This window comes from Dasypus novemcinctus, chromosome 11 (genome assembly GCF_030445035.2).
Source record: "Dasypus novemcinctus isolate mDasNov1 chromosome 11, mDasNov1.1.hap2, whole genome shotgun sequence".
Taxonomy (NCBI): Eukaryota; Metazoa; Chordata; class Mammalia; order Cingulata; family Dasypodidae; genus Dasypus; species Dasypus novemcinctus.
Genome location: NC_080683.1, coordinates 91,500,499 through 91,572,587, shown reverse-complemented (window position 1 = coordinate 91,572,587; position 72,089 = coordinate 91,500,499).

Sequence of the window (72,089 nt, the reverse complement as noted above, 5' to 3'; positions counted from 1 at the left end):
TGTAACAAATATACCACACTAATGTAAGATGTTGTTAATAGAGGAAAATATGACAGGGGGAGAGGGTAAGTTATATTGAAATCCCCTATATTTTCGATGTAAATTTTCTGTAATCTAAAACTACTTTAAAAATTGAGTTAAAAAAAAAAGATTGTTCTACCTGATTTTGCTCAGAAAAAAAATTGGGTAGAATGGAACTTTGGAGTATCTCACTCCCACCACCACCTGTTTTGTAGATAAATTTTATTGGAAACCTAAAATATGTAAAGTTAGAGTCAGTGCCAGAAATAGTAAAACTATTGTGATCTTATTATCTTATTGATTTTGACTTTTTTTTTTCCAGGAGACATTCAACTATATCTAGAGACATTTTTGTTTGTCGCATTGGGGAAGGGAAAGGGTTTACTGCTGGCATCTAGTGGGTAGCGACCATGAATGCTATTAAACATTGTACAATGCAGAGGATGGCTCTCACAATAAAGAATAATCAATCCCAAACATCAATAATGCCTCAGTTGATAAATCATACTTCAGAAAAAGAGGTTGAAAATCAGAATTTTAACAGATTTGGGTGTATTTAATGTGATATTACAAAAAAAGAAAAAAACTCAAAAGGATTGGATAATTTCAAAGTAGGTATAATGCTGACTATGACTAATCCAAAGTCAATATTTTCTGGATTTTTCATATTAACATCACAACTATGATACCAAGAAAATCATCTAAGCTGAGTGTTATGGATTGAATTGCTTCCCAAAAAGATATGTTCAAGTCCTAGCCCATGGTCCTGGGAGTGTGCTCCAATTTGGAAATAAGATCTTTGAAGATGTTTTTCGTTAAGAAAAGGCAAACTGGAGTAGGGTTGGTTGTAATCCAGTATCGTTGGTGTCTTAATAAAGAAAGGACATTTAGACACAGACAGTTGAAGACAGAGAGAGAGAGAATGGTCTCCTAAATTTTTAGAATATACCTTCAAAGAAACTTCTACTGTCTCTTCCATTAATCACAACTGCCACAGCTCAATAATCTAGTAAGTCTGGCCAATAGCATTATAATTGTGGAATCAGAAAACATAGGCCAAAAATCCTTTATATTTGCTACATTTTAGTTAACAATATTTCTGAACTTTAATAAAAGAATATTGATTTATTTTTGATTCAGATATGTAGCCATATCTTTCATAAAAAATAAATCATGTACATACAAAACCTACTGAAAACACAATATGCTGTATATCTTTAAAAAAAAAGATTTACTTATTCTATTCTATTTTTTGCTCATCATGGTAGTTAAAAGTTTTTCCACATAACCAAGATAACTCTTTTCAATAAAGGCCTATGTTAGAATAAAGTATCTATTTCTAAAATTCTTTATTAAAACAAAGTATTACAAATAGCAATAAAATAGGTAATAGTTTGCAAGTTATTTTGTAATTAACAATGTTACTTTGAATTTAACTTTTCGACTGAAAAGTAACTTACAAATTCAAAATTTGTTTTATCTGATAATATGCCAACTGTTATGAAATTTTCTGCAGTTCAAATCCAATAATGATCTTGTTTAACAAGTCAGTAAAATTATGCTTATTATTAGAAATAATAGAGTTGTATCTAAAACCTTTCCATATTTCTTCAGCTTTTCTACTCTTAAGGGAATTTGAAATGATTAGGTTCTATTTCTGGTGAAATTGCAATTGGGAATAAGGATCATTTACAAGAAGAGAATAAACCTGATTATTAAGTAAGAGACTAGAGTAGATTTTGCATAATATGCTGCCATGTCCTTTTCCAACTATAGTAAAATTTTACCATAAAAATGTATGACTCATCAGTTAGTTAGAAATCCAGTAAGAATATAAACATAAAATATGAATATGCATAGCAGAAATCTGTGGAAAATAAAACTCAACTCAAACCTAGATGGTATAAACATTTCTTTAGCACCAGGAAGTAAGCATATTCTTATGGCTTGATATATTTTCAGGTTATTTAATTTACCATTAGCATTCCCTTTTACATTAGCTTTTTAGAAAAAAAAGTTCATTATCTACCCAAAAATTCATGAAAAGCCTCAATCTCATATTCTTCTTGTCCCAATTCCTGATTTTCACATATAGCCAAAGAAACATCCAGTGAATAAGGCAATCATTACTTTAAAACCTGGAACCTGTGTTGTTTCATACATGCTAAGAAAAATCTTTCCTGTGCGTGCAAGTATACAGGAAAGGCAAAACAAATATACCTCGGTGAATTTTATCTGAATTGGACAACCCACACAAAACCAAATACCATGAAGTGGAGCCACTGGGCTGCGTATCCATGGCCAGGCAACCGCTGTCCACAACTTTAGACATATGCTAAAACCATAGGGCAAGTTTACCAACAAAGAGCAAATCTGTGGTCCTCCAAACTACAGTGTATTTTTGATCAACCTCACGTTCACCTGCGCCCCATTTAAACCCTGGTACCTCAAATTTTGCCCGGATTCATATAAAATATAAGAAGTAATTTTAAAAAGTGAGATTTATAATGGCCAGTGTAAACAAAACCTTATTTATATTCTTAAAATGTCGGGGTTAGTTCAGTTTTTTTGCTTATAGGAAATTATTACAATCAGGTAAAATCCATTGTATGATGAGACAGAACAATAAAAAAAAATGAAAGTAGGACAGAAGAGAGGAAGATGGGAAAGACAGGGAAGATAGAGGCAATTATAAATTAAAATTTGATTTATTGGATTAGTAGCCCCTCCATATTTTGTTTGTCTTTAAAAATACATTTGAATGGCAGCAAGGCAACTAATTAATTCAACATATCAATATGTATAATTTAGAGAACAACTCTATCTATACCAAGCAATTTGATGTTGTTGGAATTTTATATTTTTCATTGTCTATCAGGATCAGGTAAATGAAACCAAAATGTCTTTGTTTATATGACTCTCAAGCTCTTTTACTAGCAGTTATTTTGAGTTAAACCTTTAAAGTTATGTCCTTTATTGAAAGTTTTCTAATATATGTTCTTAGTCAAGAACAAAACTACCAATAATATATCATCCCAAATTTGAACAAAAAATGCTGTCTAAATTCTGATATTCAGCCTTTTCATCTGAAACATGATTATCCATTATTTATACTTTATCTTATAATTTAACACTAATACAAATGCATGTTAATACCTAGTTGCAGCATGAATCCATTAATTCATTTGTATTTTAGGCCTGTTGAGGAAATCTTAGCAACATTATTGTACCTGATAGTATAAACATTGCAGCTAAGGAAGAACATTGTGCAATTATCTCTGCAATGATTTTGATAGCTGGAGTATATTATTATTTTTTTAGATGAACACTAGGAAGCCCTACAAAACTACATTTCAGTTTTCAGTTATTCTTAATAAAATGTTTGTGGCAAAATTTTGTCATCTCCATGTAGATGCATAAAGTGATAAGCAAATGTCTTCCCATAATTTATTCTTTTTATGACACCAAACCTCACCTACTACAGTACCAGCCAATTTCTGATTGATAGCATTTTAGGGCAACTGCATGTCATTTCTGTTTATGACAATTGTGAGATGGTCATCTCAATGCTCTTCTTAGCAGACATGTGTCCAGCCGGCCAGTGTTGCATAGAGTTGATCTTAATTGATACCCAAGTGAATAACCTCAACAAAGAGGCCTATAATTAAAGAGGCACATGACTGAAAATGATGAATTCCCTCCTTACTTTCCCCCCTGCTTCTTCTAGTATAGGATTGAAATACATACTGTGTCAGCAAGCCTGAAATCCCATAGCAGCCACACAAAAGCCATCCATCTCTGTTCCAGCCAAACCAAGACTTTTAACCAGTATTATAACCATTTACAGTAAGTGTCAAATTAATAATTACTGAAATGGTTTTAAAATGCAAACAAAACATAGTAGGTATACTTAATATATGGAGTAATAGTTCTATGTAAGTATTAAACGTTGAGTTTTTTGATATATCAGTTCAGCTATCAGCAATAAGCCTATACGAAAGATTATAGCCTAATATAAAAAGAGCTAGGAAATCAAAATATTCATATATAAAATTCTCTGAATAACATAATGTAAATATTGTAAGACAGAACTTCCCACAAATTACCAAGCCACTAATGTCTTAAAAATTTTCAAAGAAAAGTTAAAATTTTCTGAATGGGATGAAAAAAGCAGTAAGATAAGTACCACTGCTTAGCATGAGTCTTCCAGGGTGCAAGTGTGGTTCACTGAGTCTCCTCCATGAGAAATATTTGTTATTTCTTATAGGATCACTGTCACTCAGAACCAGACTGGAAAAAAATTGAATTTTTTTTTCAAATTCCAAATTAGATAAAAAAGGTTTTGCTCTCTCCCTCAGAATTGTTGAAAAGGGAAGTATTGTCAGTTATAGAATTTCAGGAAATGAAGACAAAGTGGTTGAAATAAATATCTAACAGGTACAGCCCATAAGAAGGACGCAAGAGAAAGATAAAACTCAATCTTTCTGGATTGAGCTGTCAGGCTGAAATCACTAAAATATATAGAATCCTAACTGAAAAAGATATCCAGGCACTAGTTTTTTTTTTCTAATCAGTATGTTTCTCAGTTTATCTGGTAATTAGAAGCCTGAAAGTCTTCACTATAACAGTATCTCATATAGCTTGGCCATGGTTTTCCTCTCTGGGATGGTTCATTACCTTTCTTCATATTTTACTCTTCACTTATTTGACTGGCTACTCTCCAAGGACGTTTAAAGGATTTTTTTTTTCTTTAATCGTCTTACCTGAAGGACTTTTTAAATATAAAATGGAATGATGTGTTCTGGTCACAATCTTATTAAAATAGACTGACCATATATTATAAATTGTGTGGGCATATGAATGTTATTTCCATCTGTACATTCTTAACATCACCCTAAAAAATAATATTCCTCAAAACACATTTTATCAAATGAATGTATAATGAGGCCAGATGAATACCATGGAGAAACACAATTAAGAAAAATGAACTTAGTTTTAAGCAGTTTTCTTAATAGATGGCTGAAAACATGGCATGTATGTTCACTAGTATTTGGCATTGTTTTAGAAAAATGCTATGCATCTTTCCACTAATGCTTTTTGTCTTAAAGCATCTTGTAGCATCTCCATTAATCTGAACAACCTCAAGAAACACAGAGCAAGGATGTTTTGGCAGAAGGACAAAGGCTGTTTTCCCCTCAGCTCATAACAAATTGCTTTCATTAGGAACAAATGGTCTTGGAGCATTAGTCTACTTGAGTCTCCACCCGGTGACAAGCCCAAAGGGTAGGCCCAATGTTCACTGCAAACAATAGCAATGGATTTCAGGAAGTGGAGTGTCCTATAGTTTAAAAACTCCATGGGACCATGAGATGGAGATAAGTAAATGGGTCACCTCCAACCATAATACACCAATTTGTGATAACTTCCAAAAAGTCCCTACAGCTTCAGCCTTTCTTTAAGATTAAGACAATTCTGATTAAGATAGACATCATGAAGTGACAGAAATATATTGGCTTTGCTCTCATTTGTCATAGAGCTACTCCTTTTCTGATGTTGCATTAGGGAATGAATAGCTTATAAATGCTTAGGAGGAACATGTAGATCACTTATTTCAAGGTCTTTATGCTTTTTGGAACTGGATATTCTGGGAAATATATTCTCTCCAAATATCTTTTAGAAAATTCTTAGAAAAACTAAAATATGTGATACCAAAATTTAAAAAAATTCAGCTTCAACACAAAATAAAGTGAAGAGTGAAGAGAAATCGTATTATAAAATAAAAATAATGGTCTGTGTTCATAGATTTAGCTAATATTTTGGATCCCCTTTTTTTCTTATAAACTTCTGGTCAGTGAGGCTTATTTAAAAAAACTACAATTTACAGACATTTCATAATGTGATCTTTAGCTCTTTGTTATTTTTAAAGCATGTTTGATTTTAAAATAACTTTGTGTATTGAGTGTTTGACAAATAGCTTCCAAGCTTGCATGTCAACCACTCCTCATAATGCTGTTTTATTACTTTGATTACTGCCTGCATCATATCTTTACTATGCATTTCTAAATCTTGGTTTTCAGCATACTATATAACTCTCTAGTTTAAACTGAACCAGATTTCCAACTGCAAATGATGTTTTTAAAAAGGAGATTAAAAATGAGTTAAACCAGAGCACTTCAAAACCTCATTGGCCTTGCCTTAAGCAAGAAATTGAGACAAGAGGAGTGAGTTAAATGAAGTATATTTTGAGTTTGAATAAGAGATTGATTTGGGAAAGGACTGACTCCAGGCAAGCTAAGACAAATACCATAATTTTCTATTCTTCCAGCATTCTACTAATAAAACAACATTAGAGAATCTCTCCACTACGGAAATAGTTTCTCTTTTGGGTTCATTGTCATCAGTAAAAGACAATTTTGATATTCTCACAGAGATTTCTCCACTGGTAGCAGTATGGATCACCTTGAGTATGGGAAGGAACTGCAAAACGATAACTATTATTTAATAAATCCATACATTACCTTACAAAATAGATAATAAATGGTATCTTTACCCTGGCCTTCTCTGTAGTCTCATATATACATGTCAAGGGAAAACAAACAGGTACATAGTCCTTTTAAAAATAAGTTATGGGAAGTGGACTTGGCCCAGTGGTTAGGGCGTCCGTACTACATGGGAGGTCCATGGTTCAAAGCCCCGGCCTCCTTGACCCATGTGGAGCTGGTCCACGTGCAGTGCTGATGCGCACAAGGAGTGCTGTGCCACGCAGGGGTGTCCCCGCGTGGGGGAGCCCCAGGCACAAGGAGTGTGCCCCATAAGGAGAGCCGCCCAGTGCGAAAGAAAGTTCACACGTGGAGAGCTGACACAACAAAATGACACAACAAAAAGAAACACAGATTCCCATGCTGCTGACAACAGAAGTGGGCAAAGAAGAACACATAGCAAATAGATGCAGAGAACAGACACCTGGGGCTGGGGGATGGAAGGGGAGAGAAATAAATAAATAAATAAAATCTTTAAAAAAATAAATAAATAAAAATAAATATCCATTATAATTAAAGAAAAGAAATTTAAGTGGCTCTATCAAAACTCTATAGAAAAATTATTATTCATTTATATTGCCTATGCATATGATTATTCTTCAATTTAATAAGTTATTTACTTCAATGCTACAGCTATCTTAGGAGTGCTTAAAATGTGCAATCAGAGAGGTACAAAAAAGTCCCAATTGAAAAAAGAGGCACAATTTATCTACAATGGCCACTACTTTTCAGCTGTACACAATTGAAAGAGAAAACATTTTATGAAATATTGATTATTTTAACTAATAATATATTAATAGCTATTTGTATTTAAAAACCCTTTAACCCAAGAAATTTTCAAAAGGAGTACATCATAATTATACAACAATCATGTTGTGAAATGTAATCTGCAACCTATTTCTCTCTGACATTTTTAAAAACTAGGAGAGAAATGGAGAAGGCCCAAACTAAAAAAAAGTAAACAGATAAAGATCCTCATTATTTGAGGAAAGGTAAAATGGTTAAGAATTTAGCAAAAGCATAGACCACAGTGTTCAGAAAGTGAGATAAAAATTCCTCCTGGGGCTCTAATTCCTGCTCCAGATATTGATAGATCATATTCCAAGTTTGCTTTATCCTTGAAAGTTAAGTCTAAATCTGGGAAAGAAGTTTGTTTAATGCGATTTTTCAGTTCTACTCACCTCTGATTCAGGGTGACCGATTCTGAATAGATGGTGATTTCTGTGATATACATTTCTGATTCCAGGTGGTCCATATTGAAACTTGACATAGTGCCCATTCTCTACATTTGCCTTGGTCCTTATGACAGGGTTTTCAGGTATTCAGCCTAAAGCAGATACCTCCCCTTGCTCCTTTCTACATTGGTCAGAGTATTTACAGTGGTAATGAAATGGATTAGTGCATCACATTTTATCAGACAGTACCAACCAATGTTAACCCATGTACCAATAAACATTATCATGCACTTCAAAATACTACTTAAAAGAGATTTTCTAGATGTTGTGTTAGATGTCAAAGGAATTTGGAAGAAAATGAGTGAAAGAAATTGAAGTTAATTTCTTCATTGTTAATTACCTTAGAACTTTGTAATATACTAACTTGCACATAAATTTTCAAGGGAGATGGGTCTAAAAGATATTCATCATTTCTAAATCTGTTTAATCAAGATGCCTTCCCCAATTTTTACTTATATAACATTTTGAAAGCTTTGTACAGAACTTACTTTGGATAATGGTATTGCTGAGATAAATAAAATAATCCAGGTTAAAAAATCCTCAAATATAAATCTTCAAGATCATTGAATAAAAAGAATTCAAGATTTACTTTTTATATGAATGTCTTTCAAAGATTAAACTCCTTAAAATGGGAATGCAAGGATGGTTCAATAAAAGAAAATCAATAAATGTAACAAACCACATTAATAAAATGAAGTAAAAACAACACATAATCATTTCAATTGATGCAGAAAAGGCGTTTGACAAAATCCAGTGACTTTCATTGATTAAAACATTTTTAAAAACTTAGAATAGAGGAAAACTCCCTCAATATGATATAGGGCACATATGAAAAACCCACAGTTAACATTATATTCAGCAGTAAAAGAAAGTTTTCCTCTTAAGATAAGGAATAAGACAAAGATACCTGCATCCCTTCCCTGACAAAGTGCTGCAAACAACATGACAGGTGCTATGAGACCTGTGGCAAAAGCAAGAATGACTGTGATGAGGAGTTCCGGTATTACCTCTCCAAGATCTGTGGAAAGGTGCAGAAAACACTAGGACTAGCTCAGCGTGTTCAAGCATGAGAAACAACAGTGGAGTTCTTATTTAGCAGTATTCTGCATTTAGGCTGTAGACCATATCTGGACAGCCAAAGAGCAGCATGCAGGTGTCATTATGAAGAAAAAACTGGTCTCTAAAGAAGATGCTGACAGCTGCTTACAGCAAATGAGGACAGAAAAAACTTAACCTTTGACAAAGAACTAAATATTTTTACAACTTAAAACTGCCTTATTTTGTAAAAGGATTATTTTTAAGACTTTACAGGACTTTATATTTTGACATTAAAACCTCAAGCTAAAGGAAAAATAAGTGAGGGAGGTGGTGGGGAGATCATGCCTTCCCTTTCAGGTATCTTCCAGAGCGAAGCTGCCTTACTGTGCCAAATGATCTTAACCCATCCCAGAAAGAGGTGTGTGTTAAGAGGGGAAAATTTTTAAAGGAGGGTCTGCAACTCAGTTTTTGCAACTGTATTTACAAAAAGGTCAAATGTAGAAGTTCATTATAAAGTATGTTCAACATTACCTTATTTGGAAATACAGGAAAATCCTCTCTTAGATTTTGTTTACTCTGGAATTTTAAAATACTTATACAGAACTTGGCTTAATTTTTTCTCTATTTTAATTGCACATGATATGCTATTTCTTTATAACCTGTTTAGCATGAGTATATCCTGTTTCTTTTAATGACAGGGCTAGTTACACAAACAAGTTTTCCATATGTGTTTCTCTTGTAAACTTGGAACTATCAATTGGTAACCTCTTAAGAAGCAAAACCAGGACATCTATGTATTATATAATATGCACAGAAAGTAATGTAAACAAGATTCAGAAGTATAACCACTTCCATTTTATGAATCACTCATATGACAGATGTCATACCTTGCTGTAATCTTTGCCTAAATTGGATAAAAGATTTAATGAGACAAATGAAAAGTTATTTAACATAATATACTTTAGAACCCTAAAAAAAAAAAAACAGTTTCATTTGTAATAATATCTAAAGGAATAAAATATATAGGAATAAGTTTAATGAAGTATGTGAAAGGCTTAGACATAGAAAGCCATAAAACAGTGCTAAAAGAAATTAGAGACAAAATTTCTGTCTTAACTGCATCTACAGATTGGAAAACTTAATATAGTTAAGATGTCAGTACAAGCCAAAGCAATCTACAGATTAGATGCAATACTCAAAATTTAAATATTCTTTTTACTATTTAAATCCAGTCTTCAAATTCTTATGGAATTGCAAGTGGCCCCTAATCACCGAAACCATCTTGGAAAAGAAGTACAAAGTTGGAAAATTCACACTTACTTATTTTTAAACTTACTACAACGATAGTAGCTATGTTAATCAAAACAGTGTGGTACTGATGTAAGCATTGACATATAAACCAATAGAATAGAATTTAGAGTCCCTTATATCTATGGCAAATTGATTTTTGACAAGGGTGCCAAGTATAAGCAATAGGGAAAGAATAGTTTCTTCAAAAAATGGTGCTGGGAAAATTGGATATCACAGGCAAAAGAATGAAATTGACCTCCAATCTCATACCATACATAAAAATTAAATAAAATGGATCAAAAACCTAAATACAAGAACTAACACCACAAAACTCTAAAAATGAAATAGGGGAATATCTTCAGGATCTTGTATGAAACAATGAATTCTTAGAGATGACACCAAAAACATGAGCAACAAAAGAAAAAATAGGTAAATTGTACTTCATCAAAACTAATACCTTTTGTGCATCAAAGGACATTATTAAAGTGAAAAGACAATCTACAGAATAAGAGAAAATATTTGCAAAGTATATATTTGATAAGGGTTTAATATCCAAAATATATAAAGAACTCCTGCAACTCAACAATAGAATAACCCAGTTTAAAAATAGGCAAATGACTTCTCCAAAGAAGATGTACAATCAATAAGTACATGAAAAGTTGCTCAATATCATTTGTCATTAAATAAATAGAAATCAAACCCACAATAAGATTCCACTTTATATCCTCTAGGATGGCAAATATATTTTTTAAAGGAGTAGTTGGAATAACAGGTGTTGGCAGGGATGTGGAGAAATAAAAATTCTCATGCATTGCAGTGGGAATGTAAAATGGTGCAGTCATTGTGGAAAATACTTTGGTGATTGTGGAGCAAGTTGCTACACGGTACGTCATTGGAACACTGGCTAAGGCACAACAAAAATTTTCAGTGACCGCTTTATTACTTATACAGCTTCCAGGGCCCAAAAGAGCAGAGGAAGACATCCAGTTGTGACTGGTCTCCATGAAGACCAACTTTTGGGTCAGAATTGGTGTATGGCAGGTCTGCATGCCCTACTTTGCATCAGAGGGGGAGACAAATCTGTACCCAAGAGGGAGGGGCCTTGGCAATGCGATTTCTACCCTGGTAAGAACCGTGGCTACTTGCTCCTGGTCTCTGTGTTTAAGGTATGGTTGGGCCTTTGCATTAGCCCTAATATCTCCCCCCAGTTTATAGAAGAGAAACAGACTGAAACATCAGCACACAATAGAAAGGGAGTCAATGAGTAGGTAAGGGCTGGGAGATGGCCACTGAGCATGTCTGTGACTTCCCCAGCAGTGATTCCTCAAACAGTTAAACACAGAACTGCCATATGATCCAGTAATCCCATTTTTAAGTATATACCCCCCAAAATTGAAAGCTTAGACTCAAATATTCTTCTACAGCAATGTTCATAGCAGCATTATTCACAATAGCCAAAAAAGTGGAATACAACCTATAGCAGTTTGATGTTGTTTATGAATTCCAAAAACAGATATTGGATTATGTTTGTGAACTGATCTATTCCTCTGAGTATATTAGATTGCATTGGATTCAAAGATTTCACTCTTACTTGATCAAATTATGATTGAGGTTTTGATTGGGCCAAATCAGTAGGACATTGAGTCCCTGCCCATCAAAGAAAATGACATGGCAGAGGAGACAGTTGTAGAGTTTTAATGCTGGAGCCCCAGGAAGTAAATACACAGAGAAGCAGATAAGTGAGGAAAGAGAGAAGACACCATTAGACGCTGCAGAATCTCTGGAGAGAAGAGCCATTTGCCCGATGGTTCACAGATGGCCTTGTAGAGAGAGCAGAGCAGGTGAGCCCAGAGAAAACCAAGCCCCAGGAGAGAGACAAGACATCCCAACTTACAGCTGATACTGGAAAAAGCTGGGATCACAAAGCCTTAAGGGGAAAAGGACACCTGAACCCTTGCAGAAGCCAGCAGCCATCTTGCTCCAACACGTAGCAACAGACTTCGGTGTGAGAAGTAACTTATGCTTTATGGCCTGGTAACTGTAGCTTCTACCAAATAAATACCTTTATAAAATGCAGCAGATTTCTGGTATTTTGCATGCACACCCCTTTGGTAACTAATACATAACTCAGGTGTCTATCAACAGATGAATGGATAAACAAAATGTGGTATATATACAATGGAATATTATTCAGCCATAAAAAGGAATGTGGTTCTGGTACATGCTACAACATGAATGAACCCTGAAAACTTTATGCTAAATGAGATAAGCCAGGTAGAAAAGCACAAATATTATGATTCCACTTCCATTAAATATATAAATTGGCAAAATCATGGAGACAGAAAGAAGATTAGAACTAGGGCCTGGGAGGAGAGAGAAGGGGGGGTTATTTCTTAATGGGTACAAAGTTTCTGTCTGAGGTGATGAAAAAGTTATGGTAATGGATAGTGATAATGGTAGCTCAACATCTTTAATGTAATTTAATGCCACTGACCTATACATTTAAAGTGTTAAAAATGGAAAATGTTATGATATATAATCACTAATTTTTAAGTCATACCAGTTGTGGTAACAATAAAGTGAAACCTTATTTAGAAAAAAGAATAGTCTCAAAAAGTGGTGATTAGGAGAAGAGCAAAAAATAAAGCAACAAAATTTTTTTTCAAAAAAATTTTAAGAATGGCTAAATTTGGTCAATATACATATTTTCATTTATAGTTTTTCATAATAAACCACTGATGTTTCCATGTTCATGGTCAATTAAGAAATAATACAACACTGTCATTTTAATTATTTTCAAATCCAGAATGAAAATAATCTAAAATAATTGTATCACCAGCATCTTATAAATCAATGTAACCAGGACATAGCAAAATAAAACAACAGATATATGTATATAGTCTTACCAGGTTCTAAATTACAATGGCCCAAAATGGTTAATACTATGCTAGAAATTACTTACCATGTCTTTCTTATTAATTCTTATTTTCTCCATAGCAACTTGCATCAAGTAGATAAATGGTAAATATATGATATATAAAAATACATAGATGAGTTTCATTGCCATAGAAGGAAGGAAGAGAAGGAAGAGGGAGGAAAGAAGTTCACATAATATATATATATCACAATTTAGTCATTCTGTAAATTTATTGGACAGTTTTAGTAATTCAGATCTTATGCTGAACACTAGTGCCAATACAAAGGTGGCCTGTAAGGAATTTCTAGCCTCCTAGAAGAGACAGATATTTTAACAAATAATACATTAACAATGTACTAGGTCTGTAATAGAGGTATATGAAAGTATAAGAAGAGAACAATTATCCTGGCTGCAAGGGGGTGGGGGTGGGGCCGGGAAGTAGGAGCAGAAATCAGGGAAGGTTTTTAAGAGCAATTAATATCTGGGCTGAGTTTTTAAGGATTTCATCAAGTGGAAAAGAGAGGGAGAGCTCAGATAGAGAAAATATCTTCAGCAAATGTAAAGAGAACTGAAAAGGTTTATTCTATTCAGGAAAGAGCATGTTAAAGAGAGTGCTATCAGAGAGATAACGCAGGTGAGAGGAAGGCCTAGATTCTACGCTGAGCCCTTGGAAATCAGTCCCATAGATTAATATGTTCCATATTTATTTAGTCAAGAGAAAAATTTTTAAGTATTGATGAAAAATCATAATGATTCATGACAATGGACACAATAATATAAAATAAAAATCAGAGACTAGTTGCACCAAGAAGTTATCAATAAGGTCCAAATAATATCACAACTATATGATGAATGTATGGGAAAAATATACAATGCATAAGTAATTTATGGCAGATTAATCCAAAAGGCATTGTACAACTTATAAGTTGATAAATGATGCCTATTCATTAATGGCAATGCATAATGTGATCACATTTGTGACTTCCTGGAAATCTTAGCTGTGGCATATCATTTTAAACAACTATTTAAACCACTTTACATATATAATTCAAAATAAATTATTGAAAGAAAAATCTTAACATCATGAATGTTCTTTTTTTTTCCCCCATGGAAAAGTGTTTGGGGATCACTTCACTAGAAAACGGGGAAAGGAATAAGAAGAGAAGTAAAGATGTACTTCTTTCCTGGGAGAACATTCTTCATATGAAATCCAATTTAAAAAGGAACAATGCTCAGGAAACCTCTAAAAGAGAGAAGTTAACTGTAAATATTTCAAGTACTATGGAAGGACAAATATGGTCATCGTTATTTAAAAAGTCCTAGGATATCATAAAAACTATGCCAAGAAAATGTAACTCTCTGCCTACTTATAGGAGGGTAAATCCTGTGGGGGAAAAAAATTGACTTTGGTAAAGAAATCTTAAACTTTGAATTAGTGGCAATTAGACAGAAGAATTTTTAAGATAAATCATAGGCCAATCCCCAGTGGACAGAGGACAAGAGAAAGTCTCACAAAAATTGTGTGCCCCACCTAAGACTTGAAAATGTTATTAGTTAAGATGTGGCCAAATTGAATAACGGTGGGACTTAATCCAATATGGCTAAAGTCCTTATAAGCAGAAGAAATTGGAAACAGAAACAGCAACCAGAGGAGGACACAGTAAGAGACAAATCACTATGTGACAGAGGACTGCCAGAAAGCCAGCACCAGAATGCTACAGACTCTGAGAGAAAGCATGGCTTTGCTGACACCTCGATATTAAACTATTAGCCTCCAAAACTGTAAGTCAATAGATTCCTGTTGTTTAATTAAACCAACCAGTGTGTGCTGTTTGTCATAGCAGTCTTGGCAAACTAGGACATAGGCATGACTAAATCATCTTTGAAAAGTGGTTGGAAAATGGCCAGTTCAATCTAAAGAATATGGATCTTAACTTATAGTTATTAGTCTCTGTTGCTGTTGCTTATATTGTATTAGTTTTGCAAGACATTACCATTGGGGTAAACTAGGTAAAAGGAGCTTCATTACTTCTTACAACTATATATGGATATACAATTATCTTTTAAAAAAATTTGATTTTTTAAAAAAGAATTCTGAATAATTACCTAAAATATTTAAAATATAATCCATTCAGTATCAAACCTGATTCAAAAAAAGTGACCAGATGGATATGGATGTGTGAGTCAGTTAAATGACATAAGATAATCTAAGGCAAAAGAAGAAAGTCTGGAAAAGTTTGAGCTGTAGAAATACTTACTTGTAGTGTAGAAATAGAGCCTACATTTTGGAACTATATTCATGGAGTTAGAATCTCAACTTAAAATTTCCCACCAGCATTTATTAAACCTCTTTGATCTTTGCAAAATGGACCTAAGAACATATAAATTTTAGGACTATTAAGAAGTCTAAATTACCTGGGACTCAAAAATAAATGTTTCAATAGCTTCACCTGATTGAGTTTCATTAATTCCATGAAGATAAGGAGGACTTGGAATAATACCATAATCACCCTATGTAGAATTTGTGGTTTGAAACCAGCAAACACAAAGACCAAAATAACATTTATGTATGTTGAATACTTTGTAAGTAGTTTATTTGAAAATTGTATAAATCTCAATTAGATAGTTCTCTTATGTTTATAAAAATTCTCAGGAATCAAGCAGCTGAGTTCTGATCCCAATGTTATCACTTACTGGCAGGGTTACCTTGGAAAAGATATTTTCTCTAAGATTCCACTTCCTTACCTGTAGAATGGAGATCATTTTAATAACAAAATTAAAATGGAAGATTAAATTAATGATGTGTAGAAGACATCAACACATCAACAGTACTGAACAGAGTACGATCTCACTAAAGTTTAGCCACCATAATTATGCTACATTTTAATAATGAAGAGGAGGAGGATGATTTCCAAAACTAACATAATCTTTCCTGGTATAGACAAAAGTGAATAACTGTGTAACTGTAGTAGATGTATTTAAAAACTCAATTAAAATTCTGTGGCTTGTAGTGGGCAGACCCTGTTAGCAACATCTGTGGTGCTGCTTGAAAAATAATTTCTACTTCATTTTGTCACAGTTATATCTACATTTGTTGTACCAGATGTTTTTTCACCTGTATGTGTGTACATATGTGTGCCTCTGAATGTGTGTAGGTGTGTGCACATGTTTCTGAAGCAATGGTCTGTAGCTTTCATCATATTTTCCAATGGATCTCTACCTCCAAAATGTTTGAAGCCAGTGACTTTCACCATGAATCTTGTTTGGTCACATATTAGTTAAATAGTTTCAATAGTTGAACCAGGACACTACCAGGCACTTACAACATTTTTTCTCAGAGAAAATGTTCTCTGTCAGGTAACTTACTTTCCAAGAGAAATTGTAGAACACATCCCATTTGTAAGCTAGGCGTTGTCATTTCACTAGAGCTACCACTTGAATATTGCTTTAGTTTGCTACGTTGCTGAAAGCAAAAATCATAAAATGCGTTGATTTTTTAAAAGCTCACAGTTATGAGGCTAAGAAAAATGTCCAAATCAAGGTGTCATTAAGATGATGCTTTTATCCTGGTAACTGGTTACCAGTGCTCCCTCCGTCCTCTGCTACGTGGTTGCATCTGTTGGTCTCTCCCTTCTCTTCCAGGTTTTGTTGCTTTCAGCTTCTTGTTTCCATGGCTTTCTCTTTCTTTGTCTGAATGCCATTCTCTTATAAAAGACTACAGTAAAAGGATTAAGACCAATCCTTAATGAGGTGAGTCACACTTTAATTAAAGTAACTTCATCACAAGATCCTACTTACAATGGCTCCATACCTACAGAATTGGATTAACTCTAAGAACATCTTTTTCTGGGACACATAGAGTTTCAAGCCACCACAAATATGAATAGTAAACAAGGTTTCACTCAATCTTACTCTCCACACTCCTGTACTACATGTCCTGCCTCTGTTCTCAGTGTCAAAGGATTCAGTTCCTTTATTCACTGTCCTTGAATATAGAGTTTCTCAAATTTGAAGAACCTCATTTAAAGGAAAAATATTCTCATAAACTGCTAGGAGCATACCCCAGCTTGAAAAGTCTTCAATTAAAATAGCATCAATGGTGATTTATCATAGCAAAGGAAATGTCTTCCTCTAACACTAGTTTCAAAAATTATATTAGCTTATAGTAGAGCTTTAGTGCTGATTAGTTTTTTTTAAGATTTTATTTTATTTATTTATTTCTCACCACCCCATTGTTTTGCACTTCCTGTGTCTGTTCATCTTCCTTGTTTCTTTAGGAGGCACCAGGAACTGAACCTAGGACCTCCAATATGAGAGGAAGGTACCTAATCGTGTGAGCCACCTCCATTCCCTGCTTCGTTGTGTCTCTCATTGTTTTTCTTCTTGTATCTCTTGTTGTGTCATCTTGTTGTGTCAGCTTGCCATGCTTCCCCGTCATGCCAGCTTGCTGTCTTGCTCATCCTCTTTAGGAGGCACTGGGAACATCCACTCCCTGATTTGTTAGGTCTCTCATTGTGTGTTTTCTTCTTGTGTCTCTTGTTGCATCAGCTTGCCATGCCTGCCTGTTGGCCAGTTCTCTGCCTTCTGTAGGAGGTACCTGGAACCAAACCAGGGACCTCCCCATTTGGTAGGTGGTTGTTCAATTGCTTGAGCTACATCCACTTCCTGTGATTAGTTTTTAATTTTTATTTAATTTTCTTTGAGGTATATGGAAGAATATCTATAAAAATGTATAACTTTGGAGGCATAAAAATAAGAATAATTCAGTTTACTTTTTAAAACAACATCCTAATTCCTTCTCTCTAGCAGTAATCCACTCAGTTCCCCAGGGAAAGTTACATTATCTGACATTGGTGCATCTCAAAATGACTATTTGAGAAAACTTCTGAATGTTCCATCTTTATGTACTTATTTTTCTCATTAGGCATCTAAAAACCATGTCAGTAAGGCACCTATCCTCCAATGAGGCTTCTGCATACTCTGGTTGGGTTAACCTGCTGTACACACTTATTGAGAGCCCACAGTACCCTTCCCATCATTCTGTTTTCTCTTCCAATTGCCATTTTATTTTACCTGCTTGTTACAGAACATACAAGACCATTTCTGATCACCACACCAATCCCTAACTCCCCTTCCAAACAGGCACGCATGACTGGAAACCAAGGAATAACTTATTTTCTCTTCATCTCTAAACCACTCTACCCCCTTTCCTGCTCTGGAGTCACAATCCTGGCATGTGCCTACTGCACTGCACAGAATAGGCCTCAGAGGGCCTCAGTAAAGCCTAACCCTTCTCTCTTAAACAATACATTTTTTCCAGAATAAGAGAAAGCCTTTAATGAAATGTGTATACTTAAATATATCCGAAAATCATTCATATAAAAAATTATGCTATTTTGTTATCATTAGCTTTGTGCCTTGAGGTAAATATGCTGAGAAAGATATTTTAGGTTATTATATGTAGAATTTGGCTGAGCCAATCTTTTAAGCTGGTATTTTAAAGACCAGGCTCTAATAGGTATGTAACTAAGGGAGAAAAACTGTTTACTTATCACAAAATAGGTAAAAAATATAACTAACCCCTTAGGTCTACTTACCATTCAAAGACATATAACATGTAAAGTTTGTGAAGAAGTTTGAAAATATAAAAAGTGCGTGATTATTTTATACTAAGTATGAGGTTCTCCCTAAAGTGTGTTCAGAAAGCTAATTACATCCTCTGCATCACTTGTGAAAAACAGTCCTGGGCCTCATCCAGACACTCAGAGTGGGTAGAAATTTCTGGAAGTACTGCCCAGAAATGTGTATTTTAGCATGCACATCAGGTGGTCGTTATGCACAGTAAATTTTACTATGACATTTCCCAGCCTGATGTCAGATTACATTCTCTTTTTCATGGCTACCAAGGAATAGACTGCAAGGTGTTTGGCCATCTCTCTCCTCCATTGCTCTCAAGTTGCATGCCAATGTCCAAGTATTTCTGAACAGAACTCCATGTTTCTTATCTCTTATTTGCCTCTTCCCTAAAGGCCTCTCTTAAATGGTGAGCACTGATTAGCTTGGCTTCCCTTCCTATGCCAACTAACCTCACTTTATTCAAGAAAGCTGGCATGAAGTGATGCATATGAATCCAGAAGTTAGAACCAGATTTCCTGGGCTGAAACCCTGCCCTACCACTGACTAGCTGTGTGCCTTTGGACAAATTTTTTTTAAAGATTTATTTATTTACTTATTTATTTCTCTCCCCTTCCCCCTTCCCCCCACCCCGTTTTTCTGTTCTCTGTGTCTATTTGCTGTCTCTTCTTTGTCTGCTTCTGTTGTTGTCAGCGGCACTGGGGAATCTGTGTTTCTTTTTGTTGCATCATCTTGTTGTGTCAGCTCTCCGTGTGTGCCGCACCATTCCTGGGCAGGCTGCACTTTCTTTCGCGCTGGGCGGCTCTCCTTACAGGGCGCACTCCTTGTGCGTGGGGCTCCCCTACACAGGGGACACCCCTGCGTGGCACAGCACTCCTTGCGTGCATCAGCACTGCTCATGGGCCGGCTGCACACGGGTCAAGAAGGCCCGGGGTTTGAACCGTGGACCTCCCATGTGGTAGGCGGACACCCTAACCACTGGGCCAAGTCTGCCGCCTGGACAAATTTTATTAGTTTTTCATTTCTTTTCTACAAAGAATATATAATAGAATCTATCAGAACTGTTTAGAGGATTAAATGAGTTAATACACTCAAAACGCTCAGTAAAGAGTCTGGCTAACACGAAGCCTACAGGAAATGTGAGTTACTATCATGACCCTTATTGTGAGTTTCATAAAGGTCATGACTTAACCCAAAGAAATGAGTTTCTCTGGAGATGTGGTAGAAAGAACTATTCTGCTGGCTATAGGACTAGATGGTGCCTCTCAAATTAAGCCCCGTAGGCAAAGCTGCTTTAAAGAAGGGAACTGTGCTAGACATTCTGCCTTTGAGCAAGGAATTTACAGTGGTGTTACAAAGTAAACTGACACCAAACCAGAATTTTACTATCCAGAAAGCAATGTAATTATATAAATGAAACAAGATGTCTCAGTGTAGCAGTCTGAATTCTAGAAGTGGCTAAGGGAAGGAAGGAGGGGTAATTTGGGAGAAATAAATCAAAGTGTCATCCTCAGGAAGAGCTATATGAATGTGTTTGAGTGTGTACTTACCTTCTCTCTCTCTCTCTTCCTCTCTCTCTCTCTCTCGCTCGCTCCCACTCTCTCACTCTCTCACTCTCTCACTCTCTCTTTTTCTGTCTGCTTCATTGATTAACAGTTATCCAGGACAAAGAATTGCTGCCTTTCGCAAAATGTCCTGCCCTTGGTAAGCACACTGCATTCCCTAATTTGGCAGCAGACCAAGTGAATGTGTAAATCTTTTGTCAGAATTCAGAAAAATTTCCAACTGCACTTACCAAATTCTACTTCTGCATATTAGATGCAGTTTGGATTCATGGAATCATTGAGTTGTATTAGCAATTTATACTTGGACTAAATGAATACTTTTCCCTCTCAAAGCCATGGACTCTGTTATTCATAATGCTATGAATTCAGTACAATTGGACTTTAGACTCATTATGATATGTATCTGGAACTTGGATTAAAACCACACAGGGTTTTCTCAGGGAAATGGTTAATTGACTTGCCAGGTCTTAACCCTACTTGTGCCTCAAAGCATACCCCAAATACTATTTTATGATTAAAGAATGAATACAATGAATAGAAAACAAGTAGACATTTTTTTTAAATAAAAAGAAAACTACACATAAAAGTGGTTGGCATATTATTTTCGGGCTAGATTTATGAGAAATATTTATTACCCCTAAGCTAAATATAAATGCTAACCCACTTAAGAATGCATATTCTATAAGGAGGGCTTGAATCCTGAAAGAGTTTTTCTGAGACAGAAACATATATGATTAAAATCATAACGTACTATGATAAAAGCCAATGGCAAAAAAATGCATAAGATATTGTGAAGGGGAGAGGGGAGGCAAGATGGTCGCTGAGTGAACTTGCCTTTGCGTGAACTTAACCAACAACAAGAAACTAGAATAAGAAGAAAAAAGTGACAAAGAGAAGATATAACACCTATGCAAAAATAACAGCTAATTAACCTCCAAGAGCAGACAAAGAACCTAAGGAACTGATTAAATCCGTCAAGATAAAGAGATGACCAGAAAGCAACAAAAATCTACAAACCAAACCAGTAATCAGGAAAACATGGCTGAATCCAATCAACAAACCAATAATCACGAAGGGGAGCAAAACTTGGCACAAGCAATGAAAGATCTCAGAACATTTATCACCGACAAATTTGATGAAGTAATGAAAGAGGTTAACAACATGAAGACATCACTTGGAGGGGAAATTGCAGACATACGAAAAAACATAACAGATATGATGGGAATGAACACCACAGTTCAAGAAATCAAAAATACACTTGCAGCAAATATCAGCAGACTAGAAGAGACAGAGCAGAGAATTAGTGATGTGGAAGACAGTACTTCAGAAATCAAACAGATAGTAGAAGGGGTCAATAAGAAGATAGAAAAAATCCAATTAGGATTTAGGGACCTGAATGACAATGCAAAACGCTCAAACATACGTATTATAGGCATTCCAGAAGGTGAAGAGAAGGGAAAGGGGTCAGAAGGAATGTTGCAGGAAATAATGGCTGAAAACTTCCCAAATCTACTGAAAGAGACAGATGTACATATCCAAGAAGCACAGCGCACTCCACAAGTCATAAACCCCAACAGGCCCACCCCAAGACATATACTTGTCAAATTATCCAATGCTCAAGACAAAGAGAAAATCCTAAAAGCAGCAAGAGAAAAGAAAACCATCACATACAAGGGAAGCTCAATTAGATTAAGTGCTGATTTCTCTTCTGAAACCATGGAGGCAAGAAGGCAGTGGTATGATATAGTCAAGGTACTAAAGGAAAGAAATTTCCAACCAAGAATACTCTATCCAGCTAAATTAGCATTCAAACATGATGGAGAGTTCAAAATATTCGCAGACAAACAGAAACTGAAAGAGTATACCAACAAGAAACCTCCCCTTCAAGAAATTCTAAAGGGAGTTCTACAGGAAGAAAGGGAAAAACAGGAAAGGCAGAGTTGGAGGAGAGTATAAGACCAACAACAATAACAAAAAAGACAAAAAAAAATATACAAACAAAATATGACAAACACAAATCCAATCAAAATATGGCTAGCACAAATAATTCCTTGATAGTAATAACACTGAATGTCAATGGATTAAACTAACCTATCAAAAGATTCAGACTGGGACATTGGATAAGGAAATATGACCCATCCATATGCTGTCTACAAGAGACACATCTTAGACCCAGAGACGCATGGAGATTGAAAGTGAATGGCTGGAAAACAATCATACAAGCTAACAATAACCAAAAAAAGGCAGGAGTAGCTATATTAATATCAGACAAAATAGACTTTAAATGTGAAACAATTGTGAGAGACAAAGAAGGATACTACATTTTAGTGAAAGGAAAAATCTGTCAAGAAGATTGAACAATCATAAATATCTATGCCCCTAACAAGGGTGCCTCTAAATACGTCAGGCAAACGCTGGAAAAACTAAGTGAAAGAATAGATACATCTACAATTATAGTGGGGGATTTTAATACACCACTATCAACTCTGGACAGAACATCTCAAAAGAGAATCACCAAAGAAACAAAACATCTGAATAGTATATTAGAGGAGCTGGATCTAATAGATATATATAGATCGCTACACCCAAACACAGCAGGATATACATTTTTCTCAAGCGCACATGGATCATTCTCCAAGATAGATCATATGCTAGGCCACAAAGAAAGGCTGAACGAATTCAGAAAGATTGAAATCATACAAAACATTATCTCTGACCACAGTGGACTCAAGCTGGAGATTTGCAAGGGACAGAAGCCTAGATTTCACACCACGATTTGGAAATTAAACAGCACACTCTTAGAAAAACAGTGGGTCAAAGAGGAAATCTCAAAAGAAATCAATGACTACCTTGAAACAAATGATAATGATAACACAACATACCAAAATTTATGGGATGCAGCAAAAGCAGTACTGAGAGGGAAGTTTATAGCCATAAATTCATATATCAAAAAAGAAGAAAGAGCAAAAATTGAAGAACTAACTGCACATTTGAAGGAATTAGAAAAACAACAACAAAGTAACCCAACAGGAAGAAGAAGGAAGGAAATAACAAAGATAAGAGCAGAACTAAATGGAATAGAAAATAAGAAAGCACTTGAACAGATAAACAAGACCAAGAGCTGGTTTTTTGAAAAGATTAACAAAATTGACAAACCTTTAGCAACACTAACAAAGAAAAAAAGAGAGAAGATGCAAATACACAAAATAAGAAACGAGAAAGGCGATATCACCACTGACCCCACAGAAATAAAGACTATCATAAGAGGATATTTTGAAAAACTATATTCCAACAAAAATGACAATCTAGAGGAAATGGACAAATTCCTAGAAACACATAAGCAGCCCATATTGACAAAAGAAGAAATTGATGATCTTAACAAACCAATCACAAGCAGAGAGATAGAATCAGTTATTAAAAATCTCCCAACTAAGAAGAGCCCAGGGCCAGATGGCTTCACAGGTGAATTCTACGAAACATTCCGGAAAGAACTGACACCAATCCTGCTGAAACTATTCCAAAAAATCGAAACAGAAAGAACATTACCCAACTCCTTCTATGATGCCAACATTACCCTAGTACCAAAGCCAAACAAAGACATCACAAGAAAGGAAAATTACAGACCAATTTCTCTAATGAATCTAGACGCAAAAATACTTAACAAAATACTTGCTAATTGTATTCAACAACACATTAAACGTATTATACACCACGACCAAGTGGGATTCATCCCAGGTATGCAAGGATGGTTCAACATAAGAAAATCAATCAACGTAATACACCATATAAACAGATTGAAGGAAAAAAATCACATGATTATATCTATTGATGCAGAAAAAGCATTTGACAAAATACAGCACCCTTTCTTGATAAAAACACTCCAAAAGATTGGAATACAAGGAAATTTTTTGAACATGATAAAGAGTATATATGAAAAACCTAAAGCCAATATTGTTTACAATGGAGAAATCCTAGACTCCTTCCCTCTAAACTCAGGAACAAGGCAAGGATGCCCACTGTCTCCGCTCCTATTTAACATTGTCTTAGAAGTACTTGCTCGAGCACTGAGGCAAGAACCAGAAATAAAAGGCATTCAAATTGGAAAGGAAGAAGTCAAAATTTCATTATTTGCAGATGACATGATCCTATACATAGAAAACCCTGAGAGATCTACAACAAAGATTCTAGAACTCATAAATGAGTTTAGTAAAGTCGCAGGTTATAAGATCAATGCGCAAAAATCAGTAGCATTTCTGTACACTAATAATGAGCAAGATCAGGAGGAAATCATGAAACAAATACCATTCACAATAGTAAATAAAAAAATCAAATACTTAGGAATAAATTTAACTAAAGAGGTAAAGAACTTATACACCGAGAACTATACAAGATTGTTCAAGGAAATCAAAGAAGACCTGAATAAATGGAAGACTATTCCTTGTTCATGGATAGGAAGACTGAATATTATTAAGATGTCTATCCTACCAAAACTGATCTACACATTCAATGCAATCCCAATAAAAATCAATGCAGCCTTCTTTAAGGAACTAGAAAAACTAACTATGAAATTTATTTGGAAAGGAAAGAGACCCCGAATAGCCAAAGACATACTGAAAAAGAAAAACGAAATTGGAGGAATCACACTACCTGACTTCAAAACATACTACAAAGCTACGGTGGTGAAAACAGCATGGTATTGGCATAAGGAGAGACACATAGACCAATGGAATCGAATTGAAAGCTCTGATATAGAACCTCACATATACAGCCACATAATATTCGATAAAGCCACCAAATTCTCTCAACTGGGAGAGAGTGGCCTATTCAACAAATGGTGTCTGGAGAACTGGATAGCCATATGTAGAAGAATGAAAGAGGATTACCATCTCACACCTTATACAAAGATCAACTCAACATGGATCAAAGACCTAAATATAAGAGCCAAGACCATAAAAACCTTAGAAAGCAGTGTAGGGAAACATCTACAGGACCTTGTAATAGGAAATGGATTTATGAATATCTCACCAAAAGCACGAGCAGCAAAAGAACTAATAGATAAATGGGACTACCTCAAAATTAAAGCCTTCTGCACCTCAAAGGAGTTTGTCAAGAAAGTAAAAAGGGAGCCCACACAGTGGGAGAAAATATTTGGCAATCATATATCTGATAAGAAACTTATAACCTGCATATATAAAGAACTATATCTTGAAAATAAAAAGATAAACAACCCATTTAAAAAATGGGAAAAAGACTTAAACAGACACTTCTCCGAAGAAGAAATACAAATGGCAAAAAAGCACATGAAAAAATATTCCAAATCTCTAGCAATCAGGGAAATGCAAATTAAAACCACAATGAGATACCATCTTACACCCATAAGATTGGCAGCTATGAAAAAAACAGAAGAATACAAGTGCTGGAGAGGATGTGAAGGAAGGGGAACACTCATCCACTGCTGGTGGTAATGCAGAAGGTTCCAACCATTCTGGAGGACAGTATGGCGGTTTCTCAAAAAACTAGCCATAGATTTGCCATATGACCCAGCAATACCACTGCTGGGTATATACCCAGCAGAACTGAAAACAAGGACACAAACAGATATATGTACACCAATGTTCATAGCAGCATTGTTCACTATTGCCAAAAGTTGGAATCAACCCAAATGCCCATCAACAGATGAGTGGATCAATAAAATGTGGTATATACACACAATGGAATACTACTCGGCTGTAAGAACAAACACACTACAAACACATGTGATAACATGGATGAATCTTGAGAACCTTATGTTGAGTGAAGCAACCCAGACATTGAAGGACAAATACTACATGACCTCAATGATATGAAATAAACAAGCTGCCTTAGATAGCAAGAGACTGAACGATAGGCTTACAGGAAATCGGAGGGTGGAGGAAGGATATGAGCCGATGTCTGCAGGGGTGGAATTTAAGATGAGATGGTGGTAAGTATGAACACAAAGAAGAGATAAAAGGGGGGCAAGGGGTTGCCTTTGGTTGGGGCTTTGTGGGTTTGAGGGTGGCTGGGGAGGGACGGATGGGTAACATTGCCCAAAAGTGGGGGGAGGGAGGGGTAGCATACGAACACAGGAGAGGGTCAGATGTTGGTGGAGAGTAAAATGCCGAGAAAATCATATCAAAATATAATAAAGAGGGTTACCTGTTTAGAATGCTCGGAGGGGAGGGTCTGATGCAGGACGGGCTCCTGGGGAATGTCTAAATGCTCATTCTGCCAGAGTGGGTGTCACCATGGGGTAGAAACCCAAGTAGTGAGAGTGGGGGTGGACCCACATCCTGGGGAGGACTAATGCCACCAAATAGAGGGAACTCTATCCCTCGAGAGAAAGGGTGGCTCCCAGGGCATTGGGGCAGTTGAGCAAGTTAGGCCCTGAACACTATTCCATCTATCTCTGGAAGTGGCTCCTCAGGAAACGGAGGTTGGCTGTCACTGTGGGCACCAAGGTGGAAGGGAAAATGGACGTTAAATGTGTGGAACCAAGGTAAATGGGGGGTAAGAGAGGAGTTTCTTGAGAGTACACAACGATGGATATAAAACATGTAATATTACACCATAACATATAGGAGATGACAGACTGAAAATGTCAACCATAATGTAAACATAGGATAACTAAGAATGTAAAGAACTGTGTATCCTAAAGTATGCACCATAATGTAAGCACAGATGTCACCTTGTTAGAAAGCTAATGTCTCAGACTCTGTACATCACGTTAAGTAAATATGATGTGAATAGGGTGTAAGAGTATCGCTGTGGAAGGAAAAAGGTTTTGTGGTGGATGTATGGGAGTGCTGTATATTATATATATGCATTGCTGTGGTCTAGGACTCCTGTGAAGAGAAGCTGAATAATTAGGGGGGGGAAAAAAAAAAAAAAGGATGTAGAATTTTTTCAAGTCAACATTCTTTATCTAAGTTCTTTATCTAACTTTATCCAAGTTCTTTATCTATCCTTTAAACCCATCGCTATATGCCATTCCCTAGTAAGGGACCATGACATTATATTGGGCTTCAAATTTCGGGGAGTTCTGGATCACAGAGTGTTTCAACAATGGCAATGGAGGGATACTGGTATGGGATACCAATGACAGGTGATATATGGCTGACAGGGAGCTGTACAGAACATATGTCCAGGGTGCATGGTAATGTTTGGATATACTCATAGTGGCAACAATTAAAAACCACAGTAGGGGGGGTACTGGGTTCCTGGCCAGTGGTGCTCTGTTGTAGTCCCTAGGGGAGCAGCAACAGTCTCCCAGGTACAGCGGCGGGGACCGGGAGGGAGTGAGGGTTCAACAGTGAGCCCCTGATGCTAATGACTATGCTTGTGAGCTGATAAGCCTAAAATAAGAACAAGGCCTAGAGCAACATTGTGCCTGGGAATTTCCTCCTGTCAGCCTCCATGTTACTCAAATGTGGCCAGTCTCGAAGCCAAACTCAGCATGTAAATGCAATGCCTTCCCCCCAGCGTGGGACATGACACCCGGGGATGAGCCTCCCTGGCACCGAGGGACCACTATCAACTACCAACTGATGATGCAACTGGAAATGACCTTATACGGAAGGTTCAATGTGGATCAGCAGAATATCCCTGTCTACATAAAATAACATGACTTTAAAATGCTGTTTGACCTAAAGTAAGGGGGAAATGGAAAAGAGAAATGAGTTTATATGGCTACAAGTTTCTAAAAAAGAGTCTGGAGACTGGCAGAAGGATTGCCCTCATGCACAACTGAGCAGAGTCAGAGAGACGGATAAAGCAGATACAACCCCCAGATATCGGTTCCTTCGAGGGCTAAAGAGACCCATGGGAATTATGGTCATGGCCGATGGGGTTAACTACCAGGTCAGATGGCCCCTTTTTGGAACTTGTGTTTATGTGTGATGAATCTGGACTCAGATGGGATCTTCCTTCATAAGACTTTCATGCTAATGTGCTGGAGGTGCAGTTAATGTTGGGGTTTAAGATATATTTAGGGGATTTGAATCTCTGGACTGACAATGTGATAGCCAGGTCCTGAGCCTCAACAGACTCCAGCACCTACAATATGATGTATTGGACTTACCACACTCAGCTAAGATGGAGTTGAAGAAGGACAACCACCACACCATGGAGCCTAGAGTGATTACAACTGAAAGTGGGAGGATTGCATCCAACATCCATGTGGAATCTGAGCCTCCTCTTGACATAGAGGTGCAATGGACACAACCAATCCGATGTCCACATAGAAGAGGTGGCATTGGATTGGGAAAAGTGGACATGGTGGCTGATGGGTATGGGGAAAGGCAGGAAGAGATGAGAGGTGGAGGCGTCTTTGGGACATGGAGCTGCCCTGGATGGTGCTTCAGAGGCAATCACCGGACATTGTAAATCCTCACAGGGCCCACTGGATGGAATGGAGGAGAGTATGGGCCATGATGTGGACCATTGACTATGAGGTGCAGAGGTGCCCAAAGATGTACTTACCAAATCCAATGGATGTGTCATGATGATGGGAACGAGTGTTGCTGGGGGGGGGGGGGGGGGAGAGGTGGGGTGGGGGGGTGGGGTTGAATGGGACCTCACATATATATTTTTAATGTAATATTATTACAAAATCAATAAAAAAAAATAACAACAACAAAAAAAAGATATTGTGAAGGAAAAAAAGTAAAACTTAATACAAGAAATCAAAGAAGTTTTACTGGGTGATTTTATACCACAGTGAAATATCAACAGAAGAGGTACATCTACTTCTATACAGCAAGATATATGTAGCTTACAAATCTGAAGAAGCACAGTAAAGTACAATTGAACATATTAGAAATTCTATGCCTTTTAGAATTTAAGAAAATTCTAATGTTTGTATATATATATATTAGACAAAGTCTAATTTTTCTTGCAGTCCAGGTACTTTGCTCATGAAATATAAATGCCTCTTAATGTAGGAACATTTTCCAGAATCCTGCATGCACCACCATTTCCATTCTTTGCCGTTCCTGGGACCCCAGCATGTGCTTCACCATACAAATGCCATCTCCATCACTGTGATTTGCTTGCCAATTAGAGTCATTGTAGTCTGGAAAGCCTACAAGTTCTGATAAGAGCATTCATAGGCTTGTGCAGGAAGATTAGGGAACATAACAATATTTGTAGAAATAGATTCCTGCTTAATATTACCTTGTCACCAAAGATAAGAGGAAATACTTCAACTGTTCAGCAGATGACAGGAGCCAAAGAAGTTACACTAAGAAAGTCACCAGCCAAACACAGGACCCGAGACATAAAACACTAACATTTCTTCTACATAAAATATTAAACCCTGGATGGCATCTTCCTGACATTTTCAGCAAATGCAGAGACACATGATGAGGCAAGAACACAGCAGTGTTTTAAATTAAACAGCAAGAGACAGTCCTGGTTGATGGAGAAGTCATTTCTCCCCTATATTCTTGCCTTAAAGTGCTCGGGAAATGCTTGATGTGCTGAATGATGCCAATGGTGCCTACCATCGCCTCAATTTAAGTTGGCTGCTTCAATTCCTCATCATCCTTCTCTATGCAAACATAGTCACCTAAAAGCAAAGGAAAAATATGTGGTAAAATAAGCAATAAACATATCAGTAGGCTAGATTCTAACTGAGCACAGTGCTCTGAAAGTCAGAAGGCAAGGATCCTGAAAAAAAAAAGGGTATTTTTTTACATAGTGTTCTTGGGAAAATTGCCTAATCTTTTTTCTCTTCAATATCCTAATAGCTCTAATGTTTAAACCCAACCTATAGGGTCATAGATGATATGGTAGCTCTGTGTTATGTCATCTTAGTAAAGCTGAAATTACATTGCCAGAATTTCCTTTCCTGAATGATTTTGGCTAGGGTTGGCCACAAGAAAAAATTGTTTGTGGTATGGGAGCCAGAGCATGGCATTGTTTGTCCGGTTTCATTTTGTTTTCATTTTAATGCCCCTCGTCCATCTCACCTTCCCAACAACTGGCCCAACCGAATGTCAGCAATCCAAGGCCAAAAAAACTGCTACATTGCAAATTCAGAGTGGCAGTAGACATGAAGAGCCAAAGCCTTCATAGACTGCTACACCAGCTCTTTTCAAACTTAGTTACTTTCCAGCACCAAATCAGGCTTCAATCCAAGATTCAATCCCTAGTACCTTCTGAAAAAAAAGATAGCAAATGTTTATCTCTCCAATGTATTGGAGATGGACTCATTTATCATTTTCTACACATGGTTCTTATTTGGACCTATAATTAGCACTATACCCATCAAATATATGTCCCAGAGACTTGAATCTTCTGGCTGTTCATACAGTGGGTGAGCCCTGAACCTTTGCAGAGTTGTAGCCAACACCTATTCTCCTGTTCATTGGACCCAACCAGGACAGCTAACAAATGGATGATGATGGACAACATCCATCCCAAGAAATAGAGTGTCTACAACTGGATGCGAGACAGTTCCATCCATCTGCCCCATGGGATCTAAGCCCTCTCTCAACCATAAGCAGAGAAGTCATCACCATCCCCAAATGCTCAAGATAGAGGAATGAACAAACATAAGATGAGAATGCAACTTTGGACTAAAATAGGCTTATTATTATTCTAGCAATAGAAGAACTTGTAACATTGATATAAAGACAATAGTTACCAGAGATTCTGAGGGGAGGGAGAAAGAAGAAAAAAGGTGTAACACGGGGCATTTTTGAGACATTGGAATCATTCTGCATGATATTGCAATGATGTATACAAGTCATTATGCATTTTCTCAAAATTTATAAAATTGTGCAGTGCATAGTGTAAAACATAATGTAAACTATAGACAATAGTTAGTAGCAATGCTTCAATGTGTATTCATCAATTGTAACAAATGTACCACACTAATGAAAACTTTGTTAAAGGGAGAAAGTGTGGAAGCATAGAGGATGAGATATGGGAATACTCTATATATTTTTATGTAATATTTATGTAATCTAAAGCTCTTTTAAAAGTAAAGAAAAAATGTTTTAAAAATATAATTGACTAAGCAATTATAGTAATAATGTATGAAAAATACAGAAGTCAAATGTATGACAATAGCACAAAGGCTGATAAGGAAGAGATAGAAGTATCAGGTTCTTATATAATATCACTTGAAGGTAGACTGCAGTAATTAAAGATCTATACTATAAACTGAAATGGAATCATTAAATAACAAAATAAATATTTATGTTAATGATCCAAGAAAAGTGGCAAAATGAAATCAGAAAGAAGGAAATAAAAAAAGAAAAGAAAGCAAAGACCAACCAGTACAATTAAAAAAAAAAAAAGCTGATCAATTTAGACTTAATTATATCAATAAATATAAATAGTTTAAACACAATGATTTCATGACTCAGATTGTAAGGCTGGATGAAAAACTGTCACAGCTATATGCTGCCTGAAAGAAACACAGTTTAAAATAAAGATACAAATAATTTGAGAATTAAAAGAAAAAGATATACCATGCTAACATTAATTAAAATAAAATTTGAATGACTATTTTAATATTGGACAAAGTAAAATTTAGAGGAAGGTATATCACAAGAGATAAGTACATTTATTTCATAATGATAAAAGTATGTTAATTTCATAATAACAAAAGTGGCAATTCATTGAAAGCACATAGAAATCCTGAGTTTTTACATACCTAATTACAGAGTTGAAAATACACAAAACAAAAACCAATAAAATTGCAAGAAGAAACAAAGAAATCCACATTTATAGCAAGATATTTTAATACCTCCTAATCAATAATTGATAGAACAAGTTGACAGAAAATCAGTAAGGATGCAGAACACTTGAACAACACAATGTTCAGGGAAATTAAATAAGAGCAAAATATATACCATGTTCATGGGTTGAAAGACTCAATATTGTCAAGAAACTATTCTCTCTTCATTAATGTATATATTTGTATCAATTTGTCAAAGGGTTCCGAATGCAAAGTACCAGAAATTTGTTGGCTTTTACAAAGGAGATTTATTTGGGGTAAAAACTTATAGTTCCAAGGTCATGAAAAGTCTAATTCAAGGCACTATAAGAGCTGCTTTCTCACCAATGTCAGCTGCCACATATTGAAGCAAGATGGCAGACTGTCTCTGCCTGGTCTCGCCTTCCCCTGCATGCTTCCTTTCTGTGACTCAGCTGCTCCTCTTTCTTCTGGCATAGGGCTTGTCTCTTAGGGTTTCCTGTAATCAGTCTCTGCTGTTCTGTTGTTTTCTCAATTTCAGCTGTAACCTATCAGGCAAATGGCTCATCTCTCTTCCCAGCCTCAGTTGTTTAAGCCTTCTTTCTGTAACATGGCAGGATCAAAAATGACAGAACTCTCTCTCTTTTAGTCTCTATGTCCATCCCTGTGAGTCTGTTAATATCAGACCCAGCAAGGGCACAGGGACTCAACCTGAGTCATGCCTTACTAATATAGTGGAAAAAACCCTGTAACAATCTTAATAGATAATTTAATCAAAGGTCACTCAATTGAATTTAATGCAATCAAAGGATTTCACACCCAGAGGAATAGATTGGTCTACAAACATAATCTTTTCTTTTTGGGATTCATAAAAGAACTTCAAACTATCACACAAATTGGGATATAACTATACATTAGAATGCTACTTGGGAATCCAAAGGAATGAACAATTGATACATGCATACATTAACATGGATAAACTTCAAAATAATTAAGTTATGTGAAAGAAGACAGAAAAAAAAGTATATTATATATGAACACAATGATATATAATTCTAGAAAATGCAAACTAATGTATTTTAACAGAAAGCAAATCAGTGTTGTCTATGGACAGTTAGAGGGCAGGAGGGGAAAGTGGAGGAATTACAGAGGGGACAAGGAAACATGGTGATAATGAATATGTTAATTTTCATGATTGTAATGGTTTCATGATATGTACAAATGTCAAAATACTTTATTTTCATTTTGTATTCATTTTATGTTCTACATGTTCTCTTTAAATATGTTTTCAAGGTATTTTAAACAATGGTGAACTATATGTTCACTTTAAATAGGTATAGTCTATCGTAAAGTATAGTTACACTTTAATAAATCTTTCTAAAATTAAATTCCAAAGAATTACTAAAGACACATAAGAACTCTTCTGTAATAAAATACAATATGTAATTGAAATTAAAGAAAACCAAAATAAATGAAGTTATACCATGTTCATGGACTAGGAGACTCAATATTATAATGATATCAATTCTCCCCAAATTGATCTATTAATTCAAAGCAATCCCAATCAAAATTGCAGCAGGGATTTTTGTGAACAATAACAAGTTGATTTAAAAATGTATATATCTTTCATATTTTGTCAGATGTATTCCTAGGCATTTTATATTTGTTGATGCTATTGTAAATGATGTTTTACAACTGGTTCTTGCATATTGATTTTATATATTGCAACCTTGTTGAACTCACTTATTAGTTCTAGTAGTAGCCTTTTTTTTGTGTGTGGATTCTTTAGGGTTTCTGCATACATGATAAAATTAAACCCACAATGTGATTTTACCATATTCCTACAATAAGAGCTAAAACAAAATGACAGGACATTGCAACAGTTAGCAGGAATGATGAATAGCAGGAACTCTTATACAGTGCTCTTGGGGTGTAAGTTGGTACAACCAATTTGGAAAACAAAGATTAAACACATGCATACCTTATTGTCCAGCAGTTCTACTCCTAGGTATATACTCAACAGAAATAAGTATATAGATTCACTAATTTATCTATTTATGAGTGTTCATATCAGCATTATTCAGTCATATTCCCAAAGTGGAAACAACACAAATACCCATTTGTAATAGAAAGGAATCAAAAGGATAACTAAATTGTGACATATTCACACAATAATATACTATACAGCAGTGAATGAGTTATAAGTAAATGAATCAATATGGATGACTCTCACAAATATTGAACAAAAGTTTCTAATCACAAAAGAGTACAGTATGACTCCACTTCAAAAATATGCAGAAACAGCCCTCTGGGGTTAGAAGCCCCTGATAACAATATCCCCCTTGGTTGGCTTAGTGACTGGAAAGAGCTAATTTCACAATTACATTCACTCTGTGAAAACTCAATTGGTCTTAAGATTTATCCACTCAAATGCTCCTTACCTTCCCAGGCATTGTTTGTGTATGATGCCCGCAGCTGTACATCCCGTAATCTCCATGGTAATTGACCTTTTATTACAAGAACAAAGAGCAAGGGATATAGGAGAAGCTCCTGTTTTTTAGGGTCTAAATGATCCTAGTCGCTAGAGCATATGCTTAGGGTTATGCGTCACAATTACCAGACCCCAAGTGATAGATGGACTATGTGGGTTTTTTTATTAAATAAGTTTCTGCATTTCTGGCAAGCAGGGCTCCCTGAAACCACAAGGTCTTGCCCAGGTGTAAAGTGGTTCATGTTAGACTGTAGATAGCATTCGGCTATGCACTAAGGTTTTTGTTTGATTTTTTAATTGTCACAACTACTTTGATCCATTGCTTCCAAATATTTCTCTCATCTGAGAGAATTTTTCTTGAAAAATTCTATTTCTTTCCCATATTGTCATCAATTGGTGTCTTTAGCAGGTTGAGTTTCCGTGAGAAAAATAGAGAAAAAAATAACTTGATCTCAAATAACTGTAGACCTGCATTAAACTCATTGACCTGAAGAGATTAATTCTGATTAACTATGCCTTATTTTTATGCTCCCTACAATGTATTAGAATTTATAAAGGTCTTACCCGAGATCTTTTAGCAGCCTATGTTGATTCCTAAGTGCCAGATTTAGGACCCTAAAATGGAACAAATGCTCTAAAGGGGCAAATTCATTATTAATTGGATGTGTTTTCAAATTGGAATTCTTCATATCAAGGGGGTAAATTCACTAGAGACTTGAGTATGGGGAATTTAACTTGAGGAGGATTTTAACCTGAGATTCAGAGAGGTGTGTCACTAATTATCACTTCCACAGGCAGGTGCTCACCCAGCTCATCAGAGGAGAGCTTTGGAGGGCTTTGCTTTGTACTGCACCAGCCAGCTGATACCACCCTGATTCTTCCCCCTCAGGGAAGAGACAGGCCTTTTAAAAGAAACTAGAAGCAGGTCTCTGTGCTTGACTGCAGCAAACTCTGAGGAATCTTCTGAGTAACCCAGAGAGACCTGAGAGAACAACTGAAAAAAAATACGGCTTAGGTTGGGGTAGATGGAGAAATAAAGAGAAAACAAAGAGGTAGGAATGAGAGCTATCCTTATATCAAGGTATTTTATAGGCAACTATACAGTTATTTCAAAGCAAAAGGGGCAAAGAATAACTCTAAGAATCACATAGTTGTATATAGATTAAATTAAAAATCTTTTAAAACTCAATTTACAAGGACTTAAAAGATCATGGGAAATTGAGGGGAAAAAATCTTATCAAGCTAGTTGAATTTTCTTCCATAACCACATAGCAGAGCTGCTGAATCAATAGTTATAATTAGCCTGATTGTCCAATGATGACTGAACATAGTAAAGATGCAAAACATATCATCTTTGTTAATGGTAAATGGCACTAAAATGGAGAGGGCAAGAAAAAGACAAGGTTTAGCTTATCTTGGGTATGCAAGAGGATTCTTGTGAGCAAAGTTTGTGCCATCCTACAGAGGAAAGAAGAGGGCTATGTATTCAAGTATCAAATTGGATTCCTCAAAAATGCAATGCCTGCTCCTCTTTAGCATCTTTATTCATTGCTTAGGTAAGACTTTTGTGTATGAATGGGAGAGATTTTCCATCACATCTGTTAAACCTGTTGTTGTAAAATACATCTTCATTCCCTTTATTCCCCCAAAGATTACATATTTATTGTCAAACTTTCAGTGAAGTATTATATTTTAATAAAATACCTTTATTAAAATGTGGCAAGGAAAACTTAAAAGACTGAAGGAAAGGGAATGAAATTATCATAGTAAAATTTTGAATTTTGAATCTACCCCATTCTCCTTTTCTTCTCTACAACTGCCTACAGGTCTGGCCCTGCATTACTTCTTGCTTGAATTCCCACAAAAACCTCAAATTACTTAGACAGACTTTTTCTATTCTTCCAGACTTGCTTTTTGCGATGTTTCTGAACTATAAATTTGACAGCTGCTTCACAGCTCAAAACCATTCATTGCTCCCAATCTCCTTTCCAAAGCACTCAGAACCTTCACAATCTAGATCCAATGTTTCTTTTTAACCTTTCCTCTCACTACCCTTTCCTCTGCCCACCACCACAGAGGACCCTTGACTTCACAGCTGCATCAATCTTCTCTTGGCCTCTCTGACATTATTCCAATATTAGCCTGTGTATTTCATGTGCAGACATTACTCACTCATTGTGCCATAAAGAAAGTACTTTAGCGCTTCTTTATTGGAAAAAAAATAATCCAATTCTTGAAGTTCCTGCACAACACTAAGAAAAAATGTAATTGGGAGAAAATACAGACAACATGGTAATTGATTTGGTGCCCCTCTCCAACTAACCAAATGCCCCAACTTTACATATTGTACTTGGTTAAGCAGTTTGGAAATGGAAAAATAGACATTAAATGGTTATTAGGCCAGGTTCTCCAGAGAAACAGAACCAACAGGATGGATCAATAGGATTGGATCAAGAGAGATAGATAGATAGATAGATTAGATAGATAGATAGATAGATAGATAGATAGATAGATAGATAGATAGATAGATAGATATAGAGACAAAGATAGAGATAAAGATATTTATTATAAGGAATTGGCTCACAGGACCGTGGGGGGCTGGCAAGACCAAGCTAAGAAGGGCAGGCTACAATATGGAAACTCTAGTAAAGGTGATACTGAGGATGCTAGCCTGAATTCTCTAGGGGAAGCAGGCTGGCTGGAAATTCTGGGGAGAACCAAGGTAAGGTCTGCTGAAGGTGAGGCAGAAATTGTTTTTCTAACTTTCAAAATCTTCTGTGCTGGCTTCTAAAACTGCCAACTAATGTGATGAGGCTGAAGATTATTGCCTTCCTTGTTGTAAATACAATTAATTTATTATAGATGCAAATCCCATCTCCAAAACAACCCTCATAGTAACAAGCAGGCCAGTGCTTGACCCAACATCTGACTATCATAACTCAGTCAAGTTGACCCAGGAAATTAACCATAACAGGCCCCAATGTTAGTTATAGTTTCCTAGTTATTATATGCAACAACCCAACCCTAAGCTGTGATAAGAACTGGTGGCAACATGGGATTTGCAGTCTTTAAAAATAATTGAACCAGCTCTGAAAGCAACTGTAAATTTAGAAGTGAGGTTTATATTGTCAGTCCCTGTGGGTTGTAGGATGTTAGCTAGGAAAGTATTTGTGTGGTTTTATATTTCTGATCCACACAGAAATGATGCTTTAAAATAATAAAATGAAGACACATTTCCCTTTAGGACGCTCAAGCGGCTGTGTTCAATGAGGGTTCGTTATTGTGATAATAATAGAAACAGTGAAAAAATTGGAAAGACCAACAGAATTAGATCAAGGAAAATATTTGACCTTTAGCTTTTTCCCGATTTAATATCTGCAGTTTTGATTATTCTCCAGTGACCAGAGTGTCTATGACACATTTGAACTGAGACTGCTGCCTTGATACATAGTGAGTCACTGAGGAACTACTCCACCAGTCAGCCCTGGGCTTCCCAGTTATCACCGAGCTTACATTTGAAAGTGGGGGATGAGGGGGTGTGTGTGTGCATCTTTTGCTACTTGCTAATTGAAGAGTAGGGTTGTAAATATTAAATCTGTTATGTAAAACAAACACGAATTTTGGATTCAAAATAAACTCTCACTCAGCCACAATTTTTTTGGCAAGCATTTTTTCTATTTGTGAGTTGCTTTAATAATAACTGAAAAGTAGATTTAATCATATAATATACCTAATCATGGATCTTGTTTTTATCACCCAGCACTGTATAGTCCATAATTTTTTAATGTTTTACATAAATTTTGAAATTTTAATTTCAAAAATAATAACTAACACTTTCCTTGTATACCAATTAATATCTAATTACTTGATACATATTTACTAGTTGATCCTCACAACAATCCTCTGGCTTTCAGGTAGATACTATTATTATCTGATTTTGCAGATTAAGAGAAAAATGAACTCTGGTTTTTGAAGAGGTTGAGTGATTTGCCTACCTTCAAACAAGTAATGGTCAGAGAAAGGACATAAACCCAGGTACTCTAGCTCTAGAGTCTGCCCTTTCACCCCTAAAGTATTCTGTCCCTCCTAACTACACTGGGTTCCATGAAGGATTTCTACCAGAGTTTTTCTAAATAGTACTCTATAATTATTTTTTAATTAGTAAGGTATAATGTAATCTGAATTTTTATTTGACTACTAGAAGAAACCTCTCCTTGTTAATTAATTTTAAAATAATCTAATTTTTAAAAATAATCAGATTTGTAGAACATAGTATAAAATCTTAAAGCCAGGTATGCTCCAAAATGTCACTTTTCTCCTACATTTTTTGTTACTTTGTACATGCTGTATCAAAAACATATTCCAAAAACTGCAGCCACCACCAGATTAATACTTCTTCTAAGTTTATTTTGCATTCTCATTCTAGTTCAAATAGTCTATTTATTTTAACTCTACATAAATTAAACCTTAATCTAAGCTAATTTTATGATCATAGGTATCCCCTACAAAAATATTTTGAGTGCCTTCTTCTAACGGTCTACATAGGCATCTAAACACACTAGGAAAAAATTACTCAAAAGGACCTTTTGAAATGCTGTAGGGGATTAACTCCTCCATAGGATCCACCTATGACATTTTGCCCTCCTAAGCATTAGATAGGTCTCCAATATGAAAGTAAACACAGTTACAAAAGTAAACATCTGGTTTCCATGTAAAGAAAATGGAAATGATTTTTAAAGGTCAATTATAGAAGAATAATTTTTCTATTACTCACCTAGAATTTTTATGCAATGTTGATAAGCAGTCATACATTTAAGCAAATAATTTGAAAAATATAATGCAAGAAATATGTTTGGAAAGAGTGAACCAAATTCTCCCAAATATAGGCAAAAATGGATATCTATCAATGAATGAAAAGAACGGAGCTATTCTTTTCAACTGTTCTGTGTATTTCTAAGCTCCTATAAATGCCCCATCCTTTCTGTGGTACAAATACCTGATTCCCAATCTTTTGTATTTCATGGACCAGTTAATTTCAAAAGTAAATTAGAGGTATTGACAGAGCATTGTCAAAGTCTTTTGAAAATTTAAGAATGGTATAAATAAAAATTCTATTCAATATCACTATAAAAATTAGAGAAGAGCATAATTTCTAAATCCCAGTGCTTCTCAAGAAAGGACAGTTGGCAGTTATACATTGTCCTTGCTTTTTCACATTTCACTATAAACTAGTGAAAATACCATTACAGACAGACAAACACATTCATGGACTAGCATTTAGGAGCCACTGGATTAAGTTATTTTGTACAATTATTAAAGTATCATGCCTTTGAGTTTTTGCTCTTGAGGAGCTATCAATGATTACACAAATTGTCTCAAAGCACTACTGAAAGAAGTTACATTTCCAACTGAGTGTCCAAGAAGGAACTGATTTTTTTTGCCAATGACATAGGTTTTAAATGGCCATTCTTCACTACAGTTCTCAGAGAAAACTCATGGTACCAGAGAAAATGTAGCTGGCAAGGATTATGGCCACAAGGCAAACAGTACTATGCATTGTTGAAGCAGGGAGCTACAGAATCACACAGCCACTTGCATACCTAGGAAGACAGGCTGTCTGCATTTTGCAGAGTTCAAGTTGTAGGAGGAAAGCAAAATACTCAAAAGAGATCAATGGATCAAGGGCACTATGTTTAAAAACTGCACCTCAACAAGTACATAATGCGATTGGAAGAGAACTAAAACACATTTCTGCAATTATCAATGAGAACTGACATTAGAAAGTAAGAGCCCATCTCAGAGTCACTTAGCACCTTTGGAAGAGAAAGCAAACCTTACTAGAAAGTGAATTCTTAACACTAGATAAAAATTGTTACCATTTCCTCTAAAGACCTGAAACTACTCTCAAAGCCCTTTATAAGTTCTCATATCACAAAGTATACAAAGCTCTTCTTCATCTAGAGTACTTTCTCAATGAGTTTTTAATAGCTTTATTCATCTCCAATTAAAGGACCTTTTCTAAGAATTCTTACAGATCAACACCCACAAATAATGGACTATTACATTTAATTATTTCCCACTTAAATTGGGTAAAACCTGCTAGGTAGTATCCTCTTTTAAAATTCTAACTTTAATTTTCAGCATAAAAGTTTGATACCCTACTTTTGTGTGGATGTGCTATGAATAACACAAAATCATGCTGCCCATTTTCAATTTAAACTCATGCTCACAAACTTAATTTGCCCAGAAATAATATTATGCTTAACCAATCTGTTCACTCTCCTAACATAGATGCCTGTCTCATGACTTCTCCTTTCTCTTCACACCTCATATATTTCCTTACGTATCCCATATCACAATGATGACCTTGCTTCCAACTTCACTGAGAAATTTGAAGCAATCAGAAAAGAACTTCTGCCAGCTCCCACCACCACATCTCCCCACTCCTTAGTATTTGTCATTGTATTTTCTGCCTTCCTGCCTGGTCCTCTAGATGTTCATCTCCATTCCAGAAAGAGCCCGTCACCTTTCATCTAGTTAAGGACGTTGCTTCAGCCATTAGTTTTTTTCTCTACTATGTTATCTATGTATTCTTCTCCACTGGATTATTCCTATCAGTACAAATCGCAATGAATTACTCCCTTCTCCTTGAAATGCTTTCTTCATTTTGGTGCAAGCACATTACTGTCTCTTGATTTTTCTCCTAATAGTCCAATTTCTTTTTTTAATTGTTCTTTACTTGTCCCTCCTCTTTTTTGCCCAACCTTTATAAAAGTTGAGGTGGCCCAAGCCTCGCTCTATGAAAGGAGCAGAAGTTTTGTCTTTCCCTATCTATACTCACATCTTTTGTTGTATCATCCAGTGACATGTTTAAAATACCATCTATATGCTAAAAACTTACCTTTTAAACCGAGAGCAGTACACAAAACTCAAGACTGACAAATCCAAATATCTCTCCAACATGTCAATTTACATGTCTTATAAACATTTAAAAAGTAATGTTAGGATCCTCAGATCAAATACACATTTAAATACAAATTTAATTCTGTGTTCTATATTTTTACTTATTAATCTGGCAACCCTACAACAGATTCAAAGCTGAATTCCTGTTCCACTTCAAAACCGTTCCTATTCTGTTGATGTTACTTGATCTTACATCACATAGGCCAGAAATCTTGAAGCCATCCTTGATTTCTCTCTACCTTCTACCTCCAATCCAAATTTTATTAGTTCTACCTTCATAATATATGCAGATGAAATTCTGACCAAGACGATGAAGTAAGACAATTTAGGGGTCCATCCCCTCAGCAGAAGCTTTGAACAACCAGCAAGAACAGGCAGAAACATCTTTCTCAATGTTCTAAAAACAGTTAAAAGTCTGTTAAAAATCAAGAAAAATGTTATTTAAAAGTGGTAGGCTTTCAGGATCTTATGGGCCCTGGCTGGCCCTTTCTCTACCTTTAACCAGTTTGGCATGGAGCCAGTGAAGATCCATGGGTCCCAGTTCCAGAGGGAGCAGAGTATTCCTTATGAACATCCTGGGAGCATGTGTGCCTGGCCCAAACTGTTTAGTGGCAGCCTCAGAGATTTGCCTAGCCAGAATTTGCCCTGTAGGTAGAATGCAGCTCAAGGAACCTTCCTGCAGAATGCTTTGAGAGAACAGTCAAGTCATCCTGCTTGGTGCAAGGGATTGCTAACTGTGGGACATATAGTGCATTGCCAAGGACTGTGAAGAAATTCTGTCATAGGGAAGAGGGGACACTCAGAACTATATAAATGGGGAAATTCCTAGGGCCACATACTCATGTCCAAGACAAGACACGTGTGTAGAAAGGATTTTTTTTTTTTTGGCCTAGAGCTAAACTCTAAACTTATTGTATGGCTAAACCCTAAAGGAGAGCACTTGCATTCATCAATCTGTAAAGATAGAAGGCTTTCTCCTTCTCCTTCTCCTTCTCCTTCTCCTTCTCCTTCTCCTTCTCCTTCTCCTTCTCCTTCTCCTTCTCCTTCTCCTTCTCCTTCTCCTTCTCCTCCTCCTCCTCCTCCTCCTTCTCCTCCTCCTCCTCCTCCTCCTCCTCCTCCTCCTCCTCCTCCTCCTCCTCTTCTTCTTCTTCTTCTTCTTCTTCTTCTTCTTCTTCTTCTTCTTCTTCTTCTTCTTCTTCTTCTTCTTCTTCTCCTTCTCCTCCTCCTCCTCCTTCTCCTTCTCCTTCTCCTTCTTCTTTATCTTCCTCTTCCCTTTGATCTTCTTTCTTGTTAATTCCTAACAATGAAGGAATGCTCTCTCACAACACTAGCTGGCCACAAACTTAAGGAACAGACACCTCAGAGTCTGATTTCCAGGAATAACATATTAAAATATCAAGTGCCCATGTTTCAGCAAAAGGTTACAAAACATACAAAGAAACAAGAACCAATGGTCCAGGCAAAGGAAAAGATTAAAACATGAGCAACCACTAATGAGGAGGGCCAGACCAAGGGCATACCAGCCAAAAAAGACTTTTAAAAAATCATCCTAAATATGCTCAAAAAGCTAAAGAAAAACAGGAACAAAGAATGAAAGGAATTCAGGAAATCAAAAGATGAACACAAAGAAAAAATCAATAGAGATGTAGAAATTATTAAAAGGAAACAAAGAGGGAAGCAGCTATGGTTCAATCAGTTGGGCTCCCATCTACCATAGGGGAGACCCTGGTTCACATGCCAGGGCCTCCTTGTGAAGGCAGGCTCACCCACATGCCATGGAGAGCCACTGGCCCGCAAGCACCACGGAGTGCCGCCAGGCCTGCTAGCGCCATGGAGAGCCAACTCAGCAAGCTGATGAAACTAAAAGGGAGACAAGTGAAAACACAGAGAACAGGCAACAAATGGACAAAGAGAGCAGACAACAAGCAAGCCACAAAGGGCAGGGGCAAATAAATAAAAATAAATATGGACACAGAAGAATGCAGAGCGAATGGACACAGAGCAGACAGAAAGCAAGCCACAAGGCGGGGGTGGGGGCGGGGGAATTAAAATAAAGGAAACAGAGAGATCTAAAGACCACAGTAACAGAAATTAAAAACCCCCTAGTTCAACAGAAGAATACAGCTGGCAAAAGCATGAATGAGAGAACTTGAAGATATGACTGAAATCATTCAGTCATAGGAACAGAAAGAAGATTGAAGGAAAGAGCACAAAGCATGAAGAACCATTGGGGCATTTCTGGGAACCCCAGAAGAAGAAAGAATGAAAGGGGCAGAGAGAATATTCAAAGAAACAATGGATGAAAACTTCCAAATTTTAATTAAAAAACAAACAAACAAACATGAATATACACATCCAGGCATTTAACAAACTCCAAGCAAGGTAAACCTATGTAGACCAATACCAGAAAATACTATAATCAAACTATTGAATGCCAAAGATAAAGAGATAATTCTGAAGGCCATATAAGAAAGAAGCAATATGTCAGGTACAAGAGAAACCTCAATAAGATTGTCAGTTTTTAGTCAGAAACCATGGAAGCAAAAAGGCAGTGGGATTACTTAATTAAAGTGTTGAAAGAAAAAAAAACAACAACCAAGAATTCTATATCCAGCAAAAAATCTTTCAAAAATGAGGGAGAGGTTTATACATTACCAGATGAACAAAAGCTAAGGTAGATCATCACCACTAGATGGTCCTTACAAGAAGTATTAAATGGAGTTCTTCAGGTTGAAAACAAAAATCAATGGATAGTAGAATGAAAGCAAATGAAGAAATAAAATGCTCTAGTAAAGGTAACTATGTGGGTAAATATCAATACCAGTATCATCATATTTTTGGTTTGTAACTCTACGTTTTATTTCCTACAAGAACTAAAAAGCAAATGCATAAAATTTAATGATAAATCAGTGGTTTTGAACTCATATTGTATAAAGATATAATCTGTGGCAAGAACTACCCAAAGGTGGGGAGACAGGGGCATATAGCAACACAGTTTGTGAATCTTACTGAATTTAAGTTAGTATCAAAGCAAATGAGATTGCTATAGATTTAGAATGTTAAAATTATGTCCTATAGTAACTACAAAGAAAACACCAGAGAATATCCAAGCTAACAGAAACAGAATTCAGAGTACAAGTTGCAAGGGGCAGGGGATGGGAAGACAGGGATTTAATGTATAATAGGTGTAACTGGTAAATTTTAGTAATGGAGGGTGGTGAGGGTAAATATTTTAAATGTGATTAATCCCAGTGAATGGTATGCTCAGGAGTGGCTGAGATGGGAAAGTTTGTGTTGTATTTATGTTCCCAAAATTTAAAAGGAAGGAAGAAAGAAAGAAAGGAAGGAAGGAAGGAAAAGACAGGTGATCCTGTATGGGATCTTAGCAAGGAAGAGGAAAGGCTCAAAGGGACTTTATTGGGATGTATGAAAAATCTGCAATATAAACTGTAAGCTCTCTATCAATGTTGAATGCCTTGAACTTTATAACTGCACTTAAGATGGCTACATATGTGAATATCCTTATTCTTAGGAGATGCAGGTGGCAGTACTAAGTGTTCAAGGAAGGAGCAGATGTGGCTCAAGCAGTAGGGCACTTGCCTTCCACCTGGGAAGTTTTGGGTTCAGTTCCTGGTCCCTTCGAAAGAAGACGAGCAAGACAGTGAGCTGACGCCAAGGCCTGGTGCAATGAGCTGATACAATGAGCTGGTGCAATGAGAGGGCACAACAAGATGATGCAATGATGAGGCATATTGAGGAGACACAATGAGAGACACAATAAGTAGGAAGCAGATGTGGCTCAAGCAATTGTGTGCCTCCCTCCTGCATGAGAGGTCCTGGGTTTGGTTTCCGGTGCCTCCTAAAAGAAGACAAGCAGATAGAGAGGGCACACCATGAACAGACACAGAAAGCAAACAGTGAGTGCAAACAACAAGGCAGGGGCGGGGGGAGAAATGAATAAAAATAAATCTTTTTTAAAAAGGTGTTTAAGGAGAAGGATGCATAAAAACTACACTTAAGTTTTCAGAAAATGGATTGATAGAAAGAAAAATGATTGATAGAGATAGATTGATATGGCAGATGTGGCAAAATGTTTAAATTGGTATATCTCAGCATCTTGGGGTTGGGATATGATCGAGTTCTCCATATAACTACCTCTCATGTCCTCTGCTAAACCCCCAGGCAAAGCCATCATTATCTGTCACCCAAATCACTGCAATTGATTTCTAATCAGGCCCCCTTTAATGGGTCCTTTTCCCCTTACAGTCTATTCTTAACAAAGCAGTCTGAGTGATCCTCATAAAACTTAAATGACATCATGTCATTCACAGCTCAGGCTGGGATCATAAGTCCTTCCCTGCCTTTACCTCTCTGACCTCATTTCCTCCACCTCTCCTCTCCTCTGGCATTATTTATTCTGCTCCTTAAACTCATCAGACAAGCTTCTGCCTTAGATCTTTTGCACTAGCTGTTCCTTCTGTTTGGAGTATTCTTTCCTCAAATATATGCAGCACAAACTTCCTGACTTCTATTCAGTCTTCCCTTTAAACCATCTTCTCATTGAGGCCCACTGGATCATTCTATATAAAATGCAACTCGTTCCTCCCTCGCCATTTCTAATCTCTTTTCTCTGTTCTCTTTTTTAAAACACATTTAAATATCCTTGTTAATTAGGTTTTTTGTGTGTTGTCAGTCTCCCTCCATTAGAATGTAAGCTTCACAATTGCAGAGATTTTTTTTCTATTTTGGATTCATTGAGTCTCCTAAGTGCCTAGAAGAGTGTCTGGCACACGCTGGTGACCAACAAATATTTAAGGAATGAATCAATGACTATTCTGACTCAGTGGTAAGGATGTCACATGCCTAGGGCAATTTTCAGGAAATCTATTGAAAGTTCCATTTTCTCTTCATCTTCCTGGAGAGCACAGACTAAGGCAAAGAAAGATACAGATACAAAAATTATATTTATTTGCTGATACACTATCAAAAACAAAACAACTTTTAAAAACGAAGTATTTGAATCAAAGAATAAGATAGGCAATGGAAGGAGCTTCTTCTCAACATCTCCACTAAACACTTCTAGGTCTGCCTTAATAGATATAAAAAAACAGTAACAGGAAGCTACAACTAGCAGAAATAATACAAAATAAACACGAGGATTTTGAGCTTTTCCCTATATAAAATACTTCCAACTGATTTTCCTTTAACTTAAAGTATATTAAATTGAGTACATTTGAAACCAACTTTATTTTAAGACCATTTCCCCCACATGTTTGCAATATGCATTTCTCTTAAAATGAGGACATTTGAATAAAAACTAACATAATTTGAAAACTTAGTTTGAAGGTATGCACATAGCTTAGATAATGCCCATAAATCATCTAATATATATCTACAATTAGGAAATTAGTAATTTATAGATTTTCTAATTCTTTTATTCTAACCCATAAAATATTTATTCAACAGATGACTACTGGCATTGTCAGAAGGCAGCAATGCATGGAAACCATGTTTGCTTAGCCTAGCAAAATAATAAATTGTGCTGTGTTTATCCTTTTGTTTCTAAGGCCAACTGTTGACTTTATTTAATACCCTCTTAACATGCTAATAGCCCCTAATGGTCACATCAGCCATCAGTTAAACAAACCATTAGGTTGAGAAAAGAAATTTCAATAAAGGCAATTCACTAATTTGTTGATTGTTAATGCACATTAGCCCATTCAGGACCTTAGCCTAGACATATAGTTTAACTCAAAATCTATTATAGCAGTTTCTTTATACAGAGTAAAGAGGCTACTTCAGCATTCTAAATATGTCTACTTCCAGAAGACATGCTACCTAGATTTTTTATGCAAATTGTTTTTAGTCTGCAACTTAGACATAAAGAAAAGAATCTGCCAAAAATAAATTGACTTTCAAATTATATAATTTTCACACTGTTTACATTTAAGGATGAATTTACAAGGGTCTTCTTAATCTCCTTCTCAAATTATTAAGGCACTGTTGCTGCTATTTTTTGTCTTAGAATGAGTCATTTCTGTTTTAGATTCAAAGTATCCTTTTATACAATCAAAACACCACATTATTATGCCAGAGGAATGAAAGTCAAAGACATTTTAGTAAAATAAGATTTGGCTGTTCATCCTTGCTTTCTCTAACAAGAGTTGAAATTTCTGAAAATCTTCTTTCGTGTTTATAGAATACTTTTCAACTAATTAATTTATCAGTTTTAAACTAGAAATGGAATTTGAGGACTGTTTTCAGGAAATTAACTCAAAATCTGATATTTAAGGACATAGTGAAAAAAATTATGCACAATTCCTCAATCTTAAATAGTAAGTTCTCTGTTTCTTTTCATAGTTGAATTCTTTTTCTTGTGATAATTCCAGGACATTATAATGTTACCCAAAGCCTCTTGACTTCAGTGTAAACTCAATAATACATTGACAGATACCAAAGCACACACATTACTGTAGAAAATCATTTAATTGTACTCATATTTTACACAGATGCCATTTGCATTATCCAGTAATAAGGTAACTAGCACAAAATTAGATTTGGCATGTGGTATGAATGCCAAACTTGAAACTGAAATTCAAGAGTGAAATCTTGAATGGACAGTATGTTTTTTCCACTTGTCTTCAAAAATAAGCTTCTTGAACAATAACTGAGGTGAGACTGAAGCCCCTTGGCATTTGAAGGATATTATCACTATACCCTATCATAATTTGTCCTTTTAAATATAATTTCATGGTGAGGAGGTTTTAGGCAATAAAACAAAAAAAGATTTAGGGATCAAGTTTCTCTTTGAAATTTGAAGAAATATCTTATGGGCATGCAGTGTTCTCACAACAAAGAAACATGAGCACCAGAATAATTCTCTTTCAGGAATGCCATTTAATTGTTTAATTATCTCAAAATGCAGAAAGTACACATTCTGGTCGTACAATCACCTAGTTATTATGGTTGGCCCTTATTATAGCTTATATGTAAACATTTTTGAAACCATAATTAAATGAAGTGGAAAATATATTAATGCATTTCATATAAATCTCCAAATTTATGATATAAACTAAATACACTGTCAATGCTTTTTGTTCTTTTTAATGCCTAGAAAAATCCCTGTATACCACTGAATTAAAAACTCTATATTTAGGTATTAAATTTGTAATGCTTTACCTAAGAATTTCTTAGAGATTTAATTTATCAGTTTTAATCTGTATACTATACATTAATTGTACGTTGCTGTTATTTCATGTACCATTTCACATTTTAACATATAGTACGACTTTAAATAATATAAAAATACATACACATATATGTTTTACTATAAATATATAACTTTTCAACATAATTTGTTTTAAAAATTGTCACTATTTCCCAATCTTTTGAATGTAATAACCTCCATTTTCAATAATTTTAAATAATCAAACTCCTCTTTTATTTACTCAAGAATTCATTTCAATAAACAGTGGTTCAAAATGTGAGCCTTGGAGGGTTGTTGTGAGAATTTTAAAAGATACAGATATGTTTGGTGCAATGTTGACACTAAATTTTAGGTAACTCTCTGGATATAAAGATTGAACCTAGCTGATGGAGAGCTTGGAGTGGGGGAGAATAATTATGCCATATTTTGGAGGGGAAAGAGAAATTTTCTAACAATAATAACAATAATTAGAAGTTTTCAAAGTGGATGCATTATTTCCTTCCCACTTTTTATCCCTATATGAGCTAACTCTTGGCTGAAAAGCAACTGATTCTCACATCCATTTCAGCTACTGCCATATTCTTTAATCCAAAATTCCCCCAAGGCAGGAGCCAACTACATCCACTTACAAAGGTATATCTACTCTCATCCTAGTATAGCTTCTCATTCCAGTTCCTTTTACCTGACCTCACTTCCCAGGAATGCCTGCTTAGCCTTGTAACAGCAGTCCTAGAGTCACAAAAGATAACAAGATGTGAGTGGGGTTGAATATTCACTTCAAAACAATGTATCTGGGTAAAAGTTGAGAGCAATTAGCATGATTAATGAAATAAAACAAAAACATACATGAAAGTAGAACCAGAATCTAGTTCATTATAAGAAAACCAGAACCTAAATCTAGATACAAATCAGAACCAGAGTCAATGTCTATATATTACCCAAAACCAGTGTCTGGAAATATAAATTGTCCAGGAAAAAAAAAAAGTTCTGTTCATGAACAAACCTGAAGCATAATCATCTCTGTAGACAGTCACACTTTTATAATACTATTACTCTTATCGTGTGCAGTCTCTCATTCTGCCTAAGAGTCATGGTCATGCTTAACTTGTTATTCTATTCACAAAGAAACCAGCTTTGAACATAGGGTTCATTTTTCATTCCACAATTACTAGTGAACTAATAAGTTGCCAACTGTAATTGTTTTTCTCCCATCACTCATGAAGAGTCACTATCTTTATCCATCAAGTCATGGAGTAGTTCAACTGATTGATTTGAAATTATTATTGAATTCATTGAGCTTAAATTGCCTCCCTCTCCACAAAACAAATATTTTAGGCAAGAGATATTTTACCTGATTAGTATGTGAGCTTAAATCTGATAAATAAGTTAAAATGCTGAGTTCAATTGTAAATGGTAAACATAGCCACTGGGAGAAAAAAAATGGCAATGACTTAGAGGAGACTAAATCCAGCAGTTCTTACCTATCCAGCCCTAAAATTATATCAGTTAGTCTTGTATTTACCGTAATTCCAATCATGACACCTTTGTCCCGGATTATAGGAGACAATTTTGTAACCCAACGCTTTTAAAGGAAGAATTTTTTAAAATTTGAAAAACATGTATTCTTTTCTTAATATTGTCCCATTGTTTCTAATTATGCACTCTGGGGCTTGCTCATATGACAGTTTCCCATTCAGGCTTAAACTGGCTGCTGCTTGGCATATCCTTCCACAATTGTCAAAAGTATACAAGCAATCTTCTTGTATACCTATGGCCTTGTCACTATGTGTTCTGTCTTCTCCAACAGAGTTTTACTTCATGACCATTATTTTCTACTGACACTCTCTAAATGTCCTCCCTTGTTTCATTTCATTCATTTATTCCCTCCACAAGTGTAAAGGAGTATCTATTGTATGTCAACACTGTTCAAGGTCATAGAAATCAACAGTGAGTCCAAACATTGAAGGGAGCATGAAAAGCAGAGATCATCATTTTGAATAATTTCTGGTGCAGGGGAGAACTGACGCTAACTTTTCATGCTTTAAGTTCCTTCACTGATGTTTTTGTATGTATATTATTACCTATTTCACAAGGAACTTTCACGGAACAAGTCATTCAGAATATTTCCCAATTTGGTTAAAGAACTCTTAAACTCTTTACAATATTGAAATTGTGTAATGATTAATGGAAAGATAATGTCATTTTAATATTACTTCTTCCTTTTGCATGTATAAAAAATAGGAATTACTAAAGTATTATCTTTTTATTGTTAATTTGTTTATCAAACTGATTTTGCCTATAACCACAAAAGGAAAACATGTTTCACATTTATAATACAAACCTAAGCAGGCATGTTACTTTAAAATGTCTAAACCCAATAAGATAAAGAGAAAGTAGATCATTTTATTCATTTTTAGGAGAATAGAACTCACAAAATGAAAACACAGGAAAGTGAACATTTTCTGTGAGGCAAGTTTTTAAAATTTCCATTATGTATTTAATTGAAAAATTTGTATAAAATTTCAGAATTTCTTTCTTTGCTTACAAATTAGAAAATCTAGTCAGGCAATACAGTATAAGATTTCCTGTGTGGAAACATTCAGCAGCATCTGAGCAATGGCCTCTCCTTTGGGTGGAGTATGCAGTTTCCTGATGACCATACCCTCACCACTCCCCATTGCCATGTACCTAACCCTGTTTTTCTCCCTGCTATTACCTGCCTAATCCCATAAGCACTTGGGTTTGTGAGCCATGACAGTTCTTATATTTCAAAGCACATCTGAGCTGAGGTAACATTTCATAGAAGGCTTTTTTTAAATAAAGTAAGAGTTCATCGCAAAAGAGGGAAAGCTATAAAAATGCATGTGCTAAAGGTCATGGGACTTTACTAGATTGTCCTTGGGCAAGGGTAGAATATATCCATTCTCATAATGAATTCTCAGAGAATCTGCTGTCAGCTCAAATACAGGTAAGCTGAATGAAATGGTTTGGTTTGATTTAACATGATATTTGGATCAGCAAGGGATAGAGAAGTCTTCAGCTTGAAAATTTTTATGAGCTTCCTAAGTTTTGTAAGGTATGGCTCATAAGCCAAACACAAAGCCTTCCACATAGTAGACCCTTAATAAATAATTTCTGAATAAATGGATAAATGGCTAGAGAAATTAACTAATCAACAAATAACCAAAATGGTGAATATTTATGAGCCAAGTTCTTTCAAGGATTTCATTATCCCCAAGTCATTACTGATTGTCAATTACCATGAGATTTACATTTAAGTCCTAGCTGAACAATGTTTCTATTTCATTGAATAGAAATTTATATTCAGTTATGCATTAACTTCTATATGTCTTCTTTCATATTGGCATCTTAGTTCTTCTCTATTAATCCTTCTTTATTGTCTTTAGAAGGGCTTGAGCTAGAAAAAGCCATCTTGAGAAAGTCCATAAACTGGACATTCCACACACACCCCCCCCCCCCGCTTGAAATTTATGGAAATTATTCTGGAATATTGTTGGCAAATCAATTAAACAACAAATTTTATCATGTGTTCTTAATCTGGACCTATTCTCATTTGGGTGTAAGAATCATTTCAGGTACACTATAGGCAGCCACACTATGATATTAATGATGAATGGAAGTATACAGAACAAAAACAGACCTTTTTGTGGACTGTAGAATGCCAGAGTTTAAAGAACCTGGGATCAGACTTTGTCTTCTCCAATAGTTCTCAGCTGAAGAGACTGAAATCTCACACCTGGTAGCCACCACATCCAATTCCTTGCTGATATGGGAAGGAAAAGCAATGTTTTAAAATCTTTCTAAAATAAAATGCATAGATCACACAAAATGTGACATCAAAAAATATGAGGTTCCCATATACCCCACTCCCACCCCACCCCACTCCTCCCACATCAACAATCTCTTTCATTAGTGTGGCACATTCATTGCATTTGATGAATACATTTTTGGAGCACTGCTCTATCACTTGGATTATACTTTACATTGTAGTTTACACTCTCTCCCAGTCCATTCAGTGGGTTATGGCAGGATATATAATGTCCACATCTGTCCCTGCAATATCATTCAGGACAACTCCAAGTCCTGAAAATGCCCCCATATCACACCTCTTCTTCCCTCTCCCTGCCCTCAGCAACTCCTGTGGCCACTATCTCCACATCAATGATAGTTTCTTCCACTGCTAGAGTCACCATAATTCTATAGTAGAATACCAGTAAATCCTGCTGATCTATATTTTATACCTCAATTCTGAGGACCCTGGGATGGTGATGTCCACTTCACCTCTAAATCGAGGCAGAGTTTAGATCCCACATGGCTGATGGGGTTGGTATATGCTCAGGAGACTTGAATCTCTGGACTGTCCATGTCCCAGCTGGGCCCTGAGCCTCAGCAGAATTGCAACAACTACTCTCCAGTTCTTTGGACTTACCCAGGTCAGCTAACAGAGAAGTGAGGATGGTCAACCACCACACCAGGGAACCGAGAGTCTACAACTGCAAGCAGGAGAATCCCATCCATCAGCCATGTGGGAAAAGTGAATTTTGAGCATCTATAGTGAGATGGAATTCTCCACCTTGACCTTGCCGCCACACTGCAATACTGCCTTAAACTTGCTTACCTGAAACTAGACTTATCTCCTGTATTGGAAGTGCCCTCTCAAGTGTTTCACTTAAGTGAGACCCTGGAACTTCCTCTCCTATCACACCCATTATAGTTTTGCATTTGAATTGATTGTCCAAACCACATCAGGCCATATACATGTACTAAATAGAGCTTGTAGCTAAGATTCCAACTGTTGTGACCCAGCAGGAGATACTGATCCTCCTCTGGGTTTGGTGTCTCATTGAACAATTTGAGTGTGCATAGACCCTTCGAATAGTTCACTGTTTTCTGCTGCTGGGGTCAGCAATAGATATTAGCCCATTTCTCTTCACCCTATTTCACCTTGCCTTGAGCTGAACTGATTTTAGGATACCTTAGTACCAAATCCAATGACTTCTAATCAAGGACCTGAGTGCTCCCACTTTGAAACATATCTGCTGCCAAACTCATAGCAATGAGAGATAAGTTAAAAAATCAAAAAATCAAATATCATCAGGAACAAAACACAAAACAAATGTAGGCAAAACAAAAATACACATAGTAAATGGTGAGAGGGGCTGAAGCCACGGTCTGTTGTGTTCTGAGTCACAGACATAGGAGGCCTGGTGTTCTGCTGCTTTGGTGAAGAGGAAAATAAATTAATCCCCATGAGTCAGATGCAGCTTCTTGAAACCAGGAACTAGACTGGAGCTCTCCACACACGAAGAAACACTGAGGAACCAGCTTCCTGACACTTCATAGACTGGCTAATCTGAAGCCGCAATTTTGGGAAGCAGGAGGATACAGACCAAGGTAGAGACTAGAAAATGACTCAAGCCACCTGCTGGTTCAGTCACTAGGTTAGAGATACAGCCAACATTAGTGAGGTGCAGTAACCCTAAAATGTCACACATTTCTGGATTAAAGGTTTATCCATTCCCACTGTCTGGAATCCTCCTCTCCCCATATCTGTGTATCCCAGTACTTCCCATCTTCAAATATCAGCGCAAATATTTTTCCCTCCATGAAATGCTCATACACTTTTTCTATGAAACAAAAGTAGGATGCATTCCCAGCTATTTTGATAAGTGAATCTTTTGAGAGCTAATTTCTAAGTCTGTGCTGCCCTGGAAACTCTGGCCCTGAGTGCAAATAGAACTCAAGGTGAATCCCATTTCAGCCACTCACCTGCAGGGTGATATAGATAGTAAACTAAGCTCTCTGAGTCTCAGTCTGCCAAGGTATAAAAATTGCATTGTTGGGAGAGTTAGCAATATTATGCATAATACACAAAGTAAACCTTTAAAGGGTATAAACTATCATTATTAGATTTTCTGTTCATCTTTCATAGACAGTATAAATTCTTTGAGGGTAGGTTTTTTGTTGTTGTTGTTTGTTTATAGGAAGTACTGGGGAAGCTACGTCTACCTGAGGGTAGGTTTTATATCTTAAGTGACTTGTGTGATGGAGTCAGACATACTTAGCTTGGCATTCTGACTCTTTCACTTTGTGCCTGTGGAACTTAACCTACCTAAACCAAGTTAGCTACAGGTCTGCAAGCACTAATAATAAAAATAAAACTATCCTATTAAACTTCCTGTCAATAAAGTCAAAATTCATAAATCCATTTAACTCTGTATCAAAAATTGGCCCATAATATATCTTATTTTTTAAGAGGGAAAAACATAGTGAACACAGAGGTGGCAGAGGAAAAAAGTACATAATAAAAAAGTAATCCAAACATAGCATATTACTCAAAGAGAACTAAAACAAGCAAAATCACAGGCAAGTCTGAATCAAACGATGTTCAACAGAATCACATCATCCATCCTTTCTTTTTTTGTCCAAGGAATTGTTATTTTGTTTTTGATGAGCCTGTATTTCTATCTTATTCTTATTGGAAATTATACTTTAGATAGAATTAATACCATTACTCAAAAACATGTATTTTCCAAATACCTAGACTTTCTGTTTTAGTTTCTTATGCCAATCTCAGTACTGCCTGGTGATGCATAAATTTTAGGGAAGAATGAAGATAAAAGTCCACATTAACATATGATCTCTAAAATGAAAATCAGTAATAGGCTAAAAAACACCCTTGTGAGTCTTTTTCTACAGCTAAGACACATAGGTGACAGGTACTGTTGAGAATGATAATACAAATAATCCCCTTTATTATAAAAGTTGGTAGAAAAACCATTCCAAAGGCAACACACATATACAAAATAACAGAATATGTTTTATAGAAATGCTCTCTTCAAAATAAAATTTAAAAAAAGAAAGAAATGCTTTAGTGAGTTACTGTGCTCAATAAACGATTTAGGTAGTGCCAGCAGCAAGCATACAGCTATTTAAGGCTTCTCTGCTGGGGAGATATTTTTGGGTATTTGTGCTGTGTATAGTTAGCCCATCTGAGAGCTTGTCCCTCACCCCTTTCATCTTTTTTGAAGCAAGTTTAATCGTATTTTCCCAAGGGCAGAGAGACAGGAGATTGGTGTTTTCCCCTGTGGCAGTTGTGCCCCAAGGATCACTCAATAATCAGCTAGTTAAAATGTGTAGCACTCTTCGTTGCTCTTTCTTAACCTCCATGCTAAATCCACTACTTTAGATATTTATTTTCCTAAATTTTTTGTCTTCTTTTATTCTGAAGTTTTCCTTTTATTCTCTTCAACTAATCTGCTTGACCCTCGAATTTTCCTTGACATTCCTCCATGACAACTTCTCCTGAGTTTGAACCCCAAGTTAGCTTAGATCTGTGTGAAGGCCAAAGGAATTTTGTCCATACAGCAGAGAAAGGAGATGTCCTGTCCCACACGAGTTGTCAAAAATGATACAGAGGCTGAAACCATTTTTGTGGGGATAGTGAATTATGTCAATAGTAAATAATTTCAACTACAAATTGTTCTTTTGTCTTTGTCAGTTAAAAACTGGTCTGCTTTTTTTTTTTAATTATTGAATATTCTTTCAAATCTCAAGTATTATTGAAACACCTCTTGGTACTATTTCCATTTTCAGAATTTCCTTTGTCCTTAACACACAAGAAATATGGGCATTTTTAAAGAAATAAAATGAAGGTCAGTAATTTGGGGCTTACTTCTCTAAAACTAAATTCAACTTTCAATTGGCCTTATAAAATAGAAAGTATGTTCTGTACTGCTTTAAGGGAAAAAAAACTGCAGAGAATAAGAGATGGGGATTTATTTCACTGCATTTACTTTACAGCTTTTTATTATTACATTTCCTCTTAATTCTATTGAAAAATCCATACTTTGTTTGAAAACAGATCTAATAAGATTTTCAACCTATATTAATGTTTTCCACCACTTTAAAAATATCACATTATTGTATTTTAGGTTTTTTGACTGAGGATAGGGAAGGAGGATATGTTTTCTTACAGCCATGAGCACTTATTTCATGGAAATTGGCAAACACAGGAAGTATGCAAACATTTTAAAAATATGCGTTGTACCTACTTTTTAAAATCTAGTTTACCCAGCACTAGACAACATGATATGCAAATAAAAATATGAACTGAGTGAACATGGGTTTTAATTATCCAACCCCATTTTCTCTGAACTGAGCACTAACTTTTTTTTAAATATAGTTCCAAAGTGAAATTGATTAGTACTAGAAAGACAGTCAAAAATGTAAAGTTAATCAAATAACTGGAGAATAAAGTAGAATGCAGATACTTTGACAGAGTTTAGAAAGTTTAAGTAGAAAATCAAGAAACAGAAATATTTAATTTCTATCAAAGAAACAGAAAATTCAATTAGATCAATACGGGAAAAGGAATGGAAGAGAAAACATTGTATAGAAACAAGACCACTCAGTATCAATCTACAAAATCAACCTTGTCATTAGAGTTATAGTAAATAGAAAAGGAGACATGTTCAATTCAATCTAACCAATATTTATATAGCATGTAGTATGGGAAAATTTTGTGCATCCCAAATTTGAATTAAAATATGTTCTCTTCATTAAGGGGATTTCTATCTCACATAAAGAATGCCAGAAATTCATAAGCATTCAAAAGTCAAAAATAAATATGCTCAGCCATTCCTGGGAAGAGGACAAATAAACAATATGTGAGGAAAGTAATTCCCTAACAAAGTCCATTATAAAATTAGAAAGTCATATCATGGAATGTCAGCAGAAAAAAGAAGATTAGAGAATTGGTCAGGTCCAATCACTTCATTCTCTAAATGTGGAAACTGAGGACCAAAGACGTTAACAGCCGAAATTCAAGGTCACAGTATTTGGTGGCAGTACTGTCTGACACAGGAACCCATATCTTGAAGCTCCCAGTAAGCCATATTGTCACTGAACTAAATTTTTATATTATACTTAAAAATAAAAACATATTCAACTACATGCTGGTGAAAATGCATGTTGTTATTTTGTATTGTCAGCACCTCAAGGAAGTTCATGGATTTCCCCCAGTCAACACAGAAAAGATTTATTAATTTATCTACATTTACAAATGTGGCAGGAATTCAGACAAAGAGCCACACCAGTCCAGAATTTGCCAAGATCATTGTTCCCTCCTTCACCCAAAAGTTTTGCAATTAAGTTGATAGCTAAAAATCCAAATTATTGTGAACCAAGGAAGTGTTGAACATGGGGAAATGAGCCTAAAGGAAATGAAGATTTTGATTATGAAGAACTAGAAACAACTTGATAAACAGGGAAAATAAATTAGGAGAAAACAATCCATCCCTGAAAATAAATGAGACAAAATTCACTGTTTTCCTCACATTGAATTATGTTTGTCTGGTTATTACCTCATTTCCTTCCTTGGAGATGATTCTCCTGAGATGACCTTGAGGTAAAATCTGGAGTTCCCAGGGACCATCTCCTTCCCTGAGGTAAGCTCCCCACACCTGTGGAAATCACAGCAGATGCTCTTGTCACCTTGCCTAGGGAAGGCCCTCTGAAAAGAGCCCACATCCAGGAGAATGAGAGCACAGGCAAGTTTGCCTCTGGCACTCCTCTTTTTCCTATGTTACCTCTTGTTCTTCCACCCAGACCCTTCCTCTTAGTACCTAATACCCTCCCATGGTCCACTAGTCCTAGGAAAGCAGATCTCTCTGAGGATGCAATGCATTCTAATGTGAAATTCCCCCAGTTTTATACTAGCCTGGGGAGAATGAGTATTTTAAGAGGGTCCCCAGAAAAGAAATCCAAAAAATATAGTTTTTCAAAATAGATGATACTGTGATGAGAGAGAAATTTCTGACCTGCATACCTCAAAAGGGGGGGTTTCAAGCTGCTTTGCTCATATACCCTCTAAAAGAATTTGGAAAATCTGCGTCGCTCATATATTTTTAAACTATGAGCAAAACATTTGAGCAAGTCTAGATTCTTATGGAGAACATAATCGTTTGCATATTACTTAAGTATCAAATTTTAACCTATAATATCACACTTCCAAATACTCAAAAAAAAAAATTCTTAGCAATCAGAAATTTAACATCATTCCTTTCTCCCTTTAACTTGCATTATCATTTCAATTTCTTCAACAGAATTTTTTCCTAATGTAATAAATATTTTGCTTTAATTTTCTTTTATTAATCAAGTTGTCATACTCTCCTGCAACAACAAAAAATAGTGGGACAACCAGTAAATGGCAGCGGAGTAAGGAGCTCCTAGAGTCAGCTCCTGCTTTAGGGCAGTTAGCAAACACCCAGAGCTCTCTGGAGCTAGCTGAAGCACCTGTTTGGGGGCTTTAGGAGACCAGAAGGGCATCCTTCAACATCCTTGAAGGAGTGGAAGGAGGAGACTGCCCATCTGCAGAGAAAACTTCTAAGTAGAGGCTCCACGCCCAGGAGGCCAGTGCCCATCCTCCACTGGAGGCACAAACCGCCTCGGGAGCTGTTCTGTGGCTGGAATTGAAAGCTCCACTTCCCCAAAACAGGGGAGGAAGAGATGGTTAGGCAACAATTTGAGCTACTGAGGAGTAAATTCAGCGGGCTAAAGTATAATCCTGAGAACAACTAAGGTTTGAGCCTGTCTAAGTCAGAAAGAGGCGGGGAGCCGCCATCTTAACTCCGCGTCTGGTAAGAGGGGAAGCAGGGTGGACTGAAAATCCTAGTGCTGGTAGGGACCGGCTTCTTTCCTTCCAGTCCAGGTTGCAGCTCTAGCCTAAATCCCAGCCCCACCTCCAGCAGGGAGGAACCTGGGGGGACCTGCACCAACCTCTCCTGTAAATTACCGGCCAAGCGGCGGAGGCTGGTGATTATTCTACTCTGGCGGCACCAGTCGCGGAGGAGCTATTCCGTAGCTGCAATTGGAAGTTCCAATTCCCAAAAACAGGGGAAGAGGAGAGAGTTGGCTGCTGATTTCAGCTACTGATTCATAGACTCGGCTAGCTAAGAGAAAGCTCTGGGAACAGCTGGGGTGTGAATCTGCCCAATTTGGAAAGAGGCCGGTGGCTGCCATTTTGATTCCACCCCAGCCTGAGGGGAAGCTGGGCTGACTGAAAATCTCAGTGTCCGAAGGAACCAGTTTCTTTCACCTAGATCTGCCTGCAGCCCTAGCCTAGGCTTCAGCCCCATCTCTGGCAGGGAGGAGGCTGAGGAGCCTTACACCAGCTTATACAGATAACTGCAAAGAACTTTGGCTGGCATGGACTGAAAATCAGAAGTCTACCAGTGCAACTGTGGTCATCTTGGACCCGCACTGCATAGATTGCTGTCTACACTTGCAGCTCCATCCCTGCCCCAGGCTGGGGAGAAAGGGATGTGAAGCTTCATCAGTCTCTCTGGGCAACTAAAGTCTAGGACTGCATGTGGATTATTCCACATAGCTGTGACTCTGTCCCTACCCCTGGCAAAGGAGAAAGTTGGAAGAAGCATCATTGGCCCCTGGTACAATGAGGGCAGCTTGATCCTCCACAGCTTACAGCACCAACTACATGCTTGGTTCCTACTGCACAACCAGCAAGGGAGAAATGATAGGAAGCCCTAAACTAAAGAGAAAAACTGCACCCAGAAAAATACTCTAGTAAGCCAGATGCGAAGACACCAACAAAAAATTACAATCCACACCAAGAAACAGGAAGCTATGGCCTAGTTAAAGGAGCAAGAGAAGCCTCCAGATGGCATAAAGGAGTTGAGACAACTAATCATAGATGGTCAAATAAATCTCCTTAATAAATTGAATGAGATGGCTAAAGAGATTAAGGATATTAAGATATTAAGAAGACTTTGTGGATGAGCACAAAGAAGAATTTGAAAGCATACATAGAAAAATAGCAGACCTTATGGGAATGAAAGGTGCAATCAATGAAATCTAAAAAACATTGGAATCATATAATAGCAGATTTCAGGAGGCAGAAGAAAGGATTGGTGAGTTTGAAGAAATGGCCCCTGAAAGTAAACATACAAAAGAAGAGATGAAGAAAAGAATGGAAAAAATTGAACAAGGTCTCAGGGAACTAAATGATAGCAAAATGCATGCAAACATATGTGTCATAGATGTCCCTGAAGGAGAAGAGAAGGGAAAAGGGGCAGAAGGAATATTTGAAGAAAAATGGCAGAAAATTTCCCAACCCTACTGAAGGATATAGATATCCATGTCCAAGAAACATAAGATACTTCTATCTAAAAAAATCCATATAGACCAACTCCAAGACACATCCTCATCAGAATGTCAAATGCCAAAGACAGAGAAAATTCTGAGAGCAGCAAGAGAAAAGCAAGGCAGGGAAGTGGATTTGGCTCAATGGATAGAGCATCTGCTTACCACATGGGAGGTCCAGGGTTCAAACCCAGGTCCTCCTGACCTGTGTGATAAGCTGATCCACACACAGTACTGATGCACACAAGGAGTACCATGCCACACAGGGGTGTCCCCCATGTAGGGGAGCCCCATGTTCAAGGAGTGTGCCCCATAAGGAGAACTGCCCAGTGTGAAAAAAGTGCAGTCAGCCGAGGGTGGCGCTGCACACACAGAGAGCTGATACAGCAAGATGACGCAACAGAAAGAGACACAGGTTCCAGGTGCCACTGACAAGAATATAAGTAGACACAGAAGAACACACAGCAAATGGGCACAGAAAGCAGACATCTGTGGGGGCAGGGCAGGGAAGGGGAGAGAAATAAAAATAAAAATAAATCTTAAAAAAAAAAAAAGTAAAGCAATGCATAACATATAAGGGATATCCAATAAGATTAAGTGCTGATTTCTCACCAGAAACCATGAAGGCAAGAAAACAGTGGTATGATATATTTAATATACTACAAGAGAAAAACTTCCAGTCAAAAATCTTATATCCAGCAAGACTGTCTTTCAAAAATGAGGGTGAGATTAGAATATTCGCAGATAAACAGAAACTGAGAGAATTTCTAAGCAAGAGACCAGATTTTCAGGAAATTCTAAAGGGTGTCCTAGAGTCTGAAAAGAAAAGACAGGAGAGCAAGGGCTGGAAGAGAGTCTAGAAATAAAGATTATATCAATAAAAGAAACTAAAATTGTCAGAAGAGTGGCGAAAATAAAATATGATAGATAAAAGTCAAATAGTCAAGAATAAACTTAACCAATATCACTTATATTCAGAAAACTGCACCTAAATGTTAAAAGAAATTTTAAAAAGTCCTAAACAACTGGGAGAACATCCATGCTCATGGATTGGAAGACTAAATATCATTAAGATGTCATTTTTACTCAAATTGATATACAGATTTAATGCAATACGGATAAAAATTCCACCAGCATTAAAGAAAAAATTGAAAATGCGATATTTAAATTTATTTGAAAGGGTAAAGAATCCTGAATAGCCAGAAACATCATAAAAAGGAAAAGGGAGCCCTCATCTCCAGACTTTAAATCATGTTACCTTGCTATCGTGGCAAAAACAGCATAGTACTGGCATCAAGCCAGACACATAGACCGATGGAACCAAACTGATGGTTCAGAAACAGACCCATCCATGTATGGTCAAGTGATTTTTGAGTAGCCTGTCAAACTGACACAACTCGGGCAGAACAATCTATTCAACAAATGGTGCTGAAAGAATTGGATAACCATAGCCAAAAGAAGGAAAGAGAACTCCTATCTCACACCTTATCCAAAAATTAACCCAAAATGGATCAAATACCTAAAAATAAAAGCAAAAACCATAAAACTTCTAGAAGAAATTATTGGAAAATATCTTCAAGACCTGGTCGTAAGTGGTGGATTCTTAAAGGAGATAAGAGAAGGATTGAGTGGACTACTAATGTTTACTGTATGTAGAAGTTAATTAGCTTTACTGTGAAAGTGTGGAAATGTATAGAATGGATAGTAACATGCAGTGAGTAACAGCTAATTTATAAATGAGGATGTGACTGAAAACGGTAGTCTAGTTATGTAAATGCCAACTGACAGAATGGTTGAGAATAATCTAGGAACTGGATAGCACAGAAAACCAAAAGGTGGATGAGAATTGTGGTTGATGGTACAGGTACAAGAGTATCCTTTGTTAGCTAGGGCAAATGTACATCACTATTGCAGGGTGCTGGGAGTGTGGAGAAGCATGGGAAAGATACAACTGAAGTGATCTATGGACTGTGGTTAGTAGTAATAATATAATATTCTTGTATATATGCCAAAGATGTACTGTGTTGATAATGGGGCAGTACAGAAAATATGTGCCAAATGTACATTATGCACATGGTAACAATCAGATGACATTATTTTATCAGTAGCAAATGTTCTACCACAGTGTGGTGTGTTGATGGAGGGTGTTATTTAGGAATTCTGCACATGTGCATGATTGTTTTATAATTTTACAACTTGTCATTAAAAATATTAATAGGGTGGGTTGGGGGAAAAACACACCAAATGTAAGATAAGGACTATGATTAGTAGTAAGATTTTGATGATATTCTTTCCTAATTTCTAACAGACGTGTCACTACAATGCAAAGTATTGGTGCAGGGTTGACATATGGGACCCCCAAATGATGTTATGCATGTTTGCTTTGTAAGTTCACAACTTTTACTATACACTTAATTGTTTATGTATGTTCATATATAAATGATATAAAGATAATAATAGGATTGTTTGGGGGAAAATATTTTGTTTAGTAGTAATATTTTGACAAAGCTTTTTTTTTCCCAAATTCTACTCAATTTATTCATTTTTAAAAATATATTACATTCAAAAAATATGAGGTCTACATTCATCTCCACTGCCCCCACCCCACCACTCACCCCACAGTAACACTTTCCCCCATCATCATGACACATTCATTGCATCTGGTGAGTACATCTCTGGGCATCGCTGCACCCCATGGCCTGTGGTCCACACCATAGCCCACACTCTCCCACGTTCCATCCAGTGGGCCATGGGAGGACATACAATGTCCGGCAATTGTCCCTGGAGCACCACCCAGGACAACTCCAAGTCCTGAAAATGCCTCCACATCTCATCTCTTCCTCCCATTCCCCGCACCCAGCAGCCACCATGGGCACTTTTTCCACACCAATGCCACATTTTCTCAATTATTAACCGCAATAGTTTATAAATAGAATATAATTAAGTCCACTCTAATCCTTACTGTATTCCTCCTTCCTGTGGGCCTTGGCTTGGTTGTGTCCATTCCACATCTATGTCAAGAGGGGGCTTAGATTCCACATGGCTACTGGATGCAATCCTCCTGCTTTCAGTTGTAGGCACTCTCGGCTCCATGGTGTGGTGGTTGACATTCTTCAACTCCATGTTAGCTGAGTGGGGTAAGTCCAATAAATCAGAGTGTAGGAGCTGAAGTCTATTGAGGCTCAGGGCCTGGCTATCATATTGTCAATCCAGAGATTCAAATCCCCTAGATATATCTTAAACCCCAGCACCAACTACAATTCCAGTAAAGTAACATGAAAGGCTTTTGACAATGCTTTTAATCATTAGTTAAAAAGGTTTAATAACAATGCAAGTTATTGGTGGTAGGGTGAGTTATGAGAGTCCTGTATGACATTACATATGTTTGTTTTGTAAATTCACAACTATTATTATACACTTATTATTTATTTATGTTTATGTATGAGTGATATACTTCAATCAATTAATTTTTTTTAAAATAGTGTATACATTGAAGTGTTTTTTACAATTTTCTTTTTGGAGACCAAAAGCTGTAAATGTTAAAACAGGAAATTTTTTTCAGTATTTCAACCATAACTAATGCAGAATTGGGCAAAACAATATAAATATATTTGATAGATAATAATTAAACAGAAAAAGTCAGCTTTTACTGGAAATGCATGTCTTCATGGATGTATGGTCCTTTCATTCTTCAATAAGTACAAGTATCCATTCAGAAATATTATTATCAAAAAGGGATTTAGAATCTATTCAATTCTAATTTTTTATTTTTATACATATCTCCACTTGTTTACATAAACAGTTGAGAATGGAAGAAGTTTTGCTATAATGTCTCTCAATTCATTGAACTACTTCTGAGTTACATGACAAAAATCACCACAGCCTGACAATTCAATTGGGTCCTTCTTCAATTGTTAGAAGCAAAGAATTGGAATCAGATTCACTTTCAAATGGGCTTCTTTTTAAGCATTTAAAGTTATTCATATTTTTAGCATTTACAACAATATTTCCACTGGTACCCTGACATGATGTCCTAAAGGGTTTTACACCTCGGAGCACTGCTCCAATCGTTAGGGAAATCACAGACAACTGTTAAGCAGTCATTGCTTAGGCATCACCTAACCCCACCTTCATCCCTGAGGAAGTCACAAACACACACTAAGCAGTCATACTCCTGCCTTCTGCAACCCCCACCTCCTTTTCTGTTGTATGCTCTTTCACAACTTGGGGGGATGTAAAGTCCAAGGGAAAGGTCCTGCAGCCAGACCTTAAACCCAAAACCCAAGCAAGCAGCTCCAGATGCTTATCAGAGCAAGAATTCTCAGAGGCAGGACCCGCCCTACTGGAGATGTATAACAAACACACTCAAACAGTGTAGAGTTATCTTTTCTCCAGGGTGCAGTGGGGTGCATGGAGCTGACATTTACCAACCAGACCTGGAGTAGTTTTGCCACTTCAGAAGACTGGTGGTGACGAGACTTCTTCCCCTGCTCTTTTGGACTCTTAGTGCTAGGTAAGTGACAAGGAGATTATTTGCTCTTTCTGATCTCTCTATTTGTGCAAATGAAAAAAAAGGGATAATTTGCTAAAAGTTCCTATTGTGCCTCAAACCTGTGTTCCTATGATGTAACATTGTAGCGTCTTGCTCCACACCATTGATTTTGGATAGGTAAGAGGTTTTCCCTTCTTTTGTAACATGGGAGAAATGTGATTGAGAAAACTGGGAAAGGAAACTAAGCACGCCTTCAGACTTATTCACAGGCATTCAGAATATGGAGAGAGAGAGAGAGGATCTGGAAAGTAATTCCTTTAAAATCACAGTGCTTCTGTATGCCTTGGAAAATGTTTGTGTTTTTCCCCAGGGGTACTTACATTCCCAGTGTGAAGATCACTGCCTGGTAGTATCACTTAACAAAATAGAGAAGGAGGTAAAACTTGACTTTGATTTCCCTAACTTCCCCTTTTGCCTTTCTTAGATGCCTTCAGGCCTTTAAGTTTCTTGTCCTTCCCTTTCTTTCCATTGGGAAAGACCTGAAACTCATTTACCTTAAAGCATGATGACTGATAATCAATCACCTGAAGTGGTACCTATTATACTAGAATTAATGGATTTGTATATGAACATGAATCAACACCTTAATATTAGGGGAATAAATGTTGATGGTGTGTTTCTAGGGATTAGTCAAGCAGGATAGAGTTTGAGCAATAACTCTTCCTCTAAAGAAACTTCACAGAAGTTTTTACCTACTTAAAATCCCAATTTAGTTCATTGGTTACATTCTGGAAGCAGTCATAATCACCTACTACAAAATATTAAGAATAGCATCTATGTACAGCAAGGGAAGCATAGAGAGATTGAGAGGTGATTATTAAGGTGTATGGCTTTTTTGTCTGTTTTTATTATTATTATTACTGGAATAATGGAAATGCTCTAATAATGATTGAAGTGGTGAATGCACATCTACATGATTATACCAAATACCATTGACTGTACACTTTGGATGGATTGTACATTTTGGATGGATTGTACACTTTGGATAAATTGTATGCTTTATTAATATCAATAAAATTGATTTTTAAAATATGGAAAGCAATGTTATACATCATTTGCTATTCAATGATCAAGGTAATCGCTGAAAAATGAAGACTTTCAAAGGACAGAAGGGTTCATCTGGTTTCAAATCAGTAGTTTCTAAAATTTTGAGGGTCACACACCCTTAGAAAAACACATGTACTTAAAATTTGATCCCTTGAAGCTCATATATGGATCCTTCTACAAATCTGTAGGTTCGAAGGTTAGAAGCTCTACATACTCCAAAGCCACAAATAGAAACTTGTCAGATAGAGGAGAGGGCAAGAGAAATTCATGCAGAGGAAACAGAGCACACAATACTCAGACAGAATATTTAGATAACAATGAGTAAATCAATGTAGAAGGAGAATAGTTTGCATTGACAGGGAGGGGGAGGAGGAATGAGATGATACAAAGGTAGAAATCTAAAATATGAAGGATCTTAACTGGCTATCAATATCCGTGGGTTTCTTTCAATGGCAGAGTTCTTGCAATGATTAAGGAAGAGTTGCAAAATGTTAGGATTGCTTCTTCAAAAGCTGGCTTTGGTTACAGAGTGAAAGTTGGATTGAAGAGATAAAAGATTTGAGGCAAGGGGGTAGTTAAATATAATGATTGTATCTCATGAAAGCTATGATAATGTCTCAGACTACACAGTAGTCAAGTAAGGCAAGAATACATTCAAGAACTATTAAGGTGGTAAAATTGACATGATTTCATAAAGTTAGATGGGAGATATCACATAGGAGAAAGAGAAGTACAAATCAATGCGTATTTTGCTTCAGTGTCTGAATATGGTAATAACTATTATGTACTCAAGTCCTAGTTTGTGAAATAGCATGCTTAGACACTTTGCATTCATTATCGCTAATCATCACCACCACCCCTCAAGATCAATTATATTGTCTACATTTGCAAAGAGAAAAATCATGGCTCAAAGATTCTAAGAGACTTGCTTTAGGACACACAGTTAGGCAGTGCCAAAACCATAACCCAAATCAGGTGTTCCTAGGTTCACAGCTTACTACTTCATGAAGAGGTGAAAATTTGGGGAAAGAGAAATTATCATATCTTTCTATACTGTAAGCAGCAAAGAATATACATTTAGATTTTTCTCTTTGGTTTTTCAAAAATGTCCAGGAGATAAGACAATCTCCATTTTATAGTAGAAGGGAAATTACACAAGTTCACATAGTTCATAAAGTCCAGGAGAAATGGTGGGTCTTCTTTCCAGTCCCACATTGTCTCTCTGTTATATCATCTCACATTTTTCTTACCTCATAGCTGCAAACTACACTCTTAATCCTAAGCAGCTGTGCAGCTTGTGCATGGGACTTAGAGGGAAACCTGGTGAGAATGTAGTTAGTTCAGCCCAGCCCTTCTCCAACTAATTTGATCCATGAGTGAATGTCCATACTAATGATGGATATCTGAAAGAAATCCATTTAGGGAGACTGAGTCTCTCTCTCTCTTTCTCTCTCTCTCTCTGAGAAACTGTAGATCCCAATTTATCTCAAGTTTTGTCAAAAGTCCAGTTTTATTTTATAACCTCATCAGCAACTAATTTCATGTGTTTAAATATTAACATGATAAATTTAAGTTGAAAGTATGGAAGACTTTTCTGACATTGAGAATTGCTTAACAGTAAAAGGGCTTGTCACTAGGGATTGTACTGTTTCTGCCTTTGAAAGTCTGTAGAATAGCAGAGGCTGCCCTTTGCCTGCCGTGGTTTCAGTATGGTTCTAAATGGAAGTAGCCTCTTTGGGAAAGTGGTGGGCCAGGTGACCTTTCACAGTCTCTTTTAGTCTCAAAATTGCATTACTCTGTAATCCTATTAAAGAGATCAAATACATGCAATAATGCCCACTTGTTCAGAGGTCAAGCTTCTGGAAACCTCAGGAGCTGATATATAGCCTTAAGCTTAAAAGGAATAAAGAAAGGAAGAAAAAGGAAGCTCTCAACCATGAAGAAATGTTAGCTATCATATTGAGAACATATAGTTATTCTACTGGAAATGTAAAGCCACCCTCAGACCTCTTTTAGGCAAATAGGTGTAAAATAAGACATTAGATAAGGATAATGGTGCAAGAAATAAAAAAAATCTAAAAGAACAAATAGAAGAATGAAGGTCATTTTAGGGGATCTGGGTTTAATATACTCAAATAATACCTGCAAACAATCACTGTAATACACTACAGCTAAATCATTGTTTTGCTATAATTACCCTAAATTAGCAAGAACAGGCTTATACTATTTTCATTATTGTCTGCTTAAGAAGGCAGCAAAATTATTAAAATTTAATTTTAAGGTATATATGAAAATTCGCTTGTATGAAAGACTTCATTATTTAATTAAGTTGGGTGAATGTATTTTACTGTCTATTATTTTTAACAAGCTATTTTAAAAATCTATTAATAACAGAAAAAAATCAATCTAGACAATGAGAAGGAAATTGCCTAAGATGATGAGTGTTGTTTTTGAGAGTGGAATGTTGATTGCTTGAGTTCCTCTTCCCATTCACTGAACATCTCTAGTGATACTTGGTGTAATAGGTTGCTTTTAGATATGCATTCCTCATAAGCTCATTCTTTAATTAGGTTTCAAAGTAATTATTTATTTATATGCCACCTTTTCTGAAAAATAAATAAATTAGGAAGAAAAAAAAATTGCAGTAGAAAAAGTAGATGAATCCGTTGTGGAAGTCAAGAGAGGTTCAATTATTTGCGTATAGAAAGGCCAGGACTCAGGAATAATTTGGGGAAGGAAAAAGTAATTTATTTATGGCCAGCCAGATTTGGGAGCTTTCTGTTCAAAACATGATCCCCAAACAAGATTTTCGAGTTCTTTTTATACAGAGGAAGGGCTAGATGGTTCTTTGTTTCAGTGCTCAATAAGCTTAAATTAACATTTATCTTCCACATCCTAGGAAAGCTTTTAGCATGGACTTCATACATTCCATGTAAGCTTTTAACACATTTGGTTTGTATTCTCTGAATATTTAGAGTTTCTAGAGTTTGCGTTGTTAAACTGTTTTTTCCAGGACTGGAGTTGTTGTCATGGTTTGTTGTGGGAAACTGGCTTACCTGTTCCTTATTTGTTGCACTTGTCCCCAGTTATTGGAAACATTGCTGTGCTGATGAGGAACAGCTGCTTTGGAGTTCCTAATAAATATGATGCAGAAATTAGGGTCGAGGCTCTCAGTTCCAGAAGCTGCGAGCCCCCTGGTTCCATCCTTGGTTCCTCTCTCGTGTTTCTCTCTGCCCTTTATTTCATAAAGTTCTGCGTTGCCTTCCCTTCAAGCCAACATATCACTGAGCTGATTGCAGCAACTGGTGCTCAGTGTGGGGCATGAAGGAAAGAAGGCTCGCAGCAATGGTTACCAGGGGCAGGGCTGCAGTTCTCACTGTCCCATATGCATAGCTCAGGACACATACTGCTCAGGTTATCTATGAAGAGATGAACAGCCCCCCAACCATAGCCTACATCATTTCCCCCCTTTATACCAGCTTAACTTGACAAGCTTTGGCATAATTACTGTTGAAGTTATGAGGTGGATGGCTATTCATTGTTTTGCTTGATTATCCCATTTAACAATTTCCCAGTGAGGGCACAAAGACAAGGTTCCTGGGTAACATCTGGGGTTTAACCTGTTTCCAGAAGAAGTTTTTGTTGTGGACAGTAGAATCCTGAGGGTGGGGCTCCCCAGCAATCATTCTGGGGCTTATTGGTGCTTACATAGATTTCTTGACAATTTCCAGATCCATCTATTAATTTTATTTTACCATTAGAGAGTTTACACCTTTAATCTTAAAGTGGTGCTGAACGGAGATGATGTCTTTTCTGTAACTACTTCCTGCTGGCCATGGGTTGTAGTCTTATCTAACAAGGTGTAAAAACTTGTTATTTTATTTCGACTGGAGGAAGATGGATTTGGCATTCTGAACGAAGCTGGATGAAGTTTTCATATGGTTAATAAGATGTTCACTCTGAAAGAAACAAACTTAATTAAAATTTTGGAATACCTGTTTGGTTTTTTTAAAAGACACCATTGGATTACAGAGGGAGACAAGGTTATGTGCCTATAAAGATGGCACCTTTTTTAAAAGTTGGTGAAAAACAGTTTCAGAGAGAAATTGTAATAGATAACAGTATTAGGTACTTAGCTTTGTTATGAAGATGCATTTCAGGCTGTTTGGCACTCATGTGCTCCATTAAGTGCTTCTGGTGAATTGGCACATTTTGGGCAGTTGATTTTATTCAGGATTAGTGCACCAAGTTGGAAATTCTTTTAGGATTTTTTTTAGCTGTGGGGGTGATTAGAATTACAGAATAAAGTTTTTTATATTTTGGTTTTAATTGAATAATTTCTGGTAATTTTGACTGTTCAGTAGGTGACCCATCACTGGCAAGCAAGTCTCGTTTTGCTACACAGTACAGTACAGTACAGTACAGTAGTAGGGTGGCTGAACCTGGCACCAATTAACTGGCTACCTGCAAGTCACTATTGGCCCCATTGTTTTCAGCTAAGACCGCCACCTTATTTTAAAGACATGTTTATTAACTAATTAGAAAATGAAGTTACTAGGAATTTAACATGTCTAATGTACTTTTGTAACTGATCCAGAATAGAAAAGATAACATTATAATTATTAGGCATATATTTAAAACAGGATAAAAGTACAGCACTTAATATTAATTAATGTATTACTTTAATGCATAAGGATTCTGAGTTGCAATTAATAGTTTTAAGTTTCAGGTTTGTAATACTTTACATGTTATCTCTCCATGAGAGCAGGCCATAATGCCAATTGGGTTTAAGTTTTACTTACAGTATCCTGGTAATCATGGTTCCACTTAGCATGTTCTTCATACAGTAAGCAAGTCACAGTATCGTTGATCCTAGAGAGAGTTTCCCATATTTTACTGGTCTGGTGCAATGCTCTCTGGCACTATGAAACAGTGTCAGTCTGGAGGCAATATCCACTGTACACTTAGCTGTACTGAGGCACCACTGACTGCTGCAGGAGCTTGAAACTGCAACGTAGTTTCCGTCAACCTCAGGGGCACAACCAGAGGCACGATATAGCAAATATTTCTATTTGAGGGGTCAGTGACCAGCCTAGCCAATAACTCACATGGAGAGGCAATCTGTAATGTATTCAAGGCCTGGTTTGAATGCACAAGAGAGTTTGACAATGTTAAAGTTTATCCCTTGATTTTATATATTTTTAAACATTTTTAATGCAACACATTATATATCAAATGACTGTTTTTTTTACACTTTTACCATGAAGATATTAGCAGACATTTTACCTTAGTAGTAGAAGAAAAAACTATTTTTCATTGTTAAAATGAAAATGGAAGATTCCTAATGGAATCAAGGTAACTTTCCATTACCATTTACTTAAATATGCACCTTGCAGTGAATTTAAGACAGGTTTTATTACCACGATTTTTACTTTTTGCCATTAATACCAATTCAGGTTTTAGTTAATAATGGCTTTTAGAACTAGAACCATTTAAATATCTCAGTTCAGAAGATGTTTACAAAGACTTTTTACAATTGACCACAATTATACACTGGCAAATTTACTCCAGATTACAATTAGCAACCAATGGAATCTACCCCATGCATCTAAAAGGGAGAGGGAAAAGATTTACACTAATCTAATTTCATGAAACATGAGTTTACTGTTTCCATTATTCTAA